Below are 72,089 nucleotides of genomic sequence, written 5' to 3'. Positions count from 1 at the left end.
TTTGAGCTGGTCCTTGGATGTGCAGTGGCTGCCGTGCTGCTATTCAGGCTGCTCTGTGCTGACATTTTTTTCCAAGATATGTCAGTTCCATGAATAGAGAAATTCAGCAAAATGAGGGCAAGTGTCACCCATACTTAGCATTATCAATGCAGGGATAAAAGCCCTGTAAAAGTCAATATTCTAACACATAGCAACACAACTAGATGGCAGATCTGCAACTGCCATGTGGTTATCATACTGATTAGCTCAAATAGCATGTCCACATCACTAATACACATTTAGCTGAAAATATCACGAGAGATCCAAAGCTTTAATGTAGAATAAAGTCTTACATATTGTGATAGACAGAACAAGGACAAGCTGCTATAGCCTCATCTACATCTTAATCAAGCTCTGAATTAAACAGGAGGCTTGATCTTATTACTGTAGTCATCTATTTGTAATTTCAGTAGGGAAGAGAAAGCATCAGAGATTTTCAATAGCCTCTCTCTTGTTCCTCAATAGCAAAAGTCCTTCCAGCAAAGCTGAAGCTTTTATACAGGTTGTTTGCTGTGCACATTTTCCAAACAAGTGGGCTTGGAAGCTAGGGGAATCTGGGTCAACTGAGACACTGCAATCCTTGAAGTGGCTTGTTTCTGCAAATATCCTGTAAAATCTGGATTCTCAAAACTCAGCTGCGTTTTCACATTTATATACTCTTATTTTTATTTCCTTATTTTTTTTAGCAATGTTTATTACTGCCTTCCTCTGGAGATTTCTTCAGAGGAAAGCAAAAGTATTTTACTCTTCAAAAGAAATAGGTTGGAAAATTCAACAGTGCTTCATGGCTTTTGCCAAGCACAGTAATTACACAAGCTACAGCAAATATTTAAATAAAAGAAATACTTTTTTTCTCATTGCCAGCTTTGTTGATAATAATAAAAGAGTGAGAAGATATTAAAAGGCTTGAAATGAGAAATATGTATGGAGAAATTGAAAAATGAATTAGCACACAACTGTCTTCCCACAGGATATCTCCTTTATTTAAGGAAATCTTCCAGTAGGGGGAAAGGTTTTTAGGAATAACTATGGATTAAAGATGTTTTATTATTTTATCTTGTTATCTAAAATCTCTCAAATAGGCTGTTGGAGTCGAGGGAATGTCCTGGTTGTCTGTGTTAGCCTTAATTCCCAAGGAACAGAAATATCTTTAATGTGTGACTCTCTGTAAATTAGACTGTGATTTTTCAGCTTTTTAATTACTTCTTTCTAAAAATGTCTGCCAGACAACAGCAGAAATGTATCCAGCATTTTGGAAAGTGAGAATACAAATTGATCATACTGAGGAAGGTTTTGCATATTTTTTTTTTCCTTTGGTAAGTTGTTGTCTATTCCCCCTCAAAAAATGCCTCTTTGCTGGAGAGCTACATAGTAAAAGTTGTATTTATTGTTCCCTTAAGGCATTAGTCAGAAACAAGCTTACATCCAGAGCGCTTGCTGACCCCTCCCTACATTTCCAGATTGCTGCCTGTCTCTGAGTTGCTTGTGACTTAATCACCTGCAGTCCCCTTTGAGGCTGACCTTAAATCCTGTCCTCAGCTGCACAGGGCAAGGCTGAGACCTGCTTCCCTGGGAGGAGCACTGCTGCAAGGGCTGGGGGGACAGATGGAAGCAGGAAGGGCTGCCTGTCCTTCCCTGTCCTAGAGCTGTCCCTGTAGATGACAGCCCTTGCACGGCCTTTTCTGCCAGTCTCCTCAGTCAAGAAGTTTGCATTCAAGTAATGTCCTCAAGTGAGGACAACAGAAAGATAAATGCTGCCATATCTATTTTCCTCCCTACCTCGCTATTATTTAATGTTGGTGAGGAGGAAGTCTACTTATCTGAGGTGACAGATTAGCTGGAGGTGAAGAGCAGGGGTGTGCTGGTCCTTCTTCAATATATGTATAGGTGCCACGTTAGTGCTCTGAACACCCACCTTCTCTTCCTTTAACAGCTTCTTTATCACTGCTTCATTGACCTCACTTAATGTCCTCCCTAATTGGCGTAGATGTTAGAACATTCTTCCTAATGCTCACTTCTAATATCTTTCTTTTCCCAGTTTTAGACCATTAGTCCTTGTTTAACCACCTTAAATATTTCCCCCTATTCTTTCATATTATTTTCTCTGAATATATTTTCTCGTCGGCAGTTACCATAGCCTTTCACTGTTATTTTTTCTGAGCAACATTAGGATAATCAGAGACTCTCTGTCGCGGTGCAATTTGCCTCTACATAAAAATGGCCTTATTTAATATCTGCTAATATGCACTTTATTTTGTTTCTGTATGGATCATCTTAATTGGAAAACACAAAAGATCTGCAACTGAAGTATTATTTTTAAACAAACAGAATGTTCTCATTTAAAAATACCAAAGAAATCCAAATCTCTGGCAGTGCAATGTTAAGTCTGAATGAAGAAAAGTGTGACAATTAATAAAAACAGACACATAATCAAATGCTGCTGCACAAGGAGCTACAACACATCAGCTGAGCATCAATATAGGCTGGAGGCTGTCCAACTCTATCAACCAGTGGGGCCATTTATGCAATCCTCAATAAAAGAGAGGCAGTTCAGGAATCTCACAAATATGAGATTATTTCTTTTCATGACATTTTGACACTGTAAGTCTCTATTAGACATCAGAATCTGTCTCAGGATGAATAGGTGTGTATTGGCCACAGACTCCCTTCCTACAGGTAAGACAGAGAGCTGAAGATGAGTGTAGTTACCATTGATGTCAGGGATTTAGGTGATTTCCTCCCTTACTGTTAGGTAACGTCAATAGTTGCCTTTTTATTGTATGTGTCCCAATATTCAGAAGCTTCATGCATCATATGGATAAATTAATTAGCCTAAGCTCAGCAGACAAGCTATCATTCATTTCAATGACGTTTCTATATGGAGTTAAGATTTGTTGTTTGCTATTATTTCAAGGCAACTGGGGAGGTGGGGCGGTGGGGAGGCGGGCGCGACACACTACAAAACAAATAACTCAAAATGGAGCTTATCTTTCTGTAGAAATAAATATATTTTTTTGGATTCTTGCAAAGTGTAGAACTCAGAAACAGTGTCTCTCACTCCCTGCCTGGATGATGCTTATCCAAAGCAATTATTTTAAATTTGGGCAGAAAAATGCACACAAGATTGTAATTATCAGTTATTCAGCTGGCCAGTTGCTGCTTTTCCTTTTTTCTTTCCTAAATCTTCAGAAACTGATAAAGGTCTTTCATTATTGTTTCTTTTCACCAGCATTTTGATGAAGTTGTACCAAATGAAAAGCAATCTTTAATTACTTTTTCTTTAGCAGCAACATAGCGCACTAGAAAGCTCTGTCTTCTTTTCTGGGTGTGGAGCTGAGATTCAGAGGATGAAACTTCTTGCCCACTGTTTCCATGGTCCCAATATGCCATGCTATGTCAAAGGCAAGTACAATCTTGCATTCAAGAGTTGTGTTTCAGTCTCTATTTTCTTCCTCAGGATAGAATTCAGCACATCAGGAAAAATATCAGTGTGAGCAGGATGCTGTCACTCAAAGATCCTGCCATATTTGCTTTACCAGCTCTATTTATTATTTTTTTTTTCTCTACAAGGCAGGAGTGCCACAGGGTGGGTGCACACTTCAGCTGTTTGTATGGTCCTAGCCTGTTGGTGTTCACCACTGCCACATCCAGACAGCAGACTGTGACAAGGCACCATCCCACAGAAACAAAAGCAAGGTGTGCAGGCAAGCATGCCCCCAGGGCACCCTGATGAGTATCTCAGTGCAGATGAGAGGGGGATCAGGATGGAAAGTCTGGATGGCTCCAAGGTGCTATTGGATTCATCTCTACAGTATTGATCACTGATCCCCGGCTACATCATCCATCTTCCCCTTCACCCTCTTGATTGAAAATCATTCTGAGGAGACTTATTAAGGCCAAAGAAAATGTATGTTGACTCTGGGAGAGGCAACGCAGAATAATTGCTCAGGACCTGCCATTTTAAATGCTTCTTATTTTGTTTTTAATGCTACTGCGTTTCTGGGGGGAAGTTGTTACAAAGTGGTTGTATATGCCAGTAATTGAAACAGAATATAATGTTCATCAAGGCCTAAATGAGTATGAAGAAGATGATCATCAGGACATACATAACTGATGGTGTTGCATTAAGTATTATAAAGTAATTCTAATTACAAAGCATCCCCGGTATTCTATCAATCATCCTCTCGTTCACCTTTTCTGTTTTGATCCCCACACGCATTACTCATACAGCCTGAACCAGGTCTCTTGCCACAGATACTGTGCAATCCCAGTGGTGGTTATTGAGTATACACCTTATGAGGAAAGAAACTGCAGCGCTAAATGCAGCACAGACTGGAATAAACAGCTCAGTTCTGCAAGGCTTGTGTCAAACACTCATCTTTTGAATTCCTAATGCATGTGTTTCTACTACATTTGCACATTAGTGAATCAGAAGACTGCATTTCAAAAACAGCGTTTTCCAATTAAAACTCAGTTACTGTTGGGAACAGGGTTTTAGGTAGCTTTCTAGGTATGACCTTTGTGCATGTTGGTGTACATAAGAATAAGCATAATTGCACAAAATTCAGTGTTTCCTCTATTCTTTTTTGCTCCATAAGAGAAAACAATAAAGAGAAACAAAGATTCAGTTATTGAAAAGCATAATTAAAAAAATATTTTCAGGAACAAAGGTTTTCTCACAATGAAAGCTAAAATGTTTCTATTTAAAACTTTTTTAAAGCCTATTTTTGAATCAAAATACAAAATTTCACATGAAAAAGTAGAAAGTTGCTGATTTTCCTAACCAATGATTTACAGTCACTTTTTTAGATATTTATTAGAAGTCCCCCTAAAACAGCAAGGCATAGATTAAAAAAATTATTAAAAGAGTTCTGATGAAGTTTTTCTGTCTAGCTGTGCTCCTGAGACCATCTGATAGAAAGCAACTAGAGCTGCCTGAGAAACAACATAGGCTTTGGGAAAAGGTCTGAGACCAACTCTGCACTCCACAGTGGCCATCAAACAGTCACTAAGCAGCAGGGGATCTCAGCAGATCCAAAGCTTGCTGAAGTGTATGAAAAGCTTCCCAAATAATTGCAGCTGGCTTTGATCAGAACACACAGTAAAAGGCAATGCTAAACAATGGGTGAAATTAAAGAATAAAAATATTAAAATAAATAAATAAATAGGTGAAAACTGTAAGAGCCACTTTTGGCAGAGTAGTCAGTCTTAAAGGGTTTCCATATTCCATCAGCAAATAATTTATAAATTTGGTACTGGAGTTTCAGTATAAAAGAAGATCTAACAAATAAAAATTTTCCATTATGATCCTCAGAACAGAAAAACAAGAAAAAAAAGTGGCATCACTTTAAACACAATCAATTATTTAGTTTTCAGCCAGTGTAGCCAAAGACCAAGCTTATTGGTGGAGGTCTGATTCCTGATTTCCTTAATCTTCCCTTTGTTACCACTGGTACCTCTCTCCTAACAAACCTCCGTGATACACTGTGGGTGCTGCAGGATTTCAGACATACCATGAGACGGCAGCTGAGTCTGTATCTCAGAGTGAGAGCATAAGGTGTCCATACTGCACCACCTATGAAGCACCACTGTGCTAGGGGAGCTAGAAATTTCTTTTTTTAACTGATTAAGATGAAAGTATCACAGTTCCATTCAACAAATGCAAACAAACAGCTCTGAATTTTCTAAAACAAAAAACTCATGAAAAGAAATGCAGGTAAATTGCCTTTTTTTGTCTTGTCTTCAGATGAGAAGTTTTTTACTCAGAAAGCAATGAAAAAGGTACTCTGAAATTTTTTGTTGAAAAGTAGCTAGAAAATAATGTAGCAAGGACATTATTATTGTTATTGTAATTTGATTATTTAAGATGGTGTTAGGATATGGGACTGGAATGATCTTCCATGTAGTGCAGTTGCTTGCTCTTACAGTTCCTACATTAGATGATCCCTGTACTGCACATGCTCAGCCATCCCAGTGGCAGTTTGTTTCTTTTACCCCTCTTAGAAGGGATGTACTGTACAGTGCTGTACTACACTGAATCCCATCATGTTCTCCCTAAGCAGAGGAGACGCCCTGGGCTTGTCTACATAAGTCATGAAAACTCTTGCAGCTGGTGGTACATGGGACTAAGGTAGCCAAAATTTATGCCCAGTGACCTCTAGCTCTAAGCTGAAGGAGCAAGATTCCTTCTACTCATAGCCTAAATCACTGCCAGTACACCTTTTGGTGCAAATCGAGGATGTAACCTGGACTTTGCTGTCTGAGGCTGATGCCTTAAGCCCTCTGGCATTGCATCTCTTTCACTGAAGCACAACCACTATTCTTTTTCCCCTAAAGAATGAGAAATTTCAGGTTCTTTAGTGCTTTTGGAACCTTCGCAGAGTATATATGGATTTCATTACTCTGACTGTGTTGTAGTGAGATGGCTGATGATATCGTCCTTCCCCTGACATGCAATGGCATTCTGGTATTATTATGGCAAGCTGTAATACCAGCAGTGTGGAAATGCTGAATGAGTCATCAGGGCCCACTAATGCACTTTCCAGCTGTCTCTCTTGCTCTCTTTCTGTCTTTGTTTCTCCTGTTGTATTTTAAGCATCTAAGGAAAGGGGAAAGAGGCTTTAAGATTACTGCATATGACACACTTTGCTTAAAAGAGCTTACAGAAGACGTACAAAGGCTCTAAACAGAGGGATGATTCCCTTACAATGCCAGTGATGCTGCTACCCTGCCCCAGGCTGCTTTGCAGAAATGGAGGGAATGTGATAGTTCCAGGACTGCTTTCATCCCAAGCTGCAGCTGTGCAGCAGCTCTGTCTCAAAGCAAGCTCACCAGCTGCCAAGGCATGATCCATTTTCAGACAGGCTTGATAACAAGTGAAAAACCAAAACTATTTGCTACGGTAACTGTTTGGTAACCAGTGTGCTACGCACAGACCTGCCTGTTGCCTTCTACGGGACGGGGTCCCATCTCCCATCTTCCGTCACCATGGAGTAATAGTGACTGTGCTATAACTACGCCATATACGAATACAGACAGCAACTCATAATAAAAGATTTAGGTAAACTGAATAAGCCTGGTAAGAGACTTCCTAAACTGGAATATGTGACCAGACCATTGGGTGTTTAGTAGCTATCGATGGATGTGCTCTTCCTGAATTAGATGAACTGCCTGTTGCTGTGCGGTGTTACCTTGGCAGGTATCTTCATTCTGCATCTGTGAGGTTGATTATTCCCCAGCCTCATCTCTATGTGCCACTTTCTCAGTGTGAGAGCAGGAAACTTCTTTGCCTCTCTTTCCAGGATGGAAGCAATCCCAGAAGTGGGAGTGATGAGGAATGGGGAGTAAGAAACATAGGAAAGGGCATGAGAGACATAGGAAGCTGCTGCTGCATCCACACCAGCTCTAGTGGTCCTCATATACAATTGCATTTTAAACATTGCTTATGCCTGACTGCTTCAGAGGAAAGTGGAACCTGAGCCCAGCAGCACAAAACTGGAGGTAAGTTTTGGGTTTCAAGCTAAGAGTCTATGAAACAGCAGCTTACAGGACCATGCTTCATTCCTAATGGGCACTCAGCTGAGCTAAGATGTTTATGAGACCAAGTCCATTTCTGAGAATTTCAGTAAATGTCATATTTCCCTCTGACTGGAAATGTACTAAAAAGAGATTTTCTCTAACCAAAACAGCTTCCAGTCTGAACACAGCTGGTGTGGGGGGAAGCCACGTATTAATAAGAATTAAACACAACAGCAATAATTAAACACATGTAGCCTCAGTTGCCAAGGCAAGCAGCTCCAGTGCCGGCAGGATGGCCAGTGGAGTGCTCTAGGATGGTGCGCAGGGGAGTTCCCTTACTGGGGGAACCTCAGGGGAGCCAGGAGATCTGCCAGGAGCCTGCAGCTGGCACGACAGTGGCTGACAGGACCTGTGCGTGGCCAGGAGCAATGGCAGCCGAGCGTCCCCCACCCACACAAGAAGCCCTGGGGAGCACCAGCGACCAGCAGCGCGGGCAGCAGGGCGGGCAGACGGGCCTGGCACGGCAGCTGGTGCGGGAGGGGCGCCGGAGCTCTGCCAGCTCCCCCGGGGAGCAGCGGTGTCCCCCCGGCAGAAGGCCGCGGCCTCTCCGAGCTCTGCGCCCAGCGGGCCCGAGGCAGCTGCCCCGGCTGGGCTCTGGTGGGAACACGCAGCCACCCCGGTGCCGGGCTGCCGGCCGTGCCCTGCTCCGTGCCAGGCCCGGGCGGCTCGGGGCAGCGCCGGGGCGGGGAACTGCTCCGCCTCGGGACAGAGCTCCGGGGGCGGTGGGTGGGCTGGGGGGGGCGCGGGGCGGGGGTTCCCCATCCTCTCTCCACCCGGCTGAACAATGGCACAAGCCCCTGCCCGGCGCAGTACATGTGTCCCCTCTGTGTCTGCCCCACCTGCCCAAGTGCCCTCATGTGAGGCTCTACAAGTGGAACCGAACAATAACGAAGATGATGGTTCCTCTAACACAGCGGTGCTGCTGAGGTTACCTACACCCTGTTGCTGAGTCAGCCTACACCCTGTGTCAGAACTGCTTCCATAAGGAAAAAAAAAATACAGCTTCTTGTCAGGAGGCTCCCTTCTGACAGGACCAGAAGGCCCAATGCACAGATCGGACCCATTTTTCAGGGAGGTCAGTGGCCTGGTACGGCCTGAGTTTATTACCCATTACTGATTTTTCAGTTAGGCAGCGATGAAGTTGCTACAAGAAGCCTGAGGGCAATCAAGAGAGACTTCAGGGCCTTGAGACGACTGGTTAAGGGACCAGGAGCACAAACAGTGTTCTCCTTTATCCTTCCAGCTGCAGGGAATGATGAGGAAAGAAATGGGAAGAGCCAGTGGATCAATACCTGGCTCTGAGCCTGGTGACACTGGCAGAATTTGGGGGTTTTGATGGTGGGTGGGTTTATACTACACCAGGCCTGCTGTGACAGACAGGATAATACCTGTCTCAAAGGGGGAAAAGGATCTTTGCACAGGAGTTAGCAGGGCTCATTGAAAGAGCTTTAAACTAGATTTGAAGGAGGAAAGGCTTAAAACCAGGATTGCTAGAGATAAGCCTGGGGGCAGCGCGCCAATGTTTGAGGGACAGTGTGCTGTTGAGGTCCTTTGGTCTGCTGTATCAGTGGAGGTAGGGGGTGGAGATTCATGTAGCGGCATATAGGGGTTATTGATGTGTTAGAAACCACAGAAGTGCCTGAGAATGGTCACATAGGATTTAGAAATTCTTCCCCCAAAAAGCTGGTGAAATCAATAGCCCAGCTGAAGTGCATCTACACCAATGCACACAGCATGGGCAACCAAAAAGAGGAGCTGGAAGCCCTTGTGCAGTGGAAAAACTATGATATGATTACCATCACAGAAAGACAGTGAGATGACTCACACAACTGGAGTGCTGCAACGGATGGCTATAAACTCATCAGAAAGTTTACAGGAGAATTTAGGAACTCTGGAAGAAGAGGCAGGCCACTCAGGAGGACTGTAAGGATGTTGAGACATTATGCAAGGAGAAAATTAGAAAGGCCAAAGCCTGGCTAGACCCTAATCTGGCTACTGACATAAAATTCAATTTAAAAATGTTTCTATAAATACATTAGTAACAGAAGGAAGGCTAAGGAGAATCTGCATCCCTTATTGGATGTGGAGGGAAACATTGCCACAAAAGGTGAGGAAAAGGCTGAGGTACTTCATGTCCCCTTTGCCTTGGTCTTTCACAGTAAGACCGGTTGTTCTCCAGGTACCCAGACCTCTGAGGTGGAGGACAAGGACAGGAAGCAGAATGAAGCTCCCCATAATCCAAGGGGAAATGGTAAACCATCTGCTACAACACTTAGACTTGCATAAGTCTATGGGGCCGGACAGGACCCACCCAAGGGTATTGAGGGAGCTGCCAGAAGCACTCACCAAGCCACTTTCCATCATTTATCAGCAGTCCTGGCTAACTGGAGAAGTCCCAGTTGACTGGAAGTTAGCAAATCTGATGCCCATATAGAAGAAGGGCTGGAAGGAGGATCTGGGGAACTACAGGCCTGTCAGCCTGAATTTGGTGCCAAGGAAAGTTATGGAGCCTCTGGAGTGCCATCGTGTGGCACATACAGGACAACCAGGGGATCAGGTCCAGCCAGCATAGCTTTTTAAAAGCGGCTGGAAAGCTGCCCGGTGGAAATGGACTGGTGGTGCTGGTCGACAGCCACCTGAGCATGAGCCAGCTGTGTGCCCAGGTGGCCAAGAAGGCCGACAGCATCCTGGCTTGTATCAGAAATAGTGCAGCCAGCAGGACAAGTGGAAGTGATTGTCCCCCTGTACTCGGCACTGGTGAGGCCGCACCTTGAATATTGTGTTCAGTTTTGGGCCCCTCGCTGCAGGGAAGATGTTGAAGCGCTGGAGCATGTTGAGAAAAGGGCAACAGAGCTGGTGAAGGGTCTGGAGCACAAGTCTTATGAGGAGCAGCTGAGAGAACTGGGGGTGTAGAGCCTGGAGAAAAGGTGGCTGAGGGGGGATCTTATTGCTCTCTACAGCTGCCTGACAGGAGGTTGTAGACAGGTGGGTGTCAATCTCTCCTCCCAAGTAAGGAGTGGTAGGACAAGACAAAATGGCCTCAAGTTGCTCCAGGGGAGTTTCACATTGGATATTAGGAAAAATGGTATTCACCAAACGGGTGGTCAAGCATTGGAACAAGCTGCCCAGGGAAGTGGTTAAGTCTTTGTCCCTGGGAGGTATTTAAAAGACCTCTAGATGCGGCACTTAGAGACATGGTTTAGTGGTGGACTTGGTAGTGTGAGTCTAACTGTTGGACTTAAAGATCAATGATCTTAAAGGCCTTTTCCAATCTAAACAATTCTATGATTCTATAATTCTATATTACAGATCTGGATATTTTTTAATTCAAATGGGAAATCTAATTATAGGTTCCCTCAGTTTTCTTTGCTCTTCCATGTGTTTTGACCGTGTCCTAAAGGACACAGCACATCATTTCAAGATCCACATAGTATCACTTCATGACTTAAAATTGTTTGTCATATTGGTTTATTTTGCAAATCTTACTAGCTTAATAGAATGGATTTTAATGAGTTTACCTCAATTTAACACATACATGCCTGTGGACAATTTTCCTGCATCTATATTCTTCATGAAATCATAAAGAAATGTGGGGGTCTGCTTAGCCATCCGTTAAAATATGTTTAATTTAAATTGAACAAGCTGGTTTATATTAAAATCATAAAGGAAAGGAAAAAGTTTTGAAGCCATCCAAAAGCTCAGTTAAAATATGCACACTGGACTTTACCTGGTGTTAATGGTCACAGCTTTATTATAATGTATGCAAATAGCATTCAATCAATTAATAATGAGTCATTCATGTGACCAGTTTCTTTTTTGTCAGAGACCACCTTTTCAGTCTGTTTGCACAGTGCCTTGCACAATGAATTTGTTGCAAAAAAGCCAGTGTTGGCCAAATGACAGTACTGCCGATTTCCACAGGGTCATCTTTAAGCTATTAAAACACAGTCACATAAAAGCAAGCAAAAGTATCTAACAAAAATTAAGCCAAAAATTTCCTCTTCCTTCCTACTTATCATGGATTTTTCTTCAATAGATTACATTGATTAGAGGCTAAGACACATTGCTCTTGCACTGGCATCAACACAATTGCAGGTTTATTTTCAGAGTGCTAGTGCCCATTTCTATACTCTCCATAATCTCTCCTAGTAAGATCTGGAACTTTCATTGGACCATAAATAAAAACTCCCATTACTTAGAAGTTCTCAGGTTAGAAGCACCAAACGTTCTCCCATAATGCTTAACACATTTGGGAAAAATGTCTGAAGTATCTGCACAGCTGCTTCATTACCAAGTTTTAAATTCTTATTCTTTTCCGTGCTGTGAGCTACAAAATACTTGCAAAGAGGACAAGCATTAGCCCTCAGGTACACCAGGCCTCACCATTTACAACAGTGGTCTTGTCATTTCCTCTCCTGAGTTCCTTCACGTATGTCCTGTTAGCTAGTCCAGTATCTTGCATGTGCTTGTGGATGCGCATTTTGTTATGTGCTCCCGCAGCACTTTGAAAAAACGGGTTCAGGTCTGCAGCTATGACTATTTGAATGGGATTCATCTAACCAAGTACATGTTCCTACAGGGGAGACATCTGCATCCAAGGCTTCATTTACAACTTACTATTAATAAAATCTTTTGGGGTTTATGAGCCAAGAATGTATGCTTTGCAGTCAATTAAAGTTGCAATTAACTGTGATATTAAGTAGTGTGGGTACACACTTGAAATGATCTGTAAGTTCTAGGGTCAAGCAGTGCAGTTTCTACCATCACAGGAGGTCCCTTACCCTTGGCTTTTCCATTCTGGATTTCTGTAGGTCTTACTAGCCTTTATCATCCCACCGGGTTCAACTACATGACTGATTCTAGTGACCACCTGTGAAGCCTTGTATCATAATGTACAGGCTGAGTCAAAGCACCTAAAGTTATATGTCTCCCTGGGTTTACCCTGCAGCATCTCCTTTCTGTATTCTACTGACTTAGTCCAATAACAAAAGCTCTTTTCAGCAAACCCTTGGTTTTGAGCTGTTGTCTAACATGGAACCATTTTACAGTTATCTAAAACATGCTTTATGTCAGACTATTTTCTCTCTAAAGCTACATTTTTCATATAACCCAAATAAAAGAATAAAATTACATAAGCATCTAAAAATTACATGTCTAAGACTGGACTTCCCATCTAAGGGTCTGAGACCCTCAGTGGGTTTGGGTGTACGAGACATTAAGTAAGTTCAGACAAATTTACTGTCTGGAGGAGCAATTTCTGACATTCACTAGTAAGTGAAGTAAGAGAATCTACCTTTCCTAAACTCAGAGTCTAAGATGAGTTAGGATTGTGGATGCTTTAGTGTCTTTCTAAATCCATTCAAGAAAGCCAATCTAGAACTCAACCTGAAGTCTATTAAGAAATAGGAAATTCCCTAGGATAGCTGAGATCTTCATGGCTGAAGAGACCTCTAAGGATGCATAACATCTTCCACTGACCAAGGGACAAGCTCCTAAATTAGGCAATTCTGTTCAGTACCTGAACCAAGGCAGGATGAATCTGGTCAAGGATGCAAGCATCATAAATGACTTAAAACTATGTATTCTTTAATGCAGCAAATTCAGGTCTGACATATGAAAGTGCAAGGGGAATCCTATTTCCCCTTACAAAGTACACTTATCTCTGAGGTGTTTGGTATATTTTTTAGAATACCCCCCCTTCCTTATTGCTCCCTGATTGTGTTAAAAAATAGTAGTAGTAATAGTAGCAGCAGCAGCAGAAATAATAATAATAATAATAATAATAATAATAATAATAATAATAATAATAATAATAATAATAATGATAATAATAATAATGATGATGATGATGATGATGATGATGATGATGATGATGATGCAATTTTCCTGTGAACAGTTATTTTGGTAATAATATCCATACCAGATGCTGCTTTATCTTCTTCCTGCTTTGTTGGGGTTTTCCTTTGTGCACTAGCACCTTCTATAGATTGCAGATATGTACTTCTCTAGCCTGAATGGTAAGCCTGAATCCCTTAAAAATTGTTGTTCTCACTGGAACCAACATCAATTCCATAAACAACTCTTTCCAATCCAGAGAAACTGATAGTTCTTAAACACATTAAGTTTTCCTTTTAAGGCTCTTTTGCATGTTTTTCTCCTTGTTACTCAGCATCACAGTAAGGCTGATACCTTACTTACAGACAAAATGACCTGTCAGGGTGTCTTTCCCTAGTGAGGTTTCCTGGCTCCTGGAATGCTGTCCTTTCAGATTTCATTGTAACCAAACCTAGGCTGCATTAACAATTTCAGTCTCAAAAGGAAACAAGTGGGATCTTCCAATGCTACTTCTCAAAACAGAAACAACCTAACCCTTGCTTTTTTTTTGCTTCTCTCAGTATCCCCACTGGGACAGAGGAGAAGGGGCAATTTACAAGAGACCCATTACATAATATAGGCTGATTTTCAGTGCGAGTATTGTACGAAGTAGCAGCATCTACTACGCAGAGATCCAGGAGTTCTTATGTTATATCTTGGTTTGCCAGTAACTTTTAATCAATTCATTTAATCACCAAATGCAAGTGTTTCATGACTATTCCCCTCAGCCACTTTATTTTTCTGAAAACAACTGTGTTGGGGAAGGGCTGTCTGTGCAGCATTAATGTGGCAGGACTCTGATCTCACCAGGCTTCCTGGTTGCTAGTGTAATACAAATAAAACTATGTGAGCAGACTGTAAGTGCCTTTGTTTCAATCCATGTCATTCAGAAATTCCAAACGTCATTGCGGGGACTTAAATTCCTCACGCAATCAAATATTCAAGTGATGGTTTCATCCTCTGGAAGAGTCTGAAGCTGGTGTTTTGTTTCTCATTAGCAGTAGACAGATTATGTCTATTTTAGAAACTGGATTTCTGCCATTCCATTACTCTGCATCTCTCTCTGGATCTGGCTCCAGAAATCTTTGTAAGGTCCAAGTACCTGCTGTTACATTTTTAGATACTAACGAAATTTGGAGTATACACAGTGATAAACACCAGGTGAAAATTAAACCAATTTACATGTCCTTAAGGATTCTTTATTATGAAATGCAGTATCTCTCTAGCTAAATTAACCAGGTAAAACACAGTCCTTCAGTTCAGTTTAAACAGTATTTGAGAGAGGAATTGTGAAAAGATTGGTTTGTTAGCATGTGGGTATCAGACCAATTCAGAATTGTAATGAGCACAAAATAAAAGTGGACTAGCTGGGAAAAGTTACCTGACTGCAGAGGTGTGGCTGTGAATGAATAGCATATGGCTTTGGAAAGTTAGCAGTCTTCCCTTCTTGCTGGAATGAGGTTAGAAAGTTGTAACCACAACTAGTATTGCCAGCAACCAGCAAGCACACATGTTCCCATTTTATAGAGCCTGAAATGAGAAATCCCTGTTTGTCCAGTACTATTAAGCAATGCTCTGTTGCTCCTGGTCATGGCAATGTGGCTTGCTAGGAAGTCAGGAAACAGAATCTGTAATTACATCTGTCCACTGTGTAATTTCACACTTTTTTCTATGCCTAAGTACAACAGCTAAAGACTAAGTGATAAATCACAGTGGAATCATGTGCTAACCAATGTGTGATGCCATTGAAACCCAAGCAGCCTATGATGTCAGCTCATTTTGCCCTAATTTTCATTTTGTAATTCTCTCAGTGGAGATTCTTCTGAAGGAGGTAGAACAGTCAGGACATCAAAATTAACCGTGCTTTTGGGTTTTCATTTTGAAATTACCCCTTCCACTTGTCTTTGTTTTATTATTTGATGTTAACATCTATTGCAATAGAAAGTAACTTTTCAGAGTCCCTATCAAAACAAAAAACCTTTGACATGAAACATTTCAAAACAGAAGGGAAAAAGCGTGGGGTTTTTTGTTTTTTTTTTCTTGGAAAAATTTCAAATGTGTTCTGATTTGGAAGAAAGCCAAACATCAAAATCCTAAAATCCTTTGCAAAACCCAACAGCCATTGCCTGCAATTGCCGTGCTACTACTTAGGATTACATTCCCCCAGCCAGCATGGGCTCAGTAACTAAAAGTAGTGTCTGGGTCTAAAAGATCTGGCATTGGCTATGCCATTGATTTCCTTGGTGAGTGAGATTAGTCATTTGCTCTCTCTATTTCACTTTCCTTATCTCCAGAAAGGGAATAAATGATACTGACCTTCTTTGTTAAATGTTTTGAGATGTGTAGAGTAGAAGGGCAAGGCATTCATCTGCTCTCAGCCTCTCCAGAGATTCTGCAGCACAAATGGAATGTAGGCAAAGGGCCTCAGACAGGAGCAAGGTTTGCCAAAGGAGAGCGTGGTCTCTAGCAAACAGAAACTGGAGGGATGAAAATATTTAAAGTACATAAAAAATGAGGTACATGATCCCAAGTAGAAAAGACTTCAAGATGTCCACAAATAAAAAAGTTTCAGGGAGGATTTTCAAAGGCCTCCTAGGTAATCTACTTGCTAAATAATAAAATAAGGTGAATATCATAGGAACAGCAAAACAGAAAAGACAAGTGCCTGAAAGGGCAATATGAGGATAAGAGTGTTACAGCCTGGGACCCTTTGTCTGGAGTTCAGGGAGAAAAGCTTTGACCCAGACAGCACCCAGTCCTTCTCTCATGACACTAAACTGCCAGACTCTTCTAACACTGCATTTTATTCAAGCTGTGCTAACTGGGGAGCTGTATATCAAACCTCTTACAAGGACCATCAAATTGCCCTGCATGTTAAGATTTTCTCCCTGCCCAGATGAGAACACTAATGAACACAACATCTGATAAAAATAATAGCAATAGTAGAAGCGGTAGTAGTAGTAGTAGTAGTAGTAGTATCAGCAGTAGTAATGGTAATAGTTTGAGCTCAGCAAGAGAAAAATTAAGTATTAATAAAAGGTTAATTGCTATTTTCATAGCATAGAAGAAACTTTGAGTCATCCACTACAAATATGCTCCCTATACCTATGTCTATCTGGAGATGTGCATGAAGCATCACCTTGTGTAAAGAAAGTAACTACCCTGGGACACTTAAGCAGGAGCGTAGAGAGGGTTTGTTGCTGCTTCTTGCAATACAAGAACTGGGAAGGCCCCATTAAAATTATTAGGCAACAGACTTAAAACAAGCCAGAAGAAAATCTTGTTCTCACACCCCCAGTTACAAAATTAAATGTGAAACTCATTGTCCCAGGGTACTGTGGAGATTAGAGGTATAAATAGGCTTTTAAAGGTACAGGGTTCTTCGAAGGATCAGCTTAGCAGGGACTATTAGAGGATGGTCCAGAAGTAGGCTCTGGCTCAGGAAATCAGCAAATCTCCAATAATTTCATTCTCCATTTTAAAATAATTTCTTAATCATCCATTACTGTCTGTTCCACATCAGGCCATTTGCACCTTTAGTCTGATTTAGTACTTGAGCTGTCACTCAAACTTAAAGTGCATGGCAGTTTGGATAATTTTTTTATTTTTGTGGAAAAAAAGACTTCCTGAAACAGTTTGATCAACAGAAGAGAAAATCAGACTGCAAAAGACCCAGGAGTTGCTCATGACAGACACTGGCACAGTATGTTTTGTCTGTGCAGTACCTATGAATAGCTGCTTTATTTTTATAGTCGCAGTAAGGTACAGTATGTGTCACCTCTGAAATTTAATGAACCAAGCATTCCAGGAAATGAAAGTAAAAAGGTAGACCTTAAAAATATATCTTTAAAGATGTCTCAGGCAATTAATCTTTTCCAGTAGGGAAATCGGCTTTTCTTAGTTTTTAGGTTCACTAAAGATATATCCACAATATTATCCTATATAACATGTTGTCTTAAATGCCGACATATCAGCATGTAGACACAGGGAGCTGAAATATAATCTTTGCGGAAAGAAAAGATTAACTCTGAGATGCTGAGGACACTTTTTTTTGCCAGTAGGTTAAGAGAACAAGGGAGAATTCTTCAAGTATTCGACCTTTAAGGATGTGGAAGTTTATGTATTCCCCCCACTCCGTATTATGTTATGGTGCTGCTGCCTGGTAGAAATTCTGGACAAATTTCACAAAGTCATTCTCTTGCCTTCCTTTTGTCCTTTCCTTGAACATCACCTTTCTTATCCCACCTGTGGGAAGCCTTGTGGAGGGTGAGTGACAGTACTGCCCCTTGCTTTAAAGTAGGGCTCCTGAGTCTAGCTTATCAAGTCTTAGCATCAACTGCATGCTGATCCAGGTGCTAATGTCATCCAGCACCCAGCCTCCAGCTCCTGGTTATGTGTCAGCCATTGTATACATGGCTGTACAGTGGGTTTAAATGCATTTCTTGGCTTCACTTTTCTATTGGAGTAAAGGCAAAATGAGGGAGCTTATATAAACTACTAGTTGAAAATAACATGCATGTAACTACAGGCATATGGATGGCTATCTGGTCCCAGTTTTGAATAATATATTTTTTTTCATACTTAAACCCTGTGGATGTCTACTAAGAATGTTGGTTGGTTGGTTTTTCTGCCTGCTGCTTTAGAAAAAGGTACCTCAGTCTTTATCAGGCAGAGGGAATGTCACAATAAGGTATGGCAGGCTCTGGTGCTCTAGGATAGGTGCTGAATAACTCCTTACGTTATTCAGATTCACTTCTTCAAATGACATTTTACATACTTTCATCTACATCCCCACTCACCTTCAGTCCTTCACAGGACAAGCCCAATAATAAAATAAGATTTGTGGTCAACTTGTTACCTGCAAAGCTGCAAACAGGTTACAATTAAAGGAATATAACTGCAATCTTCAAGTAAATTTAACAGTTGGCTGTTTTTCCAGTTTCTTAGCTTTTATTAGGTTTTCTTACCTTTGGATTCCTAAGATAGTATTAGGAATCCATTATGAAGCCAGAGAAGTATCCTGCTTTTTCGATTGCACCCCCAGATCTGAAGCATTTGTCTTAGCAATGGACTCTCAATTATATCAGTTGGGTTTCTAACTTATTTTTAAGGCAAACGAGGCATTGAAGCAAATGAACAGCATAAAAAATTATTACTTTGCTGGTCAAAATATTTCTTATACATCTCACTTCTCTAGTGGGATTCCTTTTGGTTGGTTAGTTGTTTGCTTAATACTACCCACACTTTAGGTGCAGTTTAAAAAAGGACATGTAGTGTACACATAAGAAGACATTCCACTGTTCCAATACTTAAATTTGTTCATAAAACCTTCTTTGTTTTTATCACGTATCCTGTGTTTCTTCTGTTAAAATTAGTTGTTCAGCTATTTTGCCAAGCTGGTATGGAGTGCATGGATGTTGTATTTACACTGCAGGGCCAGATTTAGTAACACATAACTTTGTCTATAGGCTCCCTGTATCCTTCACTAACATCATTTTAGGGCCTCTAGTGTTACAGGTGGTTTATGCTAACCTTGTGACTGCAGAAACCTAGAGTTAACAGGGTGGACGAGATTATCAGTAATTCATCAGTTACCGAGGAATTGATTCACATCTCTTGTAGTTATCTAACCATAAGCTATTTAATTGTAGCTTTTTGTCGCCAAGTCTTCCCTTTTGATCTGCATCCTCTGCTGATAAACTTCTGGCTTCTCAGCCAAGCTCCCATGTCAGAACCCAGCTGCCACACAAGAAGCAGCAAGACACCTGAGTTTCAAGGCTAGTACTGAATCAGCAAGAGCAGTAAAACAGAACTTGGAAATGCTTCCTCTGGAAAGGGACATTTCTCTCCTGTCACTGCCTCTTTCATACAGCATCAATTTCACAGATGAACACCCGAGATGCCCACTGATGTGAATCTACCTGCTGTGGAAAAAACACCCAAATATAAAAAGAACAATGAATTAAGCTATTCTTTTTTTTTAATTCCACAAGTGGAACAAACTGGACTTTTCTTCAGTACTTTAAAAAATGTAGCAGTTTTAAAGCTCATCTAAACTTGCAGTTTGACTTAAAGATCTGTCATCTCTCACTAGAAGGACAGTTTCTGTGCTTTTTTAACCTCTTAAATTCAACCAAAGAAATTGAAAACCACTCACAGAATTATCCATGAATGATGGCCAATTGTGAAAGCCTTGTAGGTCAGAGAGATTTGAGTGTGTTCAGGAGCACTTTTTTGAACTGAGCTTTCACGGAGTTCTTGGAAACAATGACAGGTTAATGAGCTATTTTTCTTAAAAGGAAATATTGCAGAAAGTTGAACTTTTTGTACAGTCTTCCAAATCAGGCATGGCACATTGTTAGTTGGAGAGATCCTGCATCTAGAAAACTAAAAGAAAGTTATCCACAGCTATTACTTCCACAGGATGAACACCCTCTAAGTATCCACATCATCTTACACCAGTTGGGATATGCTCGTGCTTTAACATAGCATGATTTTTATGAAGGAGACAAAGTCAATCACACTCCCTCTTTACTCCCATACATAAAGTATGGGTGATTTCTGCACAGCAATGCAGGTACCTCAAAGCTTCTTTCAAGGTGCTGTATTCTACAGTGGTCGTTTTGAAGCTCTCTGGGCTGACCATTTGTTAGTTACAATCAGGAATAATGAGGCATTAGTTTCACAGAGATCAAGCGTATTGCCTGAAGCAAAGCCATATATGCAGTAAACTCTTAAAGAAAGCTTTCTTTGATAAAAGGAAAAAAAGGGATGAAGTACATTATTCAAGGTCGTTCCAAAGGAAAATGGTGATGCTAAAGAACAAGATCATGGCTAATAACTATAGAATCATGCTCTTTATTTAGAGTCACAGGTTTCCCCAGTGCTCTCAAGTGAGGCACTTCTGCATTACATACAGCAAAGCATTCCTAGTCCAGATACTGCTATGACGATAAAACTGTCTTGTTATATTAGCACAGTAAACCTCCCTCCATGCAGGAAAAGGTAATTTGTCTTTCTGTATACACAATTCTGCTGCTATCATTAGGGTTGATTCTTCTGGCCCACCTGTCCCTTACCTTCAAACCTCCCAGTGACAATACCAAAGATGTTACTGGAAAACAATGCTATGCTTCGGGACCTCAGCCTCTTTAGCTCAATAAAGACAAGGTGGTGGGCAACTTTTGTCTATTAGACTCTACCTGGAGGAGTGTGACAACAGGAAGCTCTTTAACTTAGCAGAAAAGGATACAATATTTCAGTGCTTAAAAAGTGTAAACTAAACAAATCTAGATAAGAAATAAGGTCCAAAAAAAGTAATTTCCAATTCTATTTTACCTAGATAAAAAGTTCTTGCATGCTAGGGACTTCCCTTACAAAGGCTGGATGCTATTTTACAATGTACAATAATATTTCATACAGTCATTAATTCAGGGTTAAACTTGTGTGTTATATAAAATGTCAGGTTATTATAGCCTGGCTTTAAAATCTAGGAACTACTGGAAATGACAAGGGTTTACTTCCAGAGATAGTAGCCTAGGAAGAGATGGGATCAATGCATCTACTTTGGGGGCCAAGCATATGCAGCAGAACACTTATATGGTGCCTTATTACAAATCCAGGGGAAGAATTTAAACCTGTATCTAGGCCCTGACTGAAGTGAAAATCCATTGCACTGTGAAAAAGTTCTAAAATTGCATGGCCATGGTACTTCCCACACTGTGCCTTGGTCTGCTGTAGCTATGAAAAGCAGCATGCCCAACGGAGATCCCTGCAAGTGGTGCACTGAGATGAGCATCTGACATTGCCATGCCTGTACTTAATGGCATCTTTTGCCTGAGCACTGGCATGCTGGTATGAGCACACAGCTGTCTTCTCTGATATGCATCCTGTCTTGACCAAGAAAAATTCGTATTTCTAGCCAAACATCAGCAATTTTGATTTTATTGTTGGTCCTGCATGGAAATATGGAAACTTTGCACCTGCTCCTGAGAGCAGAATTCAAAAGCATCATTCCTGGTCCTCTGCTCTTGCTTTTACTGTACTGTGTTATGGCCAGGCCTGTATCTACCCAGTGCAGTTCATCTCTTTTCTGCTTAGAGCAATTTATACCTCTCCCATCTGCACAAGGACAGAGCTTCCAAAGAATCTGAGACGCCTCTTAACACTTATGTTGTCCCTACCCCTACTAAAAGGGTAGACCCAGGGAGTTGTTACACCTCCTACATCTGCCCCATCCCTCAGTGTCTGGCACTCCTATGACATCCCAGGGCTTTCAGAAAGAGAATGACCTATGAATGGAAAGTTTCCATCGATAATAAATCTAATCTAATCTAATCTAATCTAATCTAATCTAATCTAATCTAATCTAATCTAATCTAATCTAAATGCTATTATTTATTAATATATATGGTTTAATTAATACAGTTATAGATGTTATATTACATTATTATACTACATGATACTATGTTCCAATATAAGTACAGATCCATTGCTGTAGGAAGTGTTCTGATTTGAGGAGGAAAGAAGAGACTGGAGTTGAATAAATTACAGATTAAAAGGAAATTAACAAATCATAGAATCAGAATGGTTTGGGTTGGAGGAGACCTTAAAGATCACTTAGTCCAACCTTCCTGCCATCAGCAGGGACACCTTCCACTAGACGATGTTGCTTAAAGCCTCATCCAGCCTGGTTTGAACACTTCTGGCGATGGGGCCCCCACAACAAATGCACTGCAATAGCTCAGAGAGCATGGGAATTTGAATTTTTATAAGGATTTATTATGTTTACTGTATCTGCATTGGTAAAAAATGCAACTGCCTAAGCAAAACTTTTTTTCAGCTGACATAGCACACAACATTTATTTTTCTCTTTTTGCTAAAGAAAGGAGAGGCTTTTTATGAATTACTGTACTGCAATACTAAGTTTTATATTAACCATAAACTAAAGTAGTAAAAAAAGTCACATCATTTTAACCTTGGAATGCAATGGGGAATGTGGTGGATGTGTAAAAATTTAGTGCCCTCCAGTGTCTGGTTAAGTGGTCAGTGCTGATGAGTGGGAGTTTGCGTCTGCCTCATACTAGTATATTTTCATTGCATTTTCTTCCAGAGGGATGTCTGAAGTTTGGGCTGCATTTCCAAAGCAAGTAGGCCCAGCAACTAGTCTGCTGGTGAGAAGATGAGCAGGCCCTGACTGAAGCCTTTTTGGCAACCTTGAAGGTCAGCTAAATACTGAGTGCTTCTCACATATCAAAGAGCCTTTTTCCTTGTGCTGTGCATCTTTCAACCAAGTTGTTTCAGTCTGGGAAAAAACCCAACCAACCAACCAACCAAACCCCCACATTTATGCCTGGTAGTTGGCATATGATACATTTCGCCCTCAAAACCTAGGACCTAGAGTTGTGCGGGTGCATACGGTACCTGTCTAAATAAAGCTGGTGTCATGAGTAGTACGATATATATGTAAGATGATAATGTCCTTGCTATACAAAGAGTTATGGCGTTTGCAGTACCTCACTTCACTGCTGCATTCTGGTTAAATAAAAACAAAAGATAAATAATTAACATTTAAAATAAAACTATGTTAAAAGACATTTTAATGCAAACTCCCACTTCAGTCAGTGACAGTTTTGGATGAAAAGCTGAACTGGTCTGAATGAACCCAAAAATTTCCCCTTCTTTTTATCTTGTCTTAGATCAAAGCAAATATGCAAAGCAAACATAGGCTCTCTGCTTGAATAAACAAGATAGTTTCATAAGCATGGGTTTTGAAGAAATCCGTGCAGATGTTTTACTCTTTTAAACTGTTTTGCTAATATGTAAAACTAAGTCAACTGTAGCTGAGCTGGTTGTTTTGGATACCCAGGTATTTACCATTTTCCAAGAATGTCCATTTCCTTTCGAGTTCCTCATTGTGCTTGTATAAAATACTGCCTCGTCTTCTCTCTGACCATAACAATCCTGACAACAAATGATGCAGTAAGTAAAAGTCCACGCTCTATGTGTGTCTGTATATGTGTGTCTGTGAGTAGTGCTTGCAAATCCTATGGGATAAAAGCTGCCATGTAAATGTAAATATAAGTCATGGTCTTCTTTGAATTGATGACCCCTTGCTGCTGTCTTTTTTGACAGGATAAGCAACATAAATAGCAATTGCCAGAATGAAATGGCCTGATAAGTCCTGCTCCTTGCTAATTTTTCAAAAACTAGACTATCTTCACATATTTAAGGACTTACTGTTGAGTTCTGTCTTCAAAGTGAAAAATAAACAAAGCCAAAATTTAGGCTAGAATAAACTTTTAAAAGCAGCTCTGGACTTGTGGCTTTCATTTGCAGTTTCAGAAATGAAATATGCATCTCTGAGTGCAATTCTTGCTGAAAGGCAATGAAATTGGGTGACTTTTTATTTCTTAGACCTACCATTTTTCTAGCTTTTTTTTTCCTGCTGGCTGTTTTCCACAGGCGAAAAATCCATTACCCAGAAAAAAGTTCTGCTGATTTCTTTGGAACTTTGTGTACTCACAAACACTGCCTCAAATACTGTGTTTTGTCAGTGTCTGGGCTTACATTTCTAACCCAATGCTTCAGGTGAGACACATAAGCCAGGTCTTTCTTGTCTGGGAAATTCCATAGCATTTTATCCAAGTGCTAAATAAATTGCCACATCTAACAACTCTGTATGCAAAGAATTTCTATTACTATGCTTCCTTCTTTTACTAAGAGAGTGAGACAGAGTAGTAGTTCATATAAGCTTCCTGATTCTTGCTTTTTACCCACATAAACAGCAATTACACTACAATTGCCTGAACTTGAAATATAAGTTGTCTGGATTTTTGGACATGATCAAACCTCATGGAATTCAGTGTAACATTAAAGCAACTGGAATGAACTCGCACTACTAAAACTGGCACTAGCAATTGTAGAGTTTACAAATTCAGAGGTCTTGTTAAAGTCAAGTTAAAAAGGAAGGTGCCTCTAATCTGCTCAGTAGTAGTCAAATTGTCATAAAAAGTTGGTGCTGCTTCTTTTTTGTTTTGTGAGCTGATTCACTGTATTTCTTCCTGACTCCCTTCTTTTTGGCCCATGGCTTACTGGACCTGAACCAGTGACTCCCACTGGTTGAGAACAAAGAGTTCCTGATACTCATCAGTGGTGTGGAAATTTGCCATGTCAGTTGTGTGCCACTAGCTTGGCAAGTTGGTTTGATGACACCAGCTATTCCCAGCATAATCCATCTAGCTGTCTTTCTCCAGAAAGAAAAAACACTTTTATTAGAGGCCAAAAACAATAGATGCCACTGTGATCACAGAACCTTTTTTTTCCCCCCACTGCTGACTAAACTACGGTGCCAAGAGTTAAAGTGTTTCTCAGGAAAGTGATTGTCACTATGGTTATGCATGGAAGCCAATAACCGTTGTTTGCTTTTGATCCTTTCGTTCAGACTTTGGATTTTAATAATAAAATCCTGAGTGCTTAGAAGGAACTGCAACTCCTATCAAAAAACAAATATTATTGCATAGTACAATTAATATCTAATGAAGCAAGTTTCATCAAAGAACTGGTTCTTATGTCTTTCTACACACTATTCTTAAGAGGCAAACAGAGTGAACCTAACACCCATTTACTGTAACCTGGCAAAAAGAATGAGAAGTCACCCTGGCCTAAAAAAAGTTTAACAGTGGTTCAGAGATGCCAGATTTGAGATCTGTTGCAACGTAGGAGTTGCTGTATTGTTTGAGGAGCACCTTGCATGTTGCATCTTTTCTCTAACATCTGGTAAAGTTAAGAAAAGCTCAGGAAACTTTTGCTAAAAGTGTAGTGGTTAACTCAATAGTCATTGCCTTGTCTAGAAAAGATTTAATTAGCCTGTGAAGCAGATGATATATTCCCTTTCAAAATGTTGTAAAATTCCGGTGCTGACATAAGAACACGAAGAACAGGTCCCATCTCTCTGTCACCAGGCAGTGGAAGTGTGCAACTCAAAAAAGGGTACAAGAATAGACAAAGTCTGTAACGATGCCTGCCAAGGCCTGCCCCAAATTCCATATTGTCTACAGCTTAGACTTTCAGCTATCTACACGTTATTACCATTCATCTTTCCATATGTGTCTGTCTTATTTTTGGTGTCTCAGCTAGATAAGAATTTCTTTCTGTTGCTATCAGTTTCCTTTAGAAAAACGCTTGAGCAAGACAAATAATATTTTTTTTAAAAAATTGCTTCTATGAACTTTCTTGCCAGCTTGGGTTTTACTGGTTTATTTCAATCGAATTATTCTTGGAAGCCATGGATAGAATCCATCTCACCACAATGCTGATGTCTACATCTGAGACAGCCAATGGTGGGCACCTTCAGGGAGCAATTCAAGTCATCAGGTTTAGACATTAACTTTAAGATAAGATCACCCACATCCTAATATGTGCATTTCCCTCTTTGGGTTCTGAAGGGAACCCAAAATATAAAGAGTGTAGGGGTGTATGTGTATATGTATATGTAATTATATAGATATATTGGAAGGCAAAGATCAAACATAAGCATCTGTATTTGGAGAGAAGAGTCCTGTGCAATGAACATATTAAAGCAGAACGGTTCTTGAGTTCAGGATGATATGTCAGAATCTGCAAGTTAAACAGTTTGTGTCCTTTGCTTCGTTTTTATTTTTTTTGTTTCTTTGTTTCTTTTTTCTCTTTTTTTTTTTCCTTCTGCAACTAAAAAAAAGAATCTTAGTTTTCCACAGATTTTTTTGCCAGAGTCAAAATTAAAATATGTTAAGCAGAAACGAAAAAAAAAATATTTAAAAAAATCAAGTGGAAGTATCATGTGACATGTTTCATCAGAGATATAGTTTTCTCCCTTCTATTTCTGTTTCTTACTACAGATCTGTACTGACTATAACCTGTGTGTGGCATTATGAGTTCTTTCTCAAGGGCAGAACAGAAGACAACATTGAACTCTTCTCTGAACAGGCAATAGAGGCTCATCTTAAAGAATTTTTTCCCTGAGCACTTTGTTCAAGGTTAACTTAAACTGCTGAAACAAGTTCTAACAGTTAATTGCAGATTTTACAGTTCGTGAACATGTAAAGTAGTTCTGAGCCCTATGCGGTGATCTTTGCATTCCTACTGCCTTCAGATATCCTACAGGCACTCATACAGAAAGACCAGATCTATTTTTTATTTTATTTCCATTTCACAGAGTATCTCTGAATTCTTGTATGGCTGACAGTGATCTGGAGTGTAAGATTTGGTATCTCCACTGTGTTCACTATGTTGACCACTCCATAGTTCATTTATCTTTTTCTTTAGTTGTTTCCTGTGTAATGTAAACCTCTTAATTTTCAAGCACCTTAACCATCATCAGAGTTTCTGGCCCACTTTATCTCTTTTCTCTGAGTTCTATTCTTTATCTCCCCTGTCGAATTCATGATGTAATTCCGAATAATGTTGTAGTCCTGACCTATAACAGCAATGGAACATTCCCATATTACTTTTCTTTTTACTATTTCTTTACTGTTGCTGTACACTGAGAAGAGAGCCTCATTAGCTTCAGTTAAGACTCCTTTTAGCATGGTGTGGGGTCACTCAAAACACAGCTGGAGGCTTTGAAAGTTTTGTGTGGAGACTGTCACCATCTGCATGGCACTAAGGTCTTACTTCAAGAATAACTATTGAGTACATATCAGTTCTATTTGCAGTTACCCAAAAAGGAAAACAATCCTGACACACCTAGGGCATAAATATTTAATACTTTTTATCTTATCTGTTAAAAGTATTTTTAATTAAAAACTGCAGACATTTTTCCTTTTTCCTCCTTGTAGAAACCTGTAGAAGTCAGGAGTTATGATAATACAGTGTAAAAACCTTATCTTTGGAAATTTTATAGCAGCAACATATATTGCTCCCTAATTGCAGCAGAATATTTTTAGAGCATCTTACATTTGTTCTTGGTTCATAATATTCCCCAGAGATGTATAATGGAGGAAGAGGTAAATAACAAGTTGCAGTTCTAGACGAAGACACCTTTAGCTCTTCCATAGATCTGTTACCATTAAAGGGCCAAGAATCTTACCTTTTCTAAAGTAGTATACATTCATCTGCAGATCTTGCCTAAGAAGCAGTTAAAATAATTTTGTAGATGGTATCAGATTTTAATTTTTAAAGAGGTTTCAAACTACTGCCATAACTTTTTTCATATTTATACCAGCAGGCAATTCTACGACTGCAACAGATTTTATTAAATTCATTCTGTGTTTAACAAAACAAAAAGCAACCAAAAAGAACAGCAAAAAACTCCAGCTCTTTCAGTGCCAGATGTGAACAGATTATTTTTCTTCCAAGAAATGCTTATGAAATTGTGTCAAAATGAAAAAGAAATGGGATTATGTGCAAACCTCTGTTTATAATGTGTTAAAAGTTTTGTGTTGCAATATGAAGACACTTGAAACTGTAAAATCATAAGGAATAATCAGGGATCTATTTTTCCCTCGCTCTGTTCTTGTCTCATTGATGGGAAAGTCAACTGTAGATCACATTACCTTTGTATAATTTTTTATAGATGGATCATTTCTTTGGAACAATAATTCCAGGTAATGCCTGAATTTTCAAGGATCCGTATGCCTTCTGTTGGCAGCAGGTGTTTCATGAAGAACCTTATGAACATGGTTTTGGGTTGCTTTGCAATGCAGACTCAGGGGACTTCAGGCTGCAAACCAGTAGGTGAAATACTCCCTTTTTATTACTCTTTTTTGCTATAATGCAGCATAACTTCACCAAATGAGGTCTTCATACCTGTATTAACCTTGACATAACTTATATAGGAAAGTGATTATTAAAACATAATTAAGATCTATGTATTTTATTACTTTGTAATTTCTTTCTCTATTTTGCTTTCCATGCAGAAGTAAATTTTTCAAAAAACTTGCTCAGTATTTTTCTGGACATTCTAAACTCACTTCCCCTCCCGCTACCGCATTTGCTCTCTGTTTGTCTTTTATGCCCCCTTTGATTTTGAATTATTAATTAGAATACAAATGCCTACTTTACTGCTGCAATGCATTATTAAAAAAAAAAAAAAAAAGCATCTGTTCCTATCACATTCCTATTCATGGGATTGTGTTTGACTTGAAATAGTTTCCTCAGAGTAAAAGATGGCTTGATTTCTGGATTCAAACCCTGTTGCCTGTAATTGAAAAACTGGTAAAAGAATCACAGTGCTAACTCTTGCTATTTCTACAAATGCTTTATTTATAACCTGATGTTCTCTCCTCATTCTAAGATAAAAATTTGGAATATAAAGCTTTTTTGAATATAGTCACCAAGAATTAGGGCAAAACATTGCTGCAGCATAACACACAGCAGGGATCATGAAACACTAGCAGACAGATAAAAATAACTTGTTTAATTATCAAGAATCCACTGCAGTCTAATTCATTATTACTGTTGGTTGTTGTTTTATAACATATCCAAGTGGATTCCAAAATTCCAAGAATGGAATTAGGACTTCTCATGACAGATGCTGTAAAGATGTGCAATAAATGTTTGTTTTAACCTTCAAAACCTCCAGAGGGCAATTCATCCCGTGTACTATAGACACTTATCTATTACAAAACTCATTTTTGTTGCACTCTGGAAAAGCTTGATCTTCTTGGTCAACTTTGCAGAGAACCCCTTTGACTAGGTTGCCAACACTTTTGTAGTTAAAATTAGATGAGAAGGGTCCCACCTGAAATAAATGCAGACAAATGGGCCATATTTAAATCAAAATATTATGTGCCTAATTAAGCTATAAATTCTGCTATGGAGTTCGCTATCAAAACAATGGTGAATAATTCAAGTAATCTACTCTTCCAACAGAGGCAAGAAAAGTGCTGTAACTGGAAAGCATATGGCAGATGAGTGCTGTGGGCTTTTTGAATAGTGCCCAATGTTACATATGTTCTCTCAGTGTTACATAGAAGACCCAAAATACTGCAGTAATACAAGAATCTTAAGATGATGAATGAATTTTTTAGTCACACTATATTTTCATGTTGGAGAGAGGTAGTCACAAAGGCTAAATCTGGCCTTGCCTCTTCCTTAGTCTCCCATTATAGTCAACGGAATTAAATAGGATTCTCTGGAGACTATTACTAAGCAGTTGAATTAGGTGCATGCTCTAAATTGCCTTCTCCATTAACTGCAGCAGGAGCTTGCAGAAGATTAGTCTCACTTGACTAACAACGTTTCGTATACCTGTTGTGCAAAAGGCAGGACAGAACCTTCATCTCAGAGGAGGAGCTGTGCAACGGTGTCATTATTTTGTGCCAAGTGCACTAAAATCGATGTTTCACTGGACATTGATGAAGGCATCTATAGTTCTCCTGGCTCTCCACTCCTTTTTCTTAAGAAATCTGCACCTTGATATGCCTGCTATACTTGTTCAGTGCATGCAGTTTTGCAGATAAAATGCCCTGGGTCTAGGTCATGTTGATGATTGTACTTTTTGCAGGCTAGTGATAATGTTGATCTCTACCTGTAGAGCATTCTGGACAATCTAAATTCTTCCCGAAGTCTTCCATAAGCAGAAAAACATTATTGTCATGCTTTGGCTTCAGGTGATATACAGGGATATAAAGAGCAGGTGTATGACAATGACAACAAACGTGCTCTTACTTGCAAGGTTAGCTTATGGAGGAGAAGTCTGAGTTGAAGATGCAGCTTCCAATATTATTCATAGTCAGTGGGAGTTCAATGAATGGTACCTATGAAGAAATGGTGAATAATTTTTCTTTTGGAAATACATCTAGTGTATGAAAGCAAATCTACACCATACATATGGTCTACATGACTCCCAGATATTTTGTTCTCCATTACCATGTAGTTCAGCTGGAAAGGAATTTCTGCTCTTTGCCACCTATACTTTCCTTGTCAGTGTTCAAGGTCCAGGCTTTCTGGGTAGTATCAAGCTATGTAGTCCAACTGACAGATGTCCCTGTCTCACTTTTTTGTTGGTTTGAGCAATGCCCTTTCCAATTTGGAAATAACATGAAACACCAAAGCATCCCCATATTGGAAGTTTGTGCAAGTTTTCAGGCTACAATTAGATATAATGCTGAAATTACTTTTCTCAATGAACTCTGGTCGTTCCTGTCCAGGACTTCCTAACAGCTACAACCTTAATAAGGAGCACTGCTCAGGGTCCTTTATTACTTCTAAGCACTTTGCCCAATATGTATTCTTCCCCTTCAGCTCATACAAAGGGTACCAACACTGCTAGAGGAAGAGAACACCTTGCTTTGATTTGCACCCTTTTGTACAAGGGGAAGTATGTAGCAGAATGAGGAAATTATGGGGATTTGGCTATGCATCTTTTAGCTCCTCAGCATGCATGTTCAGCTGGAGCAGAGAGAGGAGTGATCTGCTCCAGAGGACCTGCCGGTCAAAACTATTACCACCCACCAACTGGCACCCAAGTCTGAGCTTCAGGCAACATTTATAAATATTGCTCATTAATCCAGCAGGATTGACACCTCAGAGTAGACTGTTAGTGGTAAGTATAAATTATTGCAGGAATGCTATGCTAAAAGTACATTAAGTAGCAAAATTAAATTGTCAAAAACAAAAATGGTGCCAAAGTTATATTTCAATATGAAACTTTAACTGAGTGCTTATATGACTTTTCATTATAAAGTCATCGTTAGGGACACATTCATCTACTCTTTCACAGAAAAACCCAATAGTTTATCAAGCCAATTTTCCTACTTTTGTTTTCCATATATAGCATCTTGAAATTTTGTGCACTGTTTCTCTGCCATAGTGACAAGTTAATTTGACTGAATCAGAAGCTTCCATAAATAACAATTGTAACTAGGTTACCATTCCATAGTCCATTTATCCTCTTTAGCAGAGCAATCCGATAAGCCAGAAGGACTCAAGAATTTCCTTAATCTTACTAAATATGTGCAGTTATTGATTTTTTTTAAAATGGGCAGGAATTGGAAGAAGAAAATTAAAGAATTGAGTGATGGAAACAATCTAGTTTAGAACATTAGACAGCTTCGAGAATCCTAATTTAGCTCTGATTCCTTTACAGCTTCCTAATTATCTTTTTCTTTTTTTTTTTTTTTTTTTCCCACCAGTCATTTCAGGAGATGATAATAGAAATTATAGGTCAGACTTTGAAGTTTCCCTTTGCCTTTGGTGGTCTTTGTGTTAAGCCCAGAGCACACATATATCTCTTCCAATAGAAGTCTATTAATCTCTTGATTGCTGCTCAAATAACCTTTTCTGCATAGTATTCTTGCATTTTGCAGCTGGTGATATCAGAATGTTTAAGTAAATTCAGGAGAATTTTCCATCTTCTATTCTCCTCTGACTGTCAAGACCAAACCTCTGAAAGAGTGGATAAGGATGAATCAAATGAAATCAGGAGAAATCTGATCCTTTTTGTAAAAACCAGAATGAATTTAAGTTGTGGTGCCCATTCATTTTGTACTGTAAGGTTGGAATCCCTCTCATCTGAATTTAAACATCTAAATATACCTTTCTGGATGTTCCTTCTATAATCATATAATCACTGGGAAAACAGAAGCACATTTAGTCCAGTCTTTCTGAGCTGTTTAATACAGAGATGTTAGGAGATTAATCGTCCTCAAAGCAGCTATTTCTTTTCATTGACTTATAAAGACTGGGGCTGATGCAGATGGAAAGATCTACACCCTATCAAGTGACTCCTCCTCTTGAGTTGTCACAGATAAGTGGTTTACGTTAAGTAGCTTACAGAAGCACCATCAAAGGTATAAGTGATATAGTTTTAGTAGGAATTTGTGGGACTGTTACTTTGATGGTGAGGTTCACTCTATTACTACATAGATAAATCACATAAAGAATAAAATTCAAATTAAACTGGAATGTTTTACACAGAGAAAAGGGTATGGGAGACCCTCGCATTGAGTCACAAGGTACAGAGTAGACCCCCTTGCTTTCTAAACTCTTAATAGAGCTTAGGTGCTGCTAGATCCAATCCTAGTATCAGACTTGGTCAACAGTTTATGTCTAAAGGATATAAGGAGCGTTCACAGTTTAAGGTTGATCATAGGATTTTAGAAGCACTTAATCATTAACAAATTTATCATTACAAAGTGGAATAAATAGGATTTACTTAAATCATAGAAGTGGCTTAACTATGGATTCAAAATCGTAATGCTTGTACTGTACTTATTACGAGGTTACTAAATCACATACACATGCTCATGGACACAAAGGAATAGAACTATAGAGATAGATGTACAAAGGTATACCTATACCTGTTAAAATTTCCACTCCAGTTCAGTGAAATAATCACACCAAATGCCTTTGCATTTCTCAAAGTGCAAAAGGTTGAGCACAGAGGAGCAGGAAAACCAGCCCAGCCGCATCATCAGCTTTTGGCGATGGTTCCCCTAGTATCGCAAACCTGTGAGTTTGTGAGCTTTGAGAGGTGTCTCACTTCCCCTCCCTCTATTGTAGCTGATCTATCGTAGTATTGTAAAGGCTTCTCTTCCTTCCATATGCATTGGCAATGTCATTGATAGCTATGGTAATTCTAACGGAACAATAAAGTTGTAAGAAGGAGGGAGAACAGCAGGGATGGTCTCTTGTGCTCTTACAAGATCATAATCCACAAGAACTGAGTTACTGACCCAGACAAAGGCATTGCCTTTGTTCTGGGCAGGCCACTTACTTCACCTGTATGAGTGCAGTGCTAGTAACGCAGATATCTGAGAAAAGGAATGTATAAAATTTAATATTATATAACCACAGCAATGAAAACAGTCAATAAATACAACTCCTGATGGTTAAGGTCTTGAGGCTAACCTAAATATCTACATGGATCTGCCTAACGCAGGCCATGGAAATATACCCACTAATTCCTATGATGGTCCAGGCAATTTCTAGTTGACCTGAAATATATGTCTTAGAAAGACTCAAAGGCTTTACTTGGGTCAGAGGTTTCAAGTGATGGAAAATGCATCCCAGGCCTGTTGTCCTAATGTTTGGTGCTAAACTTTTACAGTGCATTTCTAGTTTAATTTTGTTGAGCTTCAACTTTCAGCCACTGAACTGTAGCATCCATTTGTCTGGCCGATTAAAAAGCCTTGCACTGTTAGAAGTTGTCTCTTGGTGTAGATACTTATAAATGTGATCCAGTCACCTCTTAATCTCCTTTTCTCATATTATTTTTACAACATTAAATGATGAAGATTAAAAAAAATAAAAAAGAAAAGACAAAAATAGGTCACATTTTGCAATTAGGTGCATCTGGACAGATTTTGTTCAAAATCAGTGTCACAGGTGCATGGACCTGAAAAAGGAACATGTCTACTAATGATTTGTAGGGTATGGTTTCCAGGAAATTCTGTGAGCATCAAATGATCATCCTACTGTTTTTGTTGATTCTAGCTAAGTAGGTATCACATGCCCTCTGCTGAGGGCAGCATTACTGCTGGCTGAATCAAATGCAGATAGTAGCTGCAGACTTTCTAGCCAAAGGAAAGATGCAATCTGCATTGATTTTTAAAGATAAAAGACTACTAGTGGCATTAATACAGTCCACTCTCCTATCATAAACCCTCAATTTTAGCACCTCTTTTCAGTCATTTAAGGATTATTTTCTTTCTTTTTTTTTTTATGATTACTTTGGGTCAAAAAGGTTTCACTTTTTTGAAATGGCATCATAGTGAGAAATCAGGCTTTTTCTGTTACTGACAAAAATATTGCTTGGATAGTAAGCATCCCAGTAAAGCTGTAGCACTTTTAATTTACCACGGTAAACATCCATCTAATGAATTAAAGAACTTAGTCACTACTGGAACTGCAATGCATGTCCAGAGCACATCCTGTGTTAGTGAAAGCTGTGCAATTTAAAGTGTCAGTTGTACCAGTTACCCTCTGTTACAGGTCTTCCTCTAAGAGCCTTGCAGCCATTTGGAAAGAACCCTGCAGTTGTTTTAAGTGTGTAAACAGCACCACCACCACCAACAAGAAGCTGAGGCAAATAGCAAACATGGTTAAATTAATGAGCTGGACAAAATGATAATGGATTTTGGAAGAGTACCCAAAAGCCACTTGTGTGTTTCTGAGCATTTCCACATGGGCAGGAGAGGAGACCTTTTCTGCCCTCATGGAGATAGCCAGATGTGAGCAAGCTCCTATCCCAAGCCATTAGTGTGATGGCTGGTGTCCAGCTAATAAACCCGGCTGAAAGGTAGGCTCATTAGATCGGAAACAGCCTGTGGTAATGTAACTACATCGCCTCCAACATACAGCTACTGCCTATCTCACCAGCTCGGGGAGGACTGAGGGGTGCGCATCTGGGGGCATCCGTCTGCTCATAAGCACTTTTAGATGAGCTTAATCTCACCTAACCTTAGATCTTTGAGACAGCTATATTAGAAGCGTAACTTCTTCAGAGACCCTCTATAGCCAGGGCGGTAGAGGCATGTTTATAAGGGGGTAGTTCAGTTCCCTACCATCTGAAACATCCTGTGAAAGGGCTTTGCTCTTTCCAAAGACACGAACGTCATTCAAGGTGATGAAGCGTTGAACTGTGTCATGGTAGGGTTGTGGCCAAACTTTTATATCTCACCATATCCCACGAAATACAGTGAACACTGGATCTGTAAAGGAGAAACTCAGGAACACCTGAGATCAGAAGACACCACTGGCCTGGAAGATAGCAGCTGAGGGCAAAAGCAAGCAGCTGGCAGACACACGTGTCTTCAGAATCACTGACACAATTTACTTAGGGTTCTATAGGCTTAGCACTGCAAAAATAAAAATCAGGACCAGTTGCTTCTCAAAAATATATGAACTTGTTCAAAACCAAAAAGAAACATAGGATTTAAAATAGGTCAGCCATAAGTTCTGAGTTATGCATGAGGCCATTAGATGTTCCTTTGTTCATTTTTGGCCTCAAAGTCTGATGGCTTTGAAGGCCAGAGAGAGGAATATGCACTATCTGGCCAGACATTTCTAACTTAAAGCAAGGTCCAAGTTTACTTAAGGTTTAAACAAAAGCACCTGACCATCTTGTGACTGACATGTGCATAGCTCCCATCCAAATGAACATGTATACGCATACCTGATAGGATAAGCCATTTCTTTTCTCCTGAAATCTGACTGCTAAGGGCTTGCCTCCCAAATTTCTCTGCCTTTTCCCAACTCCTATCTGTCCCTTTCTCTTTCACACACAAAACTTGTAATTCCTTCCCCAAAACCTACACTTGTACATTCTTTTTCACTAAGATGTCTGTTTTCCATGTTAAAGTCCAAGATCTAAAATCATCCCGTTACTGCAGTGGTGTTCTCATTAATATTAAAAAACAGTGTGTCATTTCAATGTTTTAGTAAGCAAGATGGTAACAAGCATTGGTTGAAAAATGTTGTTGAAGAAATTCCATATGTTTCAAAATCCCCTGAGATTCACAGAGTAGATGGGAGCAGAAGTGGAAAGGACTCTGGCTTTTTCCCCACTGGAATTTTCCTCTAGTAGAAGCAGACTGGATTTTTTAGACTTTCCAGTGTCTTGTCATGGTTTTGTTCTTGATGTCACATAGAAACTGTAGGGAATGGCAAAGGACTAAAGATGACTGGAAAATAAAATTTTCTTCCCTAAAAAAATATTTATTACTTGGGTCACATGGGGATTTTTCCAGAAAAAAAATGTGCTTCTGAAAAGCAGGAACAATTCTTTCCTGAAGGGCACTATTCACAGGACTTCCATTTTTGAGAATTGAGAGGTAATTTTCCACGTGTCCTATCTGAATCTCTCTCTACCTGAATCTTCAGGGAGCAGGTGCCTGAGGAGCCAGGAAAGCCAGAATGATGAGAAATATTAAGCTGCATCAGCTTGTGGTTGATCACCTAATGGGATCCAGCCTCAAACTTTCCAGCATGTACAAAAAGAAAAAAGACAAGGTCTCTGCTTGCACCATTGTTTTACCACAGAAGGATCTTTTTTTTCTCACTTGAAGTAAATTTTTAAGTACATTAGCTTCAAATGCACCTCCTGAGGAAGTAGAGCTCATTTAAAAATGAGGCTGCTGTGGGCTAACAAGAAACCTGCTAGTGCAGGTTTATACAACTGCACATGTTACTGCTGATAAAAGTAAGAAGCCTTTCAAATGCCCATAGAATGAGCTTGGAATGAATATGCAGAAAAGTACTTTTCTCACATAAAACTTTGTTTCTATCCAGAGGTCCTGGATCATCTATGCTACTACAAGACAAGACCAACAGCTACGTGCATGTACGGCAGATTTGATACTTGTCTATGTTAATTCTTTGTGTTATACACATGAATTATCCAGTCATTTGGTGGTCAGGACTTAACAAGGATCTGAACACTAAGGAGGGACCATACGTGTTTATATGTATGTCAGTGATTTTCTGGGACTGGAGTGTCTGATGCAGTGGGACCAGACAGTTACTGCCCATTATCCTTTTAGGTCATTAGTGAATGAATACATTGATCTACACGCATGCATTTAACTACATTCGCTAACATATCTGTATGCATATTCATATATCTTTGTGCATATATAAATATTGACTGTATAAAAGTTTACAAGAGGTCAATATGCTCAGTTATCTCATTCTCCACATGCTACAGTCACAGCATGAAAGCAATAATTATTTAAAAAAAAAAAAAAAAGTAGGGAAAACGGTTAGCATGAAGCAACCCCTGCTCTCTCTCCTTCATTTCACAGCTGGCATTCTCAAAGCCTGTTACCCAGATCCTGCAGCTCTCTGCATGACCAGGGACAGCTGGAAGGAAACACATGAGAAATGCAGCATTTCAGCAGCCCATATGAGTTAAGGGATACAGGGAAAGATGCTGTATCCACAAGAATTTGTTGCTTATGATGCTGGAGTGAGCTGTGTACCCATACTCTCACAGGACACATGCTTGTATTAGCAGGGCTGTTGTAGAATAGTTCATAGATTATGGTTAGAAAGTGCAAATTACCTCACTCCCTGCTTGCAAGTTGAAAGGAAGATTCATCCTCGCTCTTAACCTGCCTACTGCCTCCATGCAAATCCCTTTTCATCTGGGCTTTGTGAATGGGAGTAGTGTTGGGCACTATAAGCTTCTACTCTGATGTCTTTCTGCACAAACCATATGAGATCAGGCAACCTCAAAAATATTAAGTCTATTATAAAGCTTATGTATCAGTTTTTCATAAGCCACTGAACTGGATAAAGCAACTGTTTGTTCTGTGGAAGGCTGAGTTTCACTCTTCCAGTGATAATATGATTTTTTTTTTCCAGATATCAAGTAATTTTCCAATTTGCTGCTTGGGCTTTAAGTACAGTTTTTCCAACATACCATCTAACATACACAGGACAAGAGAGATTTCTCTATTTTTTGCCCTTGAGATAATCTTCACTTTCATATCTTTTTTTCCCACAGAATCCAGACTATCAGTACTATAGATGCTGAAAAATGTAATTTTCACCTCTGCTGCCTGTTAAAATGCCCAGTGTAACATTCACAGAGGTGCTTCGTTTATGTAACTATGGTAATTTTCCTCTGTCATCTTCCTCTTCATGCTGAAATGCAAAAAGCTTAATTCATTAAGGCTTGTAAGGGGCTTTAATTGTTCTGGCTGGCACAAATTATAGAAATGTAGCAAGTTTATCTCCTGTAAAATGTGGAAAGGTGAAGTTTGGACGAAAGATGCTCCTCAGAAAAAATATTCATTAGGTATATCACATGGACATGTTGCATAATTCCATTCCTGCTCACAAAGAATAATGAGAAAACTACTGGCACTATCTTACTCCAATTAGCTTTTCCCTTTGCCTTGGCCTCCCTAGGGCTAATACAGCTCTATCTGTTCTAAAGATAAACTGTGGCATTCAATCTTCAATATATTCAGGTGGACTGTAAGCCAATATTCCCTTTGTATTATGATATGATGAATAAGCAGGCTTTTGTGTTGATAAAAGCTTGAACTGACAAATTGCAGCTCCACTTATAGTCTCCAGCCCAGGACAGCTGTGTGTCCTAGGAGCTGGCAGGGCATCTTTCAGTGAAGGATCTCTATAAGTTTACCCAGATTTTAGCATATTGAAAAGGCAGGTTTGAAGAAGTGAGGTGGTTACTGCCTCCTGCTGCTTGAGCTGTCCCAGTGCTAGAGTATATTTGAGAGGTGTTTGCACTGAGCTCCTCTTGAGAACTGCAACCCCGCTACGGCAAGCCGCAATAAGTATTGCTTTATATTACTATTCCAAGCTGTGCACAATGGCAGCTCAGGAGCAGCTTCATAGTCTTATGATATGACACAGATAAGACAGCTTCAGACGTTTCAGTTTAATAAGTTAATATCTTTATATTATTCTCCTAAGCACCCACTGCTGACCGCTGTCTGAGACAAGATACAGCTAGAAAAATTGTCTGACCCAGCATGGCAGCTCTTACACTCCAGTCTCAGGAAAGGTTGCTCTGAAATCCTTCAGCAGATTTGCATGAAAATGGAACAGTAGAATCTGATATCAATTTTGTCCATTTACAATTGTTTAATTTCTGGATACTCTAAAAACCATACTATTGTGTTAGCCTTTTAACGATGAAATGCTTTCAAAACTTTATTTAATATATCTTGCCAAATATGGAGGCTAAAAGCAGAAAATGGAAGCCTGATTCACCTAATGAAATTGTGTTCTAAAAATAAAAATAAAGAAATACATCAATAAAAAGGAAATTTATTGAATTTGTCAGATTATTTCCTTCCAGACAACAGCAGAAAAGAAGAGCAATTTCAAAGCCAATGCTGTTGCTCAGACTCGATGTTGCTGTTATTTTTTAACCTGCTGCTACTAGAAGTTTCTTTCTCTGGGAACATGTCAAACCTTTCCAGAGTATTCCCCATTGGAAAAGCTGAAGTCAAATCACTGACTTCAAAGAAGCAAGCTAAGACCAATGCTACTTTTTTTTCAAGCAACTACTAGTTCATTCTAAATAAGTGGTAAAATACAGTACAGTAATAGTCTGTATCTTTTTTGAGCTGTAAAGGTGTCAGTACAAAGGTTTTGACTATTACTACAGACAGTAAAATCTTTGCCCCACTCTCATAAAGGGCACTTTGGTATTAGCTTCTTTGAGGCCGGGCTTCCCTATCAATTTAGCATCACTTTCACAGAACTCTCCAAGGGAGGTTTGTAACAAAAGTTAAAGCCGCAAGCTCTTTCAAAAGCAAGTACGTCATGGGCTCCTTGTTTCAGTGCCTTTCTTCTGAACATAGTTTTTTGGGGGGCAGAAGGGTAAAGACAAGAAAGGAAAGCCTCCTGGTTCCCAAAAGGATTGCTTCCAAACTGAATCCCCATAGGAATGGGAGTAGGCAAGATATACTTGCCTGTTCAGTGACTACATTAACATGTACTCTCTTAATATGACAAGGTTTTTACTGATCAGGTCAGCATCTGTTCTGAGCTTATACTCTACCAAGAATTTGTCATTTTGGTAAGATAATTTTAGGGTTTCCAATATGGGTAATTATGAAAAAAACCCCATGATATATCATCTATCAGGCTTCATGCTATGCTCAAATCCTGCATTTACAAAGGCACAGATAATCTGATAAATCCCAGAAGTCTTGGACTTGCCATGCATATATATGGGTAATCTATATGTATATGTATATGTATGTGTGAAGTACCCCCTTTTTCCTAACGTTTGATTCTTCAGCCCATGGAATAAACTGAAAGTGTTCATCTACCTACTTCAGATATTCTTTATGTTCAGAAAAAAAGCAGAAATGTGAATAGCAGTAGCATCATTTATCTCTCTTGTACTAACAATTTCCAAATAGTAGCATGGCTATGTTTGAGACCTAACAGGATCACACAGATAGGTCAGGGAATGCTTCCAGCATCCACTGCAGGAGAATGGAGGAGATCGCATTTACCTCCTGCAGGATCAGGATAGATGACTCTTGAAACTGAGGCTAACTAAAACTACAAATCTGTTCAGAGGATAAAACTCAGAGGGAGATACAAAGCAGGGTAGATTAGTCACAGGAGATCAGGACACTTTGTTTAAGGTTACATTATTGAACTAGTAAATAAAAGCTGTTATCTGATGGTCCTGCAAGTAGTGTATGTGAAACCAAACAGTTTCCTCACGCTGAACACTCTCATAAACATTTATAGCCAATAAACCATGGCTTCAGTGAACAAGACTGTGCAGCTCTCATCATATGAGATATCTTTTCTGGAAAACATCTGTGGTGTAGAGAGATTTTGTTACTCATACCATACCCAACCTTCAGACAAATGCTACTGGCATTATTTCTAGCCAAATCTTTTTGATTGGAGCTCATTCCTCCCACCTAAGAATTTTCTGAAAAAAAAAAAAAATAATGCATTGGAGAGAAGCTTTATTAAAATTTCTTGAAATGTGTCTAAGAGCTCTGAGGGAATAAATTTATAGTTTACTAGGAGGAACACAGAGTACGTTTTCACTGCAGCCATGAGGCAACAGCTCCCTGATACCATTTTTTACCTCACTTGTGCCAGATATAAATGCACTTTAGCCAAATTAGACCCTGAAGTTTCTGCACTGCCCAGCTGGGTTGCAAACCAGGGAAGAAGCAGATAGCTGGAGCTAATCACTTATCTCCTAGTTCTCCACTCTGAAAATTGCTTTGATTAGTTAAACCCCCCTCAAGTGTACATGGAAATGCCAGTGCACACAGTGTGAGTGAGATGGGCAGCACTGCAGCAGTTATTGAAAGGTGGAGCATGAAATGTTCCTAATACAGGACAGGCATTCAGCCAGGGGGGTCTGACATCTCCTGGATTCTCTCCCTCCATCACCTTCACACTGGAGCTCAGCAAGCAAATGCTTTACAGATCATTTAGAATCACTGAACCATTCTCACTTTGGATCTGATCTCTGGAAGGGTATACCAGTGCTTTGATCTGTTCTCATTTCCGAAGGGATTGAGAAAAAAACTGGATGCCTCATTCATACACTTGCCTGTTAAATTCCCAGGGATATACCAAAACAACTGTGAAGACGTTGTAGCAAGCAAGGGCAGGTAGACCAGGCACTAAGGTGATATAGAACCAGTATTTCTCTCTGCATCGCCGGTTCCCTCGGACAACGTGAAATTCCTTCTTCCAGAGCAGATTGGATCAGCTGTCCTCTCTCTTTGGCCTCTCCCAAACATTTCTACTTGTAGTCTCTGTGGACAAACAAGTCAAAATAGATCACCGCAAGTTTTCAAGTTAGCTGCTTAAAGGATTGTCACACATCTGTGCTAAATGTACTAAGAATAGAACTGAGAAGATACCTGTTTGCAAATGTTATACATAAACCAAGCAAGAGATTTCAGTATACTTCTGGGTGAAGACTTAAGGGCAGCGTATCAGACTAGAGGGAAACTAACAATTCTGAAGAATTGTTCTTCTAATCTGATTCTGGGGAGGGAATTACAGTTTGACATTGCTTTGTCTTTTTTATCCCTGCAAAGGCCTTTTTTCCCTTGTCACAGTGAGGTCTTTCTACTATTCACATTAGCGGCTTTACATGAGCCTTCATAATTGTTTCTTATAAAATACGTTGATTTCTATCATCCTGTTTAATGATGTGCTACATTGTTTATAAGATAATGCAATGAACCCACTTTGAACTCATTCTATTATCCCATAAGTAATGCAATAAACTGCTTAACAGGGCAATTAAATCAAGTGATTTCAGGTTAATGTTATTAGACAGTGTTCAAGAACATGCAACTTTGTTTTGAGGATTGGCTTACCCTCTTAAATATTGGAAAATGTACTTTACTAATGTTTTTGTTTGCGTTCCCTAAGGTACTGATCACATTATTCATTGCTGAGGACCAGAAATATTATAGTAGCTTTCCAAACACAGGAGAGAGTTAGTGTAGCCTCTAGTAACTTGTGACAAAGCAATGGATTTAATAACCTTGCAGAACTCCCCAGGGTATTATGAAGCAGTGTTCAAAGCTTAGGAAAAAAAGACTTTTCATTATATACAGATAGTAGAAAATCACATACATGAGAGAAACATAAAGGTTAAATATATTATTCTGTTGAAAAAAAAAATTGGACTGCCCAACCTACATATCATATCTGATTTGAATTTTTGAAAGGAATCTTAACAAATATTTTAAGACAACACTGCTTTTTTCTTTATACCTTTTTTTTGGCCCACCCAAAAATGTAATTTAAATAGCCTGCACCATGCAGAATTTCATTAGGAACAGTTCCAATGAAATTAAATCTCTATTGTGCATCTTAAGTCTGCTCTAATGATTACTGCTCCACTGAGTATGTAATTTAAAGTCTCTTGTTAATAGATGAGGTGCTGAACATCAACAGCTAGCTCTTCCAAACTTCACAGTTGAAGAGCTATCTTGCTTACAGCCAGAGAAATCTACTTCCAATTGGACTTCCATGGGACAATACTGACATCTAACAGCTGCTGGATTAACCCAAATAGAATATTACTGTCTTTCTTAAGGTTCTCAGTAAAAGTTATGTATTTAAAAATTAAGAGCAGCTGTTGACTTCTTACCTGGATTCAGATAAAAAAATGACCCTGCAGCACTTTTAAATGGAAATTAAAAAAAAAAATATTTCCCAAATATTGGAATTGCTCATTTTGAAACATTTCAAGATTTAATATGCATAGATTTATATTTGTGGAGGATAAAATATTATCTTGAAGGAGGTGTTTCACTGTACCCCAAACCATACATTTATATAATGAGATTTTGATTTACCATCAAACATTAAAACAGTTGCTTTCTGAACTCTAAATGTTAAGGCAAATTTTTTAAAGCAATCTACTTCTCCTTATACAGAGAGACATGGCTTCTCAGAATCACAGAATCACAGAATGATTGATGTCGGAAGGGACATCTGGATGTCAAGCAAGGCCACCTAGAGTCCAAGTCAAGCAGGACTTGACAAGAGTCAAGCAGGACTCTTCCCCTTGGTGAATGCATGATGATTATTCCTGATGATTTTCCTGTCCTTGTGTCTGGAAATGGTTTTTCAGCCTCGAATTTCCCAGAGGTCAAGGTGAGGCTGACCATCCCATAGTTCTCTGTGTACTCCTTCTTGCCCTTTGTGAGGATAAGAGTGACACTTGCCAGACTTTGGACACTTGTCCTAGTCATCATGATTGATCAAACATTATCCACTGGCTTTGTAATGACATCTGCCAGCTCCCTCAGCACTCTTGGGTATATTGTATCAGGGCCCATGTCCAAGTTGCTTAAGTATTCCCTAGCCTGGTTATTTTCGACTGAACGTTGTCCTTGCTCCAGCCTTTCTCTCTGGTCTTTGGGACCTGGGATTCCAGAAGTCCGGTCTTGCTATTAAAGACCAAGGCAAAGAAGGTATTCGGCCTTTTCCATGTCCTGTGTAACCAGCTCCTCCCTCTTCTTGAGCAGTGGGCCCACATTTTCCCTAGTCTTCCTTTTGTCAGCTATGTACTTGCAGAAGCTTTTGTTGCCATTGACATGCCTGGCTAGATTCAGTTCCAGCTGCGCTTTAGTTTTCCTACGTTTGGCCCTTTGATGATTAGACATTTCTGTATTCCTTCCAGGTTACCTGTCCTTGCTTCCACTTCCTGTGTGTTTCCACTCTCTATATGCTTTCACAATTTCATGTTAAGCTATTTTGAAAGTCCATCCCACAATCTTCTAAAAAGGTGACATGATTTTTCAGCAGTGCTGAGCATTCAACATCTTCTACTGATACATTTGGGAAATGAGGGTGATGCAGCACTTTTGAGAAAAACTAAAAACATTATTTAGTCACTATAGAGGAATTTAGGAACTCAGATTTTTCTTTGGTTTTTTGGTACATAATCTTAAAACTGAATTTCGTTAAGTCCAAATGCCCACTTTTCCCATATCAGCTAAACCCTCACTGCTTTTGAGTACTAGTGCAACCATAGCTGCTTGAACTGTCTCAGTCTGTATTTATTGTGATTTCTACTTTTATTTCAGTATGTAAATTGATTGTAAAAAATGCCTGACTTCCAATGCCTGATCACTCAAATGCCTTTCAATCTGCTGCATGGATATTTCATGAACAGCAAGAATACTTCACATTTATACACATTTTTAATATGTTCAAAGTTCTGAATGGATATTAATTAAGTAGGACAGAATTTTCAGAAATGTCTAAAGGAATTAAATCCTGGCCTTCCCTTGAAATCAACTGGAGTAAGCAGTTAAATTCCTTGTGGGAATGTGGAAATCTCATTTGCAAATATAACAAGGCCTCAGTGACAGTAACTAGCACTCACCCTTTTAGATACAAACAGTTTGAAATACACAGTTAAGTAAACGCCCCAAGATCACAGATGCAGTAAGTGGCACTATTAGCAGTTGAGTTTGAAAGGCTTCTCTCTAGCTGTAAGCATAAGAGCTAGGTTACATGTGCTGCTTCAGCAGGGAATCTCATGACCATTAAAAGATGGGGGAAAAGGTATTTGCCAAGACTGAGATGAACCTTACTTGGATGTTCTGAACTGTGTCTCATCTCAGAAGATTATGAAGGGGAAGCACTGCTTAGTGGTCATTGAAATTTCTAGAGCTTATTTCAGAAAAACATGACTCATACAAACAGTGACTGAAATCAAAAGAAAATTAAAGTTAGACAAATAGGTTAAAAATTCAACACAAAGCAAAACACGTCAGGTTCACTTAACAGCAAAATGTATTTTTCATTTGTTTTTATTTAGCATTGTGGCAGAAAAATCTGAAAAATATTTTTGGACTTAGCTGTACATAGTATTTTCCCACCCCAATTTTTCGTTTCACCAAACTTAAAGAAGTTATTTCACTGTGCTTTATTTGACATTAAACTGAGCTACTTCAGTAGGAGGGACTTTATTATTAAAGTTTGTTTAAAAATTACAGCTCCTTTGTAACATATGGACTACATGCTAGTGAGTCAAATCTAAGTTATTTTTTCCTCCATCTTTTCTACTTTTCTGAGATATCCGCCTCTAGCATAATTAACTTGCTGGTTCTAAAATGTATTTTATATCACTCAAATGGGTCTGAATTACTGAACTGTACTTAGAGAGGAAGAGTGAAATGGGAAATGCAAATCTGAGTTCATGTAAGTTTTTAAAAAGTGGTTTTTTAAGTTTTTAAAATCCTTCAGGGACTCTGGATTTGACAAAAAAATTATATGAATTATGTACGCTCAGAAAAAAGCAATGCTGATAAGGATGCCAACCCTGGTAGATCTCAAGTGTGTGAACAGTGTGAGCCTGATTTTTATGTTTTTTCTCACTCCACTTCACACAAGGATGGAGGAAAACTGGAAAGGATGACTCTAATCCACCTTTTTGCTCCCTACTTTTCAGGCCTACATATGAGAGATTCACATCTTTCAAGCTATCATTTTCATAGCATCTTTTCTGATTCTTCAGTGCCTCTCACTGAATCTCTAACCTTGGGACATTTACTTAACTGTGCATTTTATGCACCATGGTTAGTTATAGAGAGACCTCACATAGCCATGGTCCTGATCAGCCCCCACACTGGAATCACATCCTCTGGACATTTTTCGTGATATATACATGACATAGACCTTCTTCATCCAAAGCTTGGCACCCAGGGTTTGCCACTTTGTTTTAAGACTCTCATGAGTTATAAAAATAACCTTTGTGCAATTAAAGGTGAGGTTCAACCACAATGATAGCACTATAACCAGAAGGTAATGACTGCAAGTTATGTTAGAACACTATTTCCAGAAACTGCTACAGCCAACCAACAAGGCACTAAAGATTCCTGCTGGTATTCTGGACAAAATTTTCATCCCTCCATATTCAAGAAGGACTGGAAGAGAAGTTAAGAAATTCAGAAAGAATATAACTGCAAGATAAAAACAGCTTACTTTGTTCAGCACAGAAAAATAGAAGCTTAGAGAGTTTTGATTGCTTTCCTTCCATAAATAAATCAGGAAAGAAGCAAATAAATTTTTATGCCAACTTGAAGTTGTCCACCTGACTGGAACCAACTTTTTCTAAAAACTGTGAAGATCTGTAGTATAAAGATTTTATGAGGAACCTTTTAAAGGAAGATGTGACAGCAAAAGCTCATTCTCTACTAGTTAGTGGAAAAGGAGTATTTGGCATGGCAACCTGTGATACCAGGAAATGAGAGAAGATGTCCCAGAAGATCTATTCTTGTCTGTTACTGTTATTATCAAAAAATAAAACTGAGAGAATTGTAAGGCAACTTTCCTTGCTTTTATTTTGTTAGGAAAGTAACTGAGTGCGTCATTTGGGGTTGTTTCCTCCTAACTCCACAAAGCATACTGTATTTATGTGCTTTGAAAGTCAAAGGCTCTTTGCTATGACATAAAATAGGAACATCTCACAAATTGGTAGTGCTGGGATTTGCATATAACATTACCATACTCCCTAATTATTTCTGGATCGATTTGCATAATGGAAAAGAGAATAGTTTATTCTCAATAACAGTAAATATAAAAATATGCCTGTCATTCCTCCATGGGGAAGAAACTTCAATTGTTTTGTTCTAAGGCCTGAAAGTTGACATTTCAGAAATACCTACATAAAAAATAGGATGAAAAAGTAAACAAGATCAGAATACAATGTGGATCCTCTTCAGGCACATCAAGGACTTCTACTGGGGTAAATCTATCATTACCAATACTTTTACCTCTAATTTACTGATGGATAAGTGAAAAAGTGTACAAAGACCTTTACCTTTTCAGATTAAATGTCTAAATGACTAAATCATCTTGCTGATCTCTCAGAAAAGTAGATACTTCTGTTCCATTTGCTTTTGTTTTACCACTGATGGGACATGTCTGAGCTGAAAAGGTGGTGAAGATTTGTGAATTGTAGTGACACTTTATCCTAGCCTCACTTAGAGAAAAGAAACCTTTTATTGATTTCATATCTGTCTTGTTTAAAGGCCATCAGCAAGAACATCAGACCCACTCCCAAGTTTTAATGGCAGGAAATTCGTTTGTTGGTGTTTGGTAGAAATTAGATACATTGAGGCAGAGATCAGAATATAAAATATCAATTATATAAAATCTCCAGGTAGATTTGATTTTCTTTTCCACACTCAACACCTAAAAAATCAAGGGTGGATAGACTCATGTGCGTGGTATTGTGGCCGGAGCGACAGACTGTGAGCTCAGTTCCCATCCCAGACAGACAGTTTTTACATCATACTGAGCAAACCACTCCAGGAATAGTTAAGATTCGTGGCACACTGCCTTGCTATGTGTATACGAGTCAGTTCTGAGCAAGCTTGTGTGCCTGAAGCAATTCCATGCAAAGGCAGTAGCCTGAGTGGTGAAACAACAGCAGTGACAGTACACTCCAAGTAATTAATCTGGATCTCTCAGGGAAGCTGTGTAGCCCAACTGGACTGCTTTACTAATATGATTATACACTTTCCAAATTTTGGAGCGAAGTAAGGACAAAGCATGGCATGCCGCAGAGAGAGAGGTCCTTATGATTTTGCGGTTTGCCATCTGCCACTTACAGGATAGTTTTGCAGGTAAATGTCCATAAGATGCACAATGATGGAGAAACATGACCTAAGAGAATTTAAATGCACAGAAGTGCTAGACCACAGGACCTCAGAAACTCACACAAGTCTCTAAATATAAGCTGCTGCCCATTATCACCTGTCTTTCATTATCACCTGGACTGCAAATTGCTTCCTCTTCAAAACAAAATAGTGGACAAATTAGCTGCTTGTCCATATGGCTATAGTTCATGACAGGTTTTTTCCCCTTGTTACATTATGTCATAGACCAGCTCAGAAAGAAAGAGGAAAGAGCTGCTTGAATGAGAGTAATATTTAATAGACCTGCATAACCAAACAATTTAAAGAACTCTTAGTTTAGAAAACTGCAAACAAAAAAGTGGAAAGGATGGTCAAAATTCAGCTAAGGAAAGGCATCAAGAATGTTAGCAAATATATCTCAGCTACACAATAGAAAGTGTCAGAATGAACTGCAAAGCAGTTAAACAATTGATAAAAGTAGATCTGGTAATAGCAGCAAGAGAGTTTCCATTTATTGGTACAAACATTTTGGGTCCACAGTTGAGAGTTTTACAGGCTCCTGTTTGCCATCAAGAGAAAGCACACAGTCAGGAGCAGTTATATTTTTACATTTCTGTTTCAGAAAAGATCTATGCAAATCTGAAGCCATATTTCCTGCCCATATAGACATCATATCTTGACCTTCTGTATGCATCACTATTCTTCTTTGGCTGAGTTCTGTTCCCAGTAAATGCAGTCCACAGTTCTTCACATGTTTTCCTTTCCCTGTGCTGTGTCTTTGAAAATGTTAACTTGTACATAAAGACTGCGTGATGAGAAAATATAAATAAATAGTTCCTGTAGAGTCCTAAAGCTAAATAAACAGTAGCAAATAAGGCAGGATTAGAACATGGCTCAAATCTTGACCTAGGATCATCCCAATAGCTTAAATGTCAGGCTGCTTTCAGCATTTTTTTTTTTGACTCAAGCTACCTAACACTCCTCCAGGCAGTATGTAGGAGTGGCCAGGGAACAGCAAGGGACCTTTTGCAGCTGGTAATTTGGTCAAGACCACCCTGTTTTTGAAAGGAAGAAAGAAATTCATCTATATGGAAAGAAATCAGGCCAAGGCAGTGGACTGGAGGGTCAGAGCATGGTCTTGTTGCTGGCTGCTAGGAAGCACGTACATCAAGGCTAATGAACTGCTGTTACAGACACATGGTCTCAAATGGATGAAAGACAGGTGATTCTGTGTCTATAGCAACTATAACAAATCGAGTTTCTCAGGTTATCTGTTTTTGTCTTTTCTCTTGAATAGTATTCATAGATTTCACAGGGGACCAGAGAGTGGTGAACACAACATCCATGCCCTGATTACATACACACTCAGATGAGATCCTAGAGAGCAATAGTCATGAAAAGGGAGATCCAGTAAGAAAGAAGAACAACACTTTATGGAAGTGCCTATATCTTTTCATCAGCTATAGAAGAAACCTAGAGCCAACTTATGTCTAAATGATCTAAAGTTTATACGTTAAAAATGAGATGAGACACATCTTATGGATGTGCGTGTTTAGCTTATTCTTTACGGGCAAGTAGTCATCAGTCCATGAAAAATTCTGCAAATCTGGATTCATCAACATTTCTAAACAGACAAAAGAATGCATAGAAAGAGAGAGATATTAAAAAAAAAAAAGGGGGGGGGGGGGTGGGGCGTGGGCAGGAAGTGAAATGCTTAAATTATTAGCTTGTTCTCTGCAGAAGCCAAAAATGTTCTGGCTGTCAGAGGCTCAAGGATTGGTGTTACACCTGTCTGATACTCCAGATTAAGGAAAGCTGTAGAAGTTTAATTAAATTTCTCTTCTCAGTTCTATACAGAAAGGTGGATTTAAAAGATCTAAGCAAGGGGCTGCAGTCAGACTGTACCATCTTGTGATTTCTTTAGGTCTTCTAGCTAAGCAGACAAGAAACAAGAAAGTAAATAAAGATAGCACAAGGAAAGAAAGCATAGCAGAGAAGTAAGAAGTACATTTAAAAAGTAAATGTGAGAAGACAGAGAGAATAAAACAGAAAACCTGAATAATCTAGCCTCGAAACCAGATGTGACAGACACAGAAATCATTTTACCAATTAAAAAATAATTAGATTCTCCATGTAATTTGCTTTTCCCTGAGACAAATGTTGCTGGTTTAGTGCAGGGCCATTGATAAACAGAAATCGAAATAATTTTTACAAGTAGTAGTTAGTGGTAGTAGTAGTAATAATAACAACAACAATAATAAAATTTATAAGTAATAGTATTACCACTCTTATCTGTTGAGGATTATTCTGTCTGTACAAAAGAAAAAAGTTAAAGGCAAAAATAGCATTAAAATAGTGAATCTGCTTAAAATCCATAATGTGAGATAACATAAATATTTTATAATTAATTGTTATACCTAAAGCACCAGTACACCTATTACATATAATTAAACAACATTTTATAATCCTTAAGAGCTATAAATAAACTATGGATTCTTAAATGGAATTCCTTTGAGACAAGTTGAGGACAATTAGAAATAATCTGAGAAAACATGACACATTTTTTACTTTTAAATACATTTCTACTATGAAGGAATACATTCATTTGAAATGTCTCTTGCATGTACAAGTGAATAGAAGAGTCCCAGAGTGAAACCTTAACATGGTATAATGCACAATAATCTCAGTTTATATCAGCCAAAGTGTCATCCCATGGTTTGGTTTTAATTAACAAAGAAAATACTGAAATTTTATTTAAAGCATAACAATTCTCTTTGGAATTCTTTTGTCCAGGCAAGCCAGCTTGGAGCATCATAATATGCTTTCTCATAAAATTTTTAATACTTTCTGCTTTCACTGTGGTCAGGAGCAAATATTGAGAAAAGCGGTGTTTCTTTTTGTAGACTGACAATTTGAATTACAATTGAAATTGCAGAGGGGGGGGAAACATAACTTGGGAGGAATGGCCTATCTGACAATCCAACAATCAAGTACAGATGTCTTTTTTTTTTTCTTCTGTAAAATGAGTGCATTTTACATTAAAACTAGTAAGATAATAAATTCACATTATACCACACATATACTACTAATAGAAAATATTATGTACAAAACCACTCTAATGCCATCCAGAACAGTACTTCACTGTGAAGTGTTTCGTAAAACATTACACATATATATAGTACCATACATATATAACGTACATATGTATAACACCACCTAGCTCTTTAGACAAAGCTCTCCAGCGATAGTCCTCATTACACTTAACTAGTGGAGTAGCATCATTATACCTATTTTCCAGATAGCGAATCAGAAGACAGGGTGGGAAAAGTGATTTATCTAACTTGTTGAATAGTAAGAACTAGAGTCCCCAGGGTCCTGATGCATTGTAGTGTTTCCCAGACAGGGACACACCTGGGCCAGGGGCGGTCCAGACAAGCACAAAGTGGATTGCAGAGGGCTGGGATTTATTGTAACATCCCTCTCTCAGGTAGGTAAGATTGGTTCTCCCAACAGATGTAGGGGTCACTCCTGAGGAAGAAGCTTTTCTCCTTTGCAGTGCTTTTCTCCTGTGCTCTTCTGCGGACAGATCATGGCTCAGTTTCATTTCAAAACACAGGAGTTAGAAGTGACTGTAGCATCCCTCTTTAATCTGGCAGCCAACGGTTAGAAAACTTCCTCTGGAAATAGAAGGTTTGGGTTTAATGTCAACACCTGCCTGAGGCTGTTGAAATCACAGTCCTGGAGAGCAGCCGAAATCCTGAGCTACAGACCAGGTCCTTGCTCTGAGACTCTCTGTGATTCAGCCAGTAACAGCTAATGCCAGTACAACCACAAAACTGAGACAAAAGCCCGATGTCTCTCCCATGAGCACTTTATCCAGGGGGTTAGTGAGTCATGTACCCACCTGAGATCCTTTGGTGTGACTAGGGGTATCCAAGGGACATGAGAAGTGGGGTCTTCCAGAGTTCAGCTGCCAGTGTTAAGAGGCAGCTGATCGGGCTTTCCAGGATTGAAATTTGGAGCGTATGCAGCTGAATACTGCTTGGAATCCTTATCTGGTACTTAAGTTGTAGTTTGAATCTGACCTTTTGTTTAACAGGTATGACATCATTTGTCTCTGCGCTTTATTCTAACTGTCAGGAGGAGTTAATTGCTATCAATATACTAAAGTTCACTTCTGCAGAATCAAAATCTAATTGTAACTCTGAAATTCATTTCATCCCGTTATCAGAGAACAGAGGTCTCATAGAGCCAATGAAAGAGGAATGTATTTTCAGCAAATCCCTTTTCCCTTTTGCTGAGAAATGGAAGGTAGCTGCTATACATATTGATTTGAGGATTTCCTGAAGTTACTCTGAGTTTCTTCCAGAGTGTGGATGTTAAAATAAAATGGGGTCTTTTGGAGTGACTGATTTGTAATCCATTAATTTTCATGCCAGGCTTGTATGGACAAAACCTTTCAGCTACTGCTGCTGCAAATGTCTCAGATGACAGTAATATACCAATCCATATGGTTTGATTAGCCTCATGGTAGCACCTATTAATACCATGCACTTTTCCAGCACTTTTTCTTTGGTAACTTCAAAGCACAAGTTGGTTGTGACCAAGCCTGCAAGATCAGTGAGGGATTTATATAGGCGACCCTTCACAAGACATGAGCATATGCTGGGAAAAGCAATGAACATGGAAGAACAGTGCGATGTCATGCAATGGTTTATAAGGTTTATAAAGAATAGGCTGTCCTCTCAAATCCTGTGCAAGTCTACCAGGGGAATGCACTCAACTCAGCCTTTGAGCCTTCCAGTGAAAGAGAAGGGATTCATAATCCACAAGGTGAATTAGTGTAATTCCCTTGAATTCCAGTTATTTCAGTGAAACAGTAGCAGCAGTGTTTCTCGGATGTAAATGAATCTTTCTCACAATGGAATTATACGGGTACAACTGAGAGACGCGTATGACCTGAAAATGCTTTATTGCTGCTATTGATTCATGGGCCAGGAAGATCATATTTTGGCTGTTAGCTTCCACAGTGAGCCTACAGTGGCAGTGGTTAGAAAAATGATGATTTTGCTTGTCTTTTGACCAGATCTGACATAATGTCAATAAGACAAAGTAAGCAGGGCACCCTGCAGCGCTATTCTTTTCTCTGAAGACGCACTTTTCAGCAGATGCATTTTAGAAATGTTTTGTTTTCTGGGTCATACCAATCAGCCATGGCAATCTCAAACTACAAGCAGCACCATGTATTTTCTCAATAAATGCAGGATATAAGAATAGAAGTTTTGAAAATCTCAATAGGCTTGATTTGATTTCATTGTATTGCACTTCACCACTTATCTTAAAGTTAGCTTCAGTCTTTACTGCCTTTTACCTTCTTTGCTTTAGTCTTTGCAGCCAAGGCCAGCCCTCAGGAATCCCAGACTCTGGCAGCAAGTGAAAGTCTGGAGAAAGGATAAAGATCACTTAAGCAAACTTGACACCCACAAATCCATGGGTCCTGATGGGATGCACCCGTGGGTGCGGAGGGAGCAGGCAGATGTTATTGCCAAGCCACTCTCCATCATCTTTGGAAGGTCATGGAGGACAGGAGAGGTGCCTGAGGACTGGAGGAAAGACAATGTCACTACAGTCTTCAAAAAGGGCAGGAAGACGGACTTAGGAAACTACAGGCCGGACAGCCTCACCTCCATCCCTGGAAAGGTGAGGGAACAGCTCATCCTGGAGGTCATCTTGAGGCATGTGGAGGACAAGAAAGGTTATCATGAATCAGGATTCACCAAGGGGAGACAGAGCCCTGGTACAGGCTGTCCAGAGAGGCTGGGAAGTCTCCTTCTCTGGAGACATTCAGAACCCGCCTGGATTCAACTGTGCAACCTGCTGTAGGAGAACCTGCTTTAGCAGGGGGTTGGACTAGATGATCTCCAGAGGTTCCTTTCAACCCTGACAATTCTGTGATTCTGTGATTCAAAAAGGAAGTAATAATGCTGGTACCTAAATAACTGGCCAACTGTCCAAAGGAGCTGATTTCAACAGATAACACTTAACCTGAAGAACGGGAAAAAATTCTAAACTCTTCCAGAAGATGGGGAGGAACACTCAAACTCAGAAATTAAATGAGACATATTTTTATCTAGGCATAATGTCACAGATTAGCTGCTTTCCACCTGCAGACTCAATCCATTTTGTGATTTCATCCATTTTTTGTGACTTCTCAACAGAGGTAGGTCTGCGAACTTTTGTGAAAGATGTAAGAGTATTCCAGAAAAATTATGACTGTGATAGCCCTACAAAAGGACAGGTCCATAAGTATATTGGCCCGTGAAGTCTTAGTGATGAAATGCCATGCTTTGACTTCTGACCACCTTTGTTTTCACAGCTATCAGAGGAGACATAGGGACCTATTCACTATTGGACTTAAGGGTAGAGCAATACTGACCTTGACGGACATGTACTGAGTCATGTAACCAAAATTCTGGCTCACTATCTACAGTGAAGTTTTTTACCTGAAGAGAAGGAAAATCCTCTTTCCACTTGTGACCAAATTACATGTGAAATAATGATCTTCATTTCACAGCACAGAAAGAGAAGTGTTTTGGCCTATATTTTTATTATCAGCAGCATTAACCACAAAAGAAAAATCAAAAATATTCATCTGCAAATGTAAAAAAAAAATATTCTGGGTCAATTCAATCTTTTAAACCAAGAGAGGGCAAAAATAAGTAGTGTAAAATAATTGAAAAAAAATGACAGCTGAGCAAGTATTAGTGTTTTATTTTAGTATAGAAACATCAAAGGAGTGTGACCAGTAATAATAGAAAAAATAGTCAAAGCTTTTAATTTGTGGATTTTATTTATACAGGATTCTCTGAGGAAAATAACCCGAGATTACTGTGAATAACTTGGCAAATGTGCTAAAGCAGATTAAAATCTCTAAAGCAAAAAAAAAAAAAAAAGTCAGTGACACTAAAAGGCATTAATGAATAGTCCTTCTGTAGTCCTTAATCCAAAGGTAGTCAGCCGCCATCAGGAAAAATGTACGTGAAATCACAAAACTCACCATGGGCCAAAATAAATGTGAATAGACAGAGCATACATAGAGCTGTTACAAAGGCTGAAATTGCTTAGCTGGATAAGAAGAAGAAATTAAGGGGTTTATTGTGAAAATTAGGAAGGACATGGTGCACAGGGAATACCACAGTTAAATTAAATTGGAAGTGAGTGCAAAATAAAAAAGGAGATATATATCTGTATGCAATCCGTATTCAGCAATTTGTGTTTTATCGTTGAAGGAGATATTTGATTTAAATACTGTGGCAGAAATTCTAAAGGGTTGGATAATTTTATGACCACTAATAACATTTGTCATTATGTATGTTGCCATTATGATAAGGATAATCAACTCTCATGCTATAGAGCATAAAGTTATCACCTGTGGGATCAGGGAATATTTTTTTCTAGCTATTAAGTGTCCATTATGGTATTTCTTGTTCTTTTTTGTTAGTCGGTTTAGTGAAGTATCCTCCAACACACATAGGTCAATTCTTGCTGCTTCAAAGAGACCTTATTAAGCCGTGCAGGGGTGATGCTTAGTTAGGTGATTCTTACCCTGCTAGAGTGTAAACCCTCCTTCTGGGGGTGAGAGAGGCTCTTTTACTGTAAATCAAAGAATAAAGGAGTGTTACCAAAATTAATTTAGTGGAGTAGCTAATACCTTGTCTGTATGCATTCATTTAATAGATTAAATGTGACTCAGGGTCTGAATGGGGCTGGGGGACTATACATAGACAATATTGATCCGTTTGTGCTCGTCAAGGAGAAGCATCTTAATTGGGCAGTAGAAATTTGTCTTGAATCAATATCTTACCGGCAATAAGGGTCTGACTCTGGAAAGACAATTTGAACTGGCAAAAGCTTAAGGCATTATTTTGATAACATGTTTGATAGCAGTACCTAAGGAACTGTGAAGTAAGAACATGGAAGTAAAGGAGAAGGTGGTGTTAAATACTTCACTATCCCTATCTGAACCTCTCCCATTTTATAATACATGGAGTTTTATAGCAAATCCTTGCTTAATTACTGCTGATTCAGGGTAATCTGTAGTTAGTAGAATTCTGACCTCATCATTTCTTGACAATTAAGCTAACGTGAATTTTGTAAAATTTTAGAATTTTTCTGTGAGTTTTTTGGACTCATAGCTGACAAGTATTTGTGAAGTTTGATAATTTGAGATGGAAGGAACTGGTTTCAAAAAATTCAAACTTTTGAAGTGCTAAGGGCTAAGTATAGATTAAGGTGAATTTACAAGAGCAAAAGGATATTTTCCCATTAATTCAAATTAATTTTTAAAACAACAAAAAAAGCGTAACTAGAGGTATTCAGGTTTTCCTTCCATAAAAAGTAAACTGCTCATTTCTCTGCCCCAATGAACATGCTATAGCTGCAGCAATAAAAATGCACTGCACAGGGATTGCTTCCGATATTCCTGTTATACATCTATGGAAGGATTAAGTTCAACTCCAGGTTCATATGATAAGAAAGCAGAACCTGGAACATATATATCTCATCCCTCCTCACATTACAGACAGACTCAGTAGCCTGGTGGCCAACACTTTGTAGGACACATTTAGTTTGTGATTATCTCATCTTGTGATGAATATTACAATAATTATTTGTTTATTTAATGAAGCTTCCAGATTAAAGAGGTGTGCTGCATTTTGCAGGGAGTATTTAATTTGCTTGCCTACATGTAGCGCATCCATCTCAGCCTTCAGCTATCATATGGGTCTCCCTGTAGGTCCTGTGTCATCCCCATCAACCCCATGTGGATGTTCTGGATAGACCATGGACTCCCAAAACACAACAGAGACTTAACACAAAGTGTTTCATAGAGAGAGAGCAAGAACTAGTTTGCCCCCCCCAGCTATAGCAAGGGTAATGGTTCAATGTCATGTACATCTTTTTACCAACTAAAACAGTTACTAGTCTGAGGACAGCTACTACATCCACAAAGCCCACAGTGCCAGAGCGGAAAAGTGTATCTACCCCTTGCAAACAAGCCCTGCAAGAGACACTACTTGCTAGCTCTTAGGTCTGGGCAGAAGAAGGACATAAAAGCTTTGAATAAAGATTTACTTACGGAAAATAATAAAAGCTAACACAAAGCCAAGGTTAACTGAAACATATAATTAAACTTCACATTTGCTTTAATAAAATACAATATTGACTTTGCTCTTTAAAGTAGATTAGGTTGTTGACATTAAAGCAGTACAATAAACAAACCACTAAGCTTTTTACTAGCAGAACAGAAAATTAAAGCTGGTTATGACAAGCCAAATAAAATGGGTTTATTCAAGACTGTATAAATCATCAATAAGAATTCCTAATCACTTGCCTCCAAAAAGCTAGATTATTTGATCTGCAACAAAACTAGGGCTGTGTCAGCAAGTTGGATGCAAATCAAACAACATTCAGACATTTCAAAAATTCTGAAAGTATGTGTCTGGAATACAGATGAAGGCCAGAAATTCAGTGAGGCCTTCTTGGGGTAGTGGAAAAATAAATTAAAGCTGTTTTTTACACAGAGATGTGGTTATTGAAACAGAAGTCTCTCATCAGCATGGCGTATCAGAGATAAAACATCATCCCTGGTTTTCTAGTCTTATTTTCTATGTATTTTTTACAAAGACTTTCCTTTGTTTGATGCATTCTTTTTATACACGCTAAAAGGTATACAAAGCTAAACTGTTCGTTTTGATGCTTTATCATATTGTATTACCTTTTAATACAAAACCACATGGTTCCTGAAAAGATCTGCTATAACTTAAGGTTTGCCACGCACAATAGCACTCTTTGATGCATGTATTTTATATACAAAGTCTTATTGTAATGCTTGTGATCAATAAAGATGCTCACTCAGGCATGGAGTAAATTTGTGAACTATTAATATTTTATTATCTCTTTCCCTAAATCATAGTCTACTGCTGCCTCAATAAAATGCTTTTTCCAGTTTTGTTCATAAAATATAAATAAGGATTAAGAGCAAAATAAAAAAATAATAACAAAATATGCAATAAGTTTCCAGGATAACTACAAAAATTATAATGCAGGATTCAGATGTAGCATGAACTTCTTCACATTTACCTGAATGTGGATCTAGTAAAAGGTGTTTGTAATTCATGATAAAAGCTGAGAAGTGCATTTGTTTGCAAAAGACATATCCCTACTTTTTACTATGCAAGAATTTGTCTCGTAAGTTCCAAGCTTAAACACTTGCTTAAAGCTTTTACCTCTATTGGACCGCATTCCAGCATTTGTTCACGGCTTACCGATTAGAAAAAAGATGCACTAGAAGGAGGGAGAATTTTGAAGATATACTGCTGTAGTCTTCCTCTTATTACCACTCCTGTGATCTTGTATAGGATACGAATGAAGGACACGTAGGGGGGTCAAAGCTCTGCAGACTTCTGTTGCTTATTGACTCCTTTCCATGTTACTATGGCAGAGCTGCAAATAAAGCAGAAGTTTGGCCGGATGATCTCTTGACTCTAATATACAAAGGGTGTTGACCAAATCTTGGATAAAGAGCAAAAATAACGCATGGAGATAACATGGAAGATTAAACGTTGCTAAAAGAAGATTGTGTCAGATTAGCTTGCTAGATTCTTTTGCTTTTCTAAACATAAAAAGAGTGCCTCTGAAGATTTGGACTTTGGTGAGTCTTTTGATGCAGTACAGCAAGAAAAATTATTTTAGCTGGAGAAGGTAGAAATTGCAAAGAGGTTAGAGTACAGGTAAAAGTGCAAATAAAAATTAGTTGTGTAAATGGCAATTAGTTGTCATGAAAGCAGAACTGTTCATCTGGAGGATGGTTATCAGTAGAGTTCATTACAGTTTAGACTTGAGCCCTCCTTAAAGCAATCATTATTGAGCATAATACAAAAGCGTAAATGCAATAATAGAACAGAGTTGGAAGATAACTCTTGTTCAGAGAAAAAGCATAATGTCTCACAGAAAGAGCTTCTGCTGTGAGCTGAAGGGTCATCACATAAGGCAAAGGACACAGCAGGGACTGTGAACTATTCGTGTGATGTTACTATACAGACAGAGGGCATCCAAGCGTACACCACCTGAAGAACTGACTCTAGAGAAAGTATGTTTATACCATTGTAAAAGCTCTTGCTGACAACTCATCTAGAATCTGAGAAAATGCAATTATTTTTGACCATGTGGGATCAGGGTTAATAAATTCATTGAAAGTATGGAGACCTCCTTCTCATGGTAGGAGATTCAAGGACCTGTTTTTTTCACCATAACAGACATAAAGCTGGTCAGGGATGTAAATATCAGTGAAGGGAGAGTACCATCATTTCAAGAGAAAGCAGGAATAAACAGGCCATGAATACACTTACGTCTGAAAACAGAAGGATGATAAGCTTCATGTTTTGGGAGAGTCTTTCGTCAGAGCAATGGGGACATGGGACTTCACTAATGCAGATTGGGCTCCTGCCCAGAGATCATATTCTGTGTCTGCTCACCCCATCACCAGGGCAGCAATGATGATTCAGAAGAGCTCGTTGTTAACTATAAAAAAATATTAAGGAAAGACTTGTCAAGCTACAATGGCAGCCATCAAACAATTCTAGTGGTAGGTGGTTTATTGGAAGAGATTAACATATCCTCACAGTAAAACTGAAAAGATACTTGGGGGCTTTTTTTGCTTTACTTTTGGGAATAAGGCCAGGGGAGCTGAATACACACAGTGGACATTGGAATACAAGGTTTTTTATTATTTTTCTGTACTTCATTTTCTGTTCTGAGTACATTTCCAAGCCTAAATATAGGTTTCTCTGGGTCCAACCAATTCTTCTGTGGCCTTTAAAATCTCTAAGATCTCTCTCTAGAGAGATACCCATTCAGTCTAACTCACTAGTTAGTGAAGTATGTATCGTTTAGTTCTTGAATTAAACAACTGTCCTATCTCTTGGAAAATATTTTTAGAAGTTTAGAAAATCCTACATGCAAAGGGTTAGAGAATATATTTAAAGGAAAAAGTAAAAGAGAAAAAGCCCAGCACATCCCACTGTGAATGAAATATGATTCCATCGTTCAGTATGACTGTTTTCTTAAAATGTTGTTGGGTCTGATGTGGAGACTGGCATAAAAATGCAAGTCAAAATGTGTAGAGGTTTCAAATATGTGTTAGATATCGTTTTGGCCTGATTTCTTTTGACATCCAGCTGTGTTTGCTTTTGGGAGCAATGTTTGAAATCAAGGGTCATCTCTGCAGGCAACTGTGCTGGGAAAAATTAACTGGCACAGTAAACGGTGAGGGTTTGAGTGAAATACCATTCACAGCTGAACGGGAATGCTTTAGACTGGTTGCAACAGTGGGGAAGAGTGTCATAATCCGAAAATATTTCTTAACATAACATATGACAAAGGGACTGTTTTCTTTAGGATATTAATGAGTAATAAATTTATATGATTCCCCCGCACTCCCATTTCAACAAAACCCAGATACACCAGGGCTCTGGCTGGGGAAAATGACTCAAAAAAACATGAAATTCTTCACCTTGAGCCCCCAGTGCTCCAAAGGCACTTCAGCTTGGCTTTTCTTACTGCCTACAGAACTTATTGAATGTTAGGAATTTAGGCGGTTACTCTGACCAGAAAAGACTAGATTTTGTCTAGAGTAGACTTGAATAAGAAAAGTTTTGGGTCTCAAACTCTGACAGAATTCAGTTAAAACTGCTAAGATGTGAATTGAAACTGTGTGCATAGGCCCGTATCAGCCTTCTGGTTTCCATACAAACAAATGTCCAGCATCTAATGGTCTTAGCAAACACAAATTCAGCCAAAAAACCAAATTAATGGGAACTTCTGCCATATCATGTCTATGGCTTCTGACAACCAGGCTTTCTGGCTGCTCTCCTCTACTTTCTTTCTTTCCCTACAGCAAAGGAAGAGCGTAACTGCCAAGCATTGACTCTGTGTTCTCCCTGTGCCCATCAGGACTGCTGAGCCAGCATGTTTGCTGGTAATTCACTACAGCTGTAGGTCAGCAGCAAACAACCATTCCAGAGGTAAGAGGAAAGCAGAGATGAATTGCTTCTGTGATCAGCTGCCTTCTGGAACTAGCCTCCGTGCAATGCAGCCTCCTGTGTTGCTAGTGCCTACAGGCATACTGCAACCCCCAAACAGATGGCTGAATTTGCAGGCTGCTGCGGATTGTCTGTTTGCAGGTGTATGTGTGAAGAAGGAGGTTACAGTGGGTTTGATTTCTGTGTATGAGAGCATGTTTCTTATTTTGTGCTTATATAAGGAAGTCACCCTTTGAACTTGCCTTGTTGGGAGTAAGGTAATGACAATCAGAGAGTATTTGTCTTCACACCCCGGGTGTAGAAATGACTGTAGTAGGTCACAACCAAAACTGTTTGCTTTCAATGCCTGCTTCCTGCAGGGGCTGCAATTGAAGTTTTTTTAAAAAATGCACAAAATCATACTGAAAGGAGGTGAGGGAGAATCTCATACATATAACAGTCAGCCTGATGAAGACTGAGACACATCTAGCTCTCTTTATTGATGGATATTAGTAACTAGAATTAGAATTATTTATAGATTTGCATATGAATTTCCATTCCCTCTTTGCTCTCTGTGCAAGCCATATTCCAGTGTGGGTGGGATGCATTTGAGAGAGTCACCCTGGCACCCTTTTAACCTCATAGTAACAGGCTCATTAGGGTGCAATGCCTCTGCCCCACTTTAAGTACATGGAGCAGGGTATGGCAAATTGTTCTACAGAATTGTCTTTTTCCCCATTGGATAAAATTACTTTACATGATACATGCAGATGTAGACACCTACACCATAAATATCTACATTTGCTCAGTTGAATCCCATTTCTTTTGACAATGAACTTTGTCTATTGTATCAAAATGTTTGCATAAATGCTAAATTTTATAATGTATGTGAATATTCTTCCTAGCCCTATAATGGTCATTTTGTCTTGTACTCCCAGTAGACACAAAGCTTCTGTAACAGCCTGTTATTACCACTCCTTGGGTATTTGATACGGAAATGAAGATGTCTAGCCCATGTCTGCTGTACTGGTTACATACTAGCATACATCAGTTTATGGAAACAATGCAAATACCAAGTGTCACTGTATCAGTTTTTGGCAGATGAAGTTTAATTCAGCAAGATGCTAAGCAAGTTGATTCCAGCCCAGAATAGCATTTATACAAGTTCTCAAATCAGTGATTCCCATCCTCTGTTATTTGTAGTGTCTTCAGAAATGCAGCCTCTGTAATAAATACTGAATAGTATTTATGGTCTCACATTTCTTTGCTATTCTCTGAAGGCTCTTTACAAGTCACAGGTTTTCAAAGGTGTCAGGTACCACAGATTGAAAATTGTTGTCTTAAATGAGGCAACCCTGTTCACCTAGCCATAAGGTTACGTTTTACTAGGACAGCTCTTCTATTGCAAACCATGCAGAGTGTTTAGAGTATGTGTGTACACTGTCAGGTACAAGAAAACTCCACTGTTTTTAGTGTGTATAGGAATTTCTGCAAATCTATATAATGCCTTATGTATAATAACATTTTACTTTATTTTCTATTTACAAACTGAAAAGGACAGTCTCTGGTGAAATATGTAATCTTTTCCTTCATGTCAGCATTTGAAAAGCAGTCTAAAACCACTAGTACAACTTTGCTAGAGAAGAGACAGAAGTGAGATTTACATGTATTTTGTCTTTTGTTTTTGTTTTAACCTAGGGTGGCTGATGACGACTGTCTATGTAGTTTTTCTATTCATTAACATGTCAATTTAATTCCATGTATTGATTGCTAAGGAAAAATACAGAGGTTTTAGCTTTATTTTATTCATTTTAATCAATCCTGCTTCCTAAATGCTCAGTTCACACACCCGCAATGCACAAAAGAAATCACGTCCTTGATGGGTCTAGGCTTTTATGGCTGTAGAATACTGGGAAACTCCATAGTTTGGTGGCTACACTAAAATAATGTCAGGTTTTAATCTTCTTGCTCTCCCCCAGCTGAGGTTGTGTGTGTGGAGGGGAGGACACAACAGAAATATATCTGAAAAGTTAATAATTTTGTTCAAAACATAAACAGCAAGTGGGAGATTTTGAACGTGCTCAGTGTTGGCCTAAATGTTTTCAGTTCTTACAGAAATGAGTGGTAAAGCTCCTGTTGACTTCAACAATGCATGGTTTTAAAACCACCACCTTTGGCTTTCTTTGTAATAAGATAGAGTTACAGCTAATCCACAGTACTTATGGTCTCCCACGTTCATGGCTTTTTCAGAATCTTTTTTTGCTATACAAAAGCCAAAAGCATGGCTACATCCCAAAGAAACTGAATTTTACTTTCTATATTTAGAGGTGATCATGCTGTTATTTTTAACTGCTTCATGATATTACTGTAGAGCTCAGGTTTTGGCCTCCTTGCTTTCCTAAAGTCTCTGCATTATTGTAATTTTATGTCTCTAATAGGCAGTCTGAGTAAACTATTTCTCTCTGTTTCTATCACAGTGCTTCTGCCAAGGTGCTCTGTACACAGCTTTTCATGCTGTAAAGCACCTGCTTAAAATGATTCTATCTTTACCTCTTCATCTACTTAGCCAAATCTTCTGGATAAAGAAACTAAATTTCAAAGTTTTGTCCCCAGAGTAGGTACACATAATGTGACAGAGTAAACAATTTCCCATTTAGAGCATCAATGCCAGCATATTTATGGATAGCAGCTGAAAAGGTGAAAAGGAATCACCTGTGATCCTGTTCATTACAGTATTTATATCTATAAATGTTTAGCTCCAGCTACTAATTTTTTGCCTGTGCCTGTGGTAGGGCAATAAAAAGTAAATACAATGTATTGCCCTTGATATAATTTGCATCAGTTACGCACAGCTCTTTTAATAGTTCAATGGCTTCTAGATTTATATTAATTTCAAGTGAAAAGGAATCTTTTACATTTCTTCATGTTTCGCTATGTTTGAAACATAGAACTATTAATAGAAATAGAGAAATTGAATTTCCATCCACTCCGCATTGTTAAACTGGGATCCTCTCCTGACAAAGAAGCATAATACATTTGCTTAGTAGTAAGGGGCTTGAAATTTCTGATACCTGCACTTAATGAAAAGGACTAGCTTGAACATGAAGAGAATCATTGCTTTGGACTGCCTTTACAGCTGTGGAGCGCTGCACAGGGGACAATTATCTCAAAAAAAAGTTAAAATTTAAGTGTTTCAAATCATCTTCCTAGAGAAACACAGCCTTTTGAGCACGAGGAGACCAAACATCCTGAGGCTAATGTTAGTATCGTAAAGGCATTTTTAGCTCCGTTCTGTGTAGGAAAACATCCATTACTGCCTGGATTCATAGCCACAAGCCTGCTGGAGCCAGTTGCTATAGTCAGCCAACACGGCTGGTGTGCAGAACCTGCCACCTTCTTCCCTTAGCTAGGGGAGATAAAGCAACCCTGACAATGGGGTGACAATAGAAGTGTGCCAAAGAACTGCCTTCTCTGAAGCGTTTTTATTTGTCTAAGGAGGCAGGCACATCTCCCACTGGGGCACTTCAGCATTTGTTCGGTCAGTCTCTGCAAAACCAGAAGCTTTCCAAGGCCTTGCCAGCAGAAGAGAGACCAGAGCATCCCACACACCCCGTCTAAAACATAAAGATGTTGGTAAGTGGGATACCCAACAGAGGACACACACGAGACATTGTACCTGGAGGCAAGCCAGGCAAGGCAGACACATCTCTTGACATTGTCTAGGTTTCAGCCCCTTCAAAGCTAATTTTTAAAGGATTATTTAACTGCATATCAGGGTCATCAAGCACCAAATCCTTTTTGGACCTTTGCCTTTCAGAGCAGAATCTTGATGTATTTTCACTAAGGGGAAAATTTTTAATAACTTAAATCAACAGAAAAATTAGCACTAAACTGAGATAAAGTTCCAGGAAACACAAAACAGAATGTATTCAAATCTATTAAATAGTCAAGTAAACACTATGGGGCGCTACCTTACCTAATAAACTATCCTAAAACTTCACAAGTCCCTTATTCTCACTAAGGGAATTATTTTGCATGAATCAACAAATGGAGCTAAGATAAGGCATGACCCCTCGTCCCCACTTCCACAGGCAGGACAGGATGTGGAGGGATATAAGAATCAAAATTTTTTAGGTCCATATTTTAAAGCATAGTTAGTTTTTCCATAATTAATTTGTAAAAATGCCCAGTTCACTTCCAGCATGCTCCTGTCTGCACATTTGGGTGTCCACAATTGTTGGAATTTTGAAATGTGGCACTTTTGGAACTTTCACTTCAAGATAAATCTGAAATATAGGGACCAGTTCCATTGCTAATTGAAAACTGATTCTGGCCAGTGTTTGGCCTCAGCTTATGCCTCTATATGGCATTGCTCATATCTTTTGTGCTATTTTTTTTCTTACAAACTTTACTGCAAATAGATCCACTTAAGACTCTCACTTCCATTAATTTTGCTTTGACTAAGAGTAATTTGAGGGGAAAAGTCCACCCCATTAAATATATGCTGCTTCTAAATATGACAAGACTCCCTTCACTTTCACTTGCTTTTCTCTGGGAAGCTTCTACAACAATAGTACTTCAAGACAACGTTGGTTTGTGATTTGGGTCACATAAACTCAGAGGTCTTTGCAATTACCACCACAAAACAGTGATGGGCTACAAAGCAACATTTCCTCCCTTGGTGTTGGAAACAGCGGGCTGCTGACTTGCAACATGTAGCCAATCCGTCACGATGCTTTTGGACAGCCAAGACTATGAATTCACTATGAATTCATCCCAGTGGAATAACCAGGGAGACAAAATAATCTGTGTAGCCCTGGTCGAAAGGTTTGATCAGTTTTGAAGCATCCACAATTGGAGATTGCCCTAAAATTATACTCAGGAAGCACATTGATGTGCTTTGGGTTGCTAAAGCCCATGCTTTATGCTACTGTAGTAGGCAACAAGGATTTATGGCCCTTTTTGATGGCAGCCATCTGAGCATCTCTGAAAAATATTGGTGTGACACCATTGCATTAGGTGTCCTGTTGAGATTTCTCACAGAATTCTCCCATGTTTTCAGTGTATTCCTCTTGTTTGGTAACCAGTTCCAGTTCAAGATCTTTTTAACTCTCCAGGCAATAAATTTAAGCCTTTTGTGAAAATTTGCTCAATACCCTGTGAGGTTAGCACTAGAATGAGCAATGAACTGTGTATTCAGTCTCAATAACTGCCTCATGTAAGAAATTAAAATTATGGCTACCTTTACGATGATTCCTTCGTCTCATTGGCTTCCCATAAAAACCTTAGGGGAGGAGTGGATTTTCAGCTATTATGGCTCAATTTCTTGCCTTTGCTGACACAAAAGGGAGGAAGGAATCATTACTGATAGCAGGGATAGGCCATACTAAGCACTTTTTAAAGCCCCAGCTCTTGCCCGGTACTCAGTTTCCAACCTTGCCTATCGTCAGCACCTGAGCAGAAGTCACTGTTTATCTGGTCACTTCAAAGAGATATTGATATGTTGGCATCACAGCATGCGGTTCTGGTTACCCCATGTTAGAACAGAATAAGTACACTACAACTTAAATAAATAAATAAATAAAAGAGGCACGATGGAATTATAAAGTCTCTAAATAGAATAGAACTGTGACAGTAGCTAGAGAATTATTGTTTATTTCCTGGAGTGCAAGAAGGTGGCCATTAAAGAGGTGGTGAGACAACAGGTTTAAACAAAATATGGGGGTTTTTTTCTTCATAAGACACAGTTAAAATGTAAACTCGGTGCCATGGGATATTGTGAAAGCAAAATTAAAATAGTTAAAATAATTCCTAGACAATTTGTCCCAGGAGAGCTCCAAGCATGTTTTTCTATCAAAAAAGGACCAAATATGAGCCAGATACAAACGCCAGTTCAAAATGTCCTTAGCTTAATGATTATCAGGATTGGTAGACTTTACTGAGGCAGAATCATCCTCTACCTAATTTTTATTTTTTTTGCTTTTGTGTCCATAGTGAGATGATATTAATAGATCTATTATCAGAAAAAGAGACACAGACTAGATGAATCTTCTGCTTACAAAAGCCTTGCTTTTCAAACCACAGTTGTACAGACGCAGATGGAGAAAACCAGCAGAATTGCTTTAAAACTGCTTTGAATACACTTGTGAGGAAGAAATACAAGTTGTTTCTCAGAAACAAGCATAACTGCTAGATGTTAGAACATGTAGATCAATGCCTGCATTATTTAAAATGTGCATTTGCTCATTGCAAGTATCAGCCTTGAAACTGGCCTCATAAATTCTTCTCTTCTAAATTTCCTGTGCACTCTTTTCTTTGAAGTTTTCCAGGCAACCAAAAATCTCTGCAAATTTGTTTTGCTTTTCTCCCAGACTGTCAGAGATCAGTGAAAATATGAGAAGATATTTCACAATAAAAACTTGAGGCTTAGGCAGGGTTGGTTTTTTAGACACCTTATTTTCCACTTTTAGGAAAGGCTGACCTTGATGGAAAAGGTATTGCTCACCAGTGACATGCACATGCTGACGAGTGGATTACAGCATCTCTGACAGGCGTCTGGTTCTGTCATTTGAGCTGAAGAGGAAAATGATTGTAATTGAAAGCTCTTCATTTAACCCCAGCCAAGACAGTGTCAAATAAGCCAAAAATCATTAGGACTCCTGCATTCACTGACAGAGTCAAAAATCATTAGGACTCCTGCACTCATTGACAGAGCATGTTGTATCTATGGCAGTCACAGACAAACCCCTCAATTTCTGCTACTTTTTAAGTATTTGAGCTTCTAATGTTTTTATAATTATACGGCCTGGGAGTTTATTTCTTCTCCCAGTATTTGTGAACCTAATTAAGCCTCGCATTTATTAACACTGCAGCCTATTTTGTGTGTGGGAACAACCTCTGGAGATGCTGTTCTGTTGTGCTGTGACACCCGAGGCATCGCGGCTCTCTAATTACAGAGGCCTGCCTCTGCTCCATTAGGATACTGCCCTGTCTAATCCCCCTCTTGTTTTTACAGTCTGGGAATGGTTTCTTCTCCTAGTATTTGAAGTTCAAATTAAGTCCCATGTTTATTAGTAAGTGCATCGTTCCATAAGAGAGATACAAGCCCTCTGAGAAAGATCAGAGCGCGCTGCGCTGAAGCTGAAGTGCTGAAGCCACAGAGGGTTTCCTGGCAGGATGGAGGGGGTCGGATCAGCAGCCACAGAACCGGCAGAATTAGCTTTATAGTGAACAAACGAGCCAAAAAAAGGCACATCTGTAAATTGTGTCCAAGGGCCACAGCAAAAGACTGAAACTTAGAGAGGTGCTTTCAGTTAGCTTTGATAAGGGTGCAAAGAAACGGGAAGGTCTGAGCATAAGCTATCCATAAACCAAATGATCGTGGCTTTGTGGTTTGTGCATCAATGGAGAAGACAGGACCAGGAACGTGAGTGGCCATGACTGGGAAGCTAAGGAGGGAAAGCTTTCTGTCCTGTCCTGCTCTGTTCAGGAAAGTATCACGCCCTCTCACCGCTGTCACTACTGTCACAGGCTCATCCAAAGCCCTCAGGACATATCACTGCCAGCTGTACAAATCAGGGCAGCTGCTCTGACAGCCAGGCCTTTACACATGCCCTGCTCCCATGCACATGCCCATCACAACTTTTAACCAAGACTAATGTAGCAGGGTCAAAAGAAGCAGTACTGTGAAGCGGTGAACATGAGCTTGTATTGGCAGCCTGAGCTCTATTGCTGGTTCTGCCACGGGCTTGCTTTATGATCATAATAGTTACATGAATGGTTTCTTATCCAAACTTTGCTTGCTGCGTTTCTTTCTAATGCCCTTGCCCTGATGTTTCATCATCTTCTAATCAACTTCACTCTGCTGCTGACTCTGAATCAGCCTCTGATATACAGCTGACTCTGTATCTGCTCACAGCTCAAAGACATCAGCTTAAATGTAATAATGAGATGTGACTGCAAAAATAGCACATTTTCTGTGAGGAATCTTCTCCCTGCAGGTATCAAGATTGCAGCTTTTTTTTTTTCCCCCCCTCCACTCACAAGAATATAATTCTCAGCCCTGTGAACTCCTGCTTGCTTTGCAGGTCTGGATTCACTTATCTGTAATGAAACTGGAACAAGTAACAAATGGGGAAAAATTTCTTCAGCCACCTGAATTAAACTATGGCAGTCCTAAAAGGTTGCAGCTGCCTTCCATCTAGATTGGTAGAGATTCAGTCAAGCTCGTGATGGCACTGAAACCAAATCATGTCAATATTCAATAAAAATAATGGTCTTTAATGCAGAGGACAAAGGCAGGATGGCCAGTGAGGCTGTGGAATAATAAATAACCATGTCAGAGGCAGAAGCAGCACTTCAAAAATGCAGTACAATCCCATCTTGAGGGACCAGATAACCTGCATCTGGCCCAATGTTACAAGTCTAGCAGCAGGGAGTTTTAACTAGTTTTCTGGAGTCTGAGGAACGATTCTATGACTGGAGCAAAACAGGTCTAGTTCATGCAGCACGTGGATGAATGCTGAACTGCCTGTTGCCAGCTGTTAGCCTGGCCTGAACAGGACTTGCAGGACTGCAAGGCTTTTAAATACTAGCAAACAGAAATTAAATGAAGGGAAATGATAAATGAGATAAATACGACCGTTTAGCAAACAGGCTGTACCAGACTAACATGATAGCTCTCCTTGATAAGCTAACTGATGTTCCAGACAAAAGATATGCAGTAGATATAATCTACCAGGTGTTCAATAAAGCATTTAATATAGTCCCACATGGGACATTATTAGTTAGGCTAGATGAAATGGGAATTAGTACAAGAGCTAGAAGGTGGGAAATAACTAGTATAAAGGAGACAGCCTCATAGGCTGTTTCAAGAGGGAATTACCGGCCTACAGAGAGGCTACCCGTGGACTCCCACAGGCATCTGTTTTGGAAGCAGTTGTACAGGTGAAATTTGCTGATGCAACAAACCTGATCAGCACAGGTTCTGCCTGCATTGTCTCTTACAGCAAAACGAGAGCTTGCCTTGCCCTCAATCCAGACTGAAAGGCTGCAAGCCACGTCTGATCCAAACCTATATAACCAAATAACTGCAGGTTTGATATATTAAATGAGGGAATAAGAGACTTTTACCCATGAGCAGAACCACAAGACAGTTGCAAAGGATCTGGCGTACATTGTCTGGGGTAGACTGTGGTTAGACCAAATCCACAAAAGAATAATCAAGATGCAGAACAGAAAGAAGAGGCAGACCTGTAGATTAGAGTAAGAGAGACAAGGCACAAGGAACCAGAAGTCTAGGAAAATAACACTTTGCTAGAAGTTTTTTATTATCAGTAGGTAAAAGTAGAAATACAAAACTAGAAAAACCTAGGACACAGAATCACAGAGCGGTCAGGGTTGGAAGGGACCTCTGGAGATCATCTAGTCCAACCCCTGCTAAAGCAGGGCCACCCAGAGCAGGCTGCACAGGATCACATCCAGGCGGGTTCTGAATGTCTCCAGAGCAGGAGACCCCACAACATCTCTGGGCAGCCTGTGCCAGGGCTCCGTCACCCTCAGGGTAACAAAGCCCATTATCTAATTCCAGGATGAAAGAGATCCACAAAAGTAATACAGCAAGGAAAAAACTCTCCTAATTTCAAACAAACACAATTATTATGGAATGCTCTAACAAGGCTTCATTGTATACTATATGCAAATACATCCACAAGGACGAGGAAGGTGAATACAGAATGCTGCAGATGACACTATGGCACTGCAAATCCTGTCTTATGGGGGAATTTTTTTTGGTGGCTTCATTACATGCGTGACCATGTCCTTATTCTTCATTTGCTTGCTATGCCTGCTGTTACAACTGAATTCTGTATAATGGGTGGAGCTCTGCTTTGCCTCTCGCTGGGTAATACCGTTAACTGATAACAGGAGCGTTTCTCCTTTGTTTCAGGACAAAGTCACAAGAGTTAATTTAAGCTATAACAGTAAGAGAGAAGTGCTTATCAAATCTCAGCTGGGAGGAGGTAAATGAGTTCCATGTGGTAATTTAAAAATCTGCTCCTTATTGTTTCTCAGCTGTTGGCTGTTTCCTCCCAACTGGGCCTGTGCTTGACTGTGTGCTAATTGGACCCAACAAGCATCAGTAAGAAGGGTCAAAGAGCCAAAGCCTTGGTTTGGATCTTAGCCCATGATACAGGAGAGCCATGCTTGCCTCTGCTTAGCACCTGGAAAGTGAAATGCTTATATGAAGCAGAGGACAAAGCTAGCACAAGAACAAATTGTTTTAACCTGGCCATAAATATGTTTTGGCTGGAATTCTTTCTGAAATACTTCTCATGATCATAGCAGTGGGATTCTGGAAAATCCATTTATGGAAAGGGTTGCATGATATCCCTTCCAGTCAACACTAGAGGACAAGCTCAGCAGTTGTGGGCACCCCTTCAAGTTCTTTGTTCTTACCTTTGAGAGAATTGCTAAGAAAACTGTAATAATCTGTAGCTTAGATCATAACACGTGAGCCAGAAAAAAAAATGCAAAACACAGCTTGACTTTTTGTTCCCAGGTGGAGTTTGCAGAATTGGCATTTACAACCATCTGATCTCACTAGATATGGAAGCCATCAAGAGGTGATAAACATGGGATCCCATAGCTCCATTTTTACACTTAACATTTTAAAAACTGAACAGCACTTAATGCCAAACTGAATAAAAAAGTGCCATTTGAAATATTGCCATCCTCATGTGTTGACTTGGGGAAATGCACGAGGGTGGTACACACACCCCAAATCAAGAGTCATGCAGACCTATTGTTACCTTGCTCAAAAGGAGATTCAGAAGAGGGAATTTAGAAGACATAATGGGCTTAAGGCTCAGCTGTGTAGCAGTTAGTGGCAGGATGACACTATGTATATGTACAGTTTCCAAAAAGCACTCGGTGCATGTGAACTGCTCAG

The 72,089-nt window shown here is 39.2% G+C and overlaps 1 long non-coding RNA gene across 1 annotated transcript; it reads left to right on the top strand.

The window, feature by feature from the left end:
• Positions 1 to 23,287: 23,287 nt before the first annotated feature.
• Positions 23,288 to 53,484, top strand: LOC119143822. Its single transcript, XR_005102834.1, has 5 exons — positions 23,288 to 23,472; positions 26,370 to 26,507; positions 28,124 to 28,202; positions 43,344 to 43,563; positions 53,448 to 53,484. It is a non-coding gene; the product is annotated as an uncharacterized LOC119143822 (long non-coding RNA).
• The last annotated feature ends 18,605 nt before the right edge of the window (positions 53,485 to 72,089 follow it).

This window comes from Falco rusticolus, chromosome 2 (assembly GCF_015220075.1).
Source record: "Falco rusticolus isolate bFalRus1 chromosome 2, bFalRus1.pri, whole genome shotgun sequence".
NCBI lineage: Eukaryota > Metazoa > Chordata > Aves > Falconiformes > Falconidae > Falco > Falco rusticolus.
This window is presented reverse-complemented; position numbering and strand designations above follow the sequence as displayed.